The 72,089-nt window shown below is 43.8% G+C and overlaps 1 protein-coding gene across 4 annotated transcripts; it reads left to right on the top strand.

Moving 5' to 3' along the window:
* Window positions 1-11,459: 11,459 nt before the first annotated feature.
* Window positions 11,460-55,839, top strand: LOC147638957 (protein DAY-LENGTH-DEPENDENT DELAYED-GREENING 1, chloroplastic-like). 4 transcript variants are annotated; one of them, XM_086785991.1, is made up of 8 exons: window positions 11,460-11,569; window positions 12,242-13,494; window positions 34,607-34,692; window positions 46,971-47,144; window positions 47,441-47,555; window positions 47,731-47,828; window positions 55,252-55,387; window positions 55,504-55,839. In XM_086785991.1, exons 2-8 carry the CDS (start codon window positions 12,415-12,417, stop codon window positions 55,570-55,572), a joined length of 1,758 nt encoding a protein of 585 aa, XP_086642117.1. In that variant the 5' UTR covers window positions 11,460-11,569; window positions 12,242-12,414; the 3' UTR covers window positions 55,573-55,839. The 4 variants fall into 4 exon arrangements, with proteins under 4 accessions (XP_086642117.1, XP_086642100.1, XP_086642089.1 ...); XM_086785974.1 differs by having other exon boundaries at window positions 47,731-48,017; XM_086785963.1 differs by having other exon boundaries at window positions 11,504-11,669; window positions 47,731-48,017.
* Window positions 55,840-72,089: the final 16,250 nt, after the last annotated feature.

Below are 72,089 nucleotides of genomic sequence, written 5' to 3'. Positions count from 1 at the left end.
CCATGACGCGCCTCAAGATATGCTATTCTAATCGGCGAGCTCCCTATAGCTAAGAAGCAACAAACCTCCCTTGTAAAGAGTATTCCTAAATCACACATGTAAAATTTTCTATGAATACAAAAGAGTTTGTGATGTTTATGGTTTGAAAGTCTGTAATCGGTGCATAATATTGACAAAGTTTCTTTTAAGTACTTGTGGATGATTTCTAAATTTTTTTAAAAAGAGAAGGGTCAGAAGGGTGCAAAAAGGTCTATCCAGGGCCCTTATACATTGCATTTTTGCACCCTTCTGGCCATCACGTAAAAAATTATGAGATTGCATTGTTCATCGTTTTGAAGTCAATAATAAGTGCATTCTATTAAGTATGTTCGTAATCCATGTAAACTAGGTTCTATAAAGGGTACAAAAAAGGCCTATCCGAGGCTCTCGTATGTAGCATTTTTGCACCCTTCTGACCATTAATTTTATAATGTCAAGCTCAGTCGAGCTACCCCATGCCCTTCACAATATTGGAAATCATTAATTGATCATGTTTGCTGATAAAAACCATGTTTGCTGATAAAAACCATGTGGGCTAGAAGGGTGCGAAAATGGCATATACGAAGACCCCATACATAGGATTTTCGCACCCTTTTGGCTAGCTATAAAATTTTCACTTTCAAGGTGAGAACGGGTTACGCAAAAAAATTACCCAATTTGACTTAAAAATAACAAAGTTATAATAAAGTTACACATCGAACATCGAACATTGCAAGAGAACATTAAAAAAATAGATACGTCATCCATTAATATCTGAAGTTAAATCCAAAATCAAGTTACAACAAATTTTCACACCTTGTTTTTCCATTCCCTTTTCTCCACAAATGCCGTGGCCCAATTTCATGTCCTTTATGGTGACCCGCTTGCATGGATGGCGCACAAGTTAGTGTCTTCAAAAAGATTTACAAGATATGCTTTCGCTACTTCCTACAAGGCCTTAAGGGCACTGACAAATTGCATGCAACATTCCATCTTGTACTCCCACAAAATCTCTTTACATGTTTGTGCAAAAGGCGTCCTCTAGATCAAAAGCTCAATAGACTTCTTGTAGTGTAGTATCTCCTGAAAATCCATGTAGCCCGAGCGCTTCCTGCGAGCGGGGCCACATGGAAGAGGTTCACCTGGACGTGCTTGTCAGGGGTGAGGCTTGTAATACTTGGACTTTTGGTGGTGTCATCTTGGGGCCTCTGCTTATTGATCCACTTGTTTTTACTATTGTTGCTCTTATTGTTCTTGGTCTTGTCTAGGGGGGTAAAGTAGTGCAACCTGTTGGCAAAGTCTTCGCTCCTACCGCTGGGTGGTCAGGAATCTATATGCACGCCCATGTAGGCTCCCCTAAGTCGATATCATCATCTGACTCAGTTTTGGTGCTATCTTTGGTATCATAATCCACCAGCCTAACTTTTATTTTTTGGCTGGGATGCACTGGCTTGCTTTGTTGCTTTTTTGTTTATGCTAGCATTGTACTCCTCCATATTCTTCCTCATCGGAGCCTCCATGTGTTGGTATTGTTCTCGAGTAACTATATCCTTACTGTCTGCTTCGTACGTACCATGGTGAGGGGAGCTAAGGGATTTTGTGGCTCAAGTGCATTTTTGTACTAGCAAGTACCAAATGGAAAAAACAAGAGGTCATCCTCATTTTATACAAGGCAATGCCATCATTACAATAACCCTAATTTTAAGAGGTGAGTCACGCGTACTAGCAAATCCCATTCTTGTTGTGGTCATACATGCACGTCGAGCTGCATGAGGCATCATATACATTATAATGTTCACGGCGGATATCAATCAACTCACAAGATGGAAAAAAATGACTAATTTTTTTTTGGTCCAAAAGGGTGCGAAAATAGCCTGTCCACACCACCCCACACAGTGCATTTTCGTACCCTTCTGGACCAAAACATTTAAGTTTTAAATTACCATCAAAGCATTAAGCACCCATGTGGACCGTCATTATAAAGCATAAAAATGACTAATTTCTTGGAGGATTACAAAGTATCATAGAGCAACTAGGAGATTTCTAACTCGGATTACTTAAAATATTATATGAGATTACAAGGCATCAAAAATGTTTCTTGGGCATACAAACTTAGGCAAGGAAGTAGATCAATGTAACAAAGTTGAAATTTATGCATGACTTCACGGTGCCCAAAACCAAGGGGGAGTCCAAAACCCGCACTTGTGATGTCGATGTTTTGCAATGTTCATTACAAACCGCAACGCCCTATTGCGGTCTGCTTATGGTAGCGAGGGATCATCACGTGCCCTACCGCTCGTCTCAGTAGATAATTTTTTTGCTTAGGGCTTCTTCATTTCCTTGCTCTTGAACAGTGACTCTGCTCTCTCCCTCATCATTGAGCCCTCTGCAACAATGGTTGTAGATGGAGACTTAAAGGCTTTCACCATAGCGTGGTTCATGAGTGTGACACTCATTCTCTCTAGCCTTCTTCCCTTCACTATCTGGCACTTGTCCAACTTCAACACGAAGAAGACCTTGTGACCTATCAAACATGAAAAATAAACAAAATGTTAGTCTTACAAACAATGCGTACAATGTTATTCAAAACCTACTTACATCCTGAAGGCAACTCATAGAACAATATCATTGCCTTTTGTAGCTTTTGCATGTCAACAAAAATGTTGTTGAACTCATTGAATTTGAATGAAACATTACCATCCATAGTCTTCTTCTTTCCCCATGCTGTAATGTAGAGGGTGTCATTGATGTGGTAGTAATCTCCAATCCTATCGTTGCTCACTCCCTTTGCTAGACTAACCTTCTTTAGCGGTGGGAAGAGGTTGTGCATGATACCTTTCTTGCGAAGGGTGTCTCCTAGAAATTGATGAAGAGCTTTGTAGCCCTTTGTGCTGATGCCTACCTCATTGCATGCATTAACATCAACACTGCTGCTGAGACTTTAGGATACCTCTTGTATGATATCATTGGAAATAGCCCTACGTATCTTCTTGCAAAATAGGGATCCCTAATCATTTTAAGCACATGTTGCCTCATTGTGATAGATTGCAAGAGCTCGTATAACAATCCCCAGTTTGATTAGAACCTGTGGCATCTTAAAGGAATACTCTAAAAACCAGAAAAATTAAATTGATATTACTCAAATGCACACATGATTTACATTGGCAGTTTGTATTGGAAGAGCTAAATAATAATTTAGAATTTTTAATTGAATAAATAATGAACCTTATTACATTGACAAAAGAAAGGGTTAAAAACCATACTATGCTACTTGAACGGCCCCCCCAATGGCAAGTGTTTCGATGTGGTTGAGTAGCCTCTTACGCTCCCTAGCTCCAATAGCAGTGCTTTTCATGTGGGAGATGGCATGCCTAAGCTTTTCCACACACGCATATCTCTCCTTATTTACACCCTCTCCTTGATTTTTTCTTGAGCCTAAAGTAAGGCTTGGTGTAAAATAGCAAAGTTAACTTTGAGCGTATGCAACTGTGATGACAAGTAAAAGACTAGCGTCACTTGTTGTTTGCTAAACTCTTGCAATATCCAAGCATCCCATTCTCACCATCTCCCACATATTGAATAAATGAAGATAAGTCTTTAAAAGTGGGTGGATAATTTGCTCTTGGGTCAGCTGGGTATAAATGCCCATCAACCCATAGATCCACATTAGTGTGACCCCCTTGTCTACATGCATTCCTCTCCTATTCTGTGAGATGAACCTTGCCCGAAGTTGCATACTCTTCCAGCACCCGCACATGCAAATAATTTGCTCTTGGTTCAGCTGGGTATAAATGCCCATCAACCCATAGATCCACATTAGTGTGACCCCCTTGTCTATATACATTCCTCTCCTATTCTGTGAGATGAACCTTGCCCGAAGTTGCATACTCTTCCAGCACCCGCACATGCAAATACACCTTGTGTCGATGCAATGGCACATTACTGTTAGTGATTTCACGCAATGCCGTGCTTTGAACTAATGATAATTAATGGGATATTAACACAATAAAATTAAAAAAGCGGTCTCTTATTGTTAATGCTTGGCCATGACAGCATAGTAGAGGGAGTTGGTAGTGGAAGAGAAGTGGAAGGCACTAAGCTCACTATTGAGAGAGAAAGAGGGATAGGATTTGAGATTAGAGGGAGTGTTTGCTTGCCATAACCTCACAATAAAGAGAGATATGGAGGGGAGTTGAGATTAGAGAGAGGGAGGACGCAGGCCATAGCTCACAGTAGAGAGAGAGAGAGAGAGAGAGAGAGAGAGAGAGAGAGAGAGAGAGAGAGAGAGAGAGAGAGAGAGGGTGTGCTTGTAGACCATAAGCTCAAAGTAGAGAGAGGGGGAGAGTTGAGAGTAGAGAGGGAGAGGCTATGCAAGCCAAGCTCACAATAGAGAGAGGGAGAGGCTATGCAAGCCAAGCCAAGCTCACAATAGAGAGAGGGAGAGGATAGTAGGGAGAGAGGGATAGAGAGGCTATGCAGGCCAAGCTCAGAGTAGAGAGAGGGAGAGGAGTTGAATATATATATATATATTCATATATGGGTTTCAGATAACTTTTAAAGCAACAAACTTCAAAAATGAGAAAAAAAAATCACTATTTTTGGCCCCCCTAGGTGCGAGATTGATGATGTGGAAAGTGACTAGAGAATCTTGACACTTTCCACCACAACTTATTTGGTTGATTTGGTGGGGAAGTGGAGGCATTAAATGAAGAAGAAAAATAAAACTTGCAAAATGGAAAAAAAATTGACCATTTTGAGGCCCCCCTTAGTTACACGAGCTTGCTAGAAAGAGAAGAGAATGACTACTTTAGACCCTATTTTTGTAGGGAAGGTATGGGCTAGAAAGCTCAAATTATAGGCTCCAAGTAGGTATCTTTATTGACCTTGTCTCCTTAAGAAAGCACAAAATTAACCTTAATCCCTACAAATTAGGAACTCTTACAAGGCCCAAAAGATGTCCAAAGGTTTCCTAATGCACATATCGCCTACCATGTGCATCTTCGATCTGTATTCCCTTTGCTTTGTCTTGTATACAAAAGCTTGACCCACCATCTTTGACCTGACCAAGCTTGCATTGTGTCAGATGATCCCCTATGCATAACATAAGTAAGGTTCTAAGTTGAACCTTACCATGTTGCGTATTTTTACTATTTTTTCTTGTTTTATATGTGTATTGCACCTCAAAACCATTCAAGAAGGTGCTCTCCAACTCCATAATCAATGGATGGAGAAAAGAGCCAAGAACATCTCCATGCCTTCTCTCCAAATCTTTGTGCAAGAGTGGGAGAAAAAGAACTAGTATAGAGCCTACAATTGAGTTTTTCCAACCATTCAGTAGCAATATGCTTGACAGTTGTGGAAGCTGCTTGAAAGCCATCCCAATGCAACATCAAGGAAAAATTGCAAGGATATCCCCATTGAAACATTGAAGTGTTTTATTAAAATAACAATTTCTAAAAGCTAAATCATGTAACTACAGATAAAGATGTATCTATTTAGACTACACTGCCGGGATAAAAATGTGACCTTTATGAGGTTCTTCTCTTGTTGTATTAGCTTTGTGCACTTGGTACACTTGAATGAATATTTTTTCAAGTCATTCTTCCAACCTGTTTGTAGCTCTTAGCACCTAAGCTTTTCTAGAAAAGCTCTATATGGCATCTTGCAATGCTGTGGGGTTGCCACAAATAACCGAAGATTCCCAAGTAGCATGTGGATTCCAAAATTAATGATTTAATCTTACCTTTTCATATCCCAAAAATCATTGTTGTATTTTGGAAACGCTGATATATCTCTACCCAACCACCTACTCCTTCGACGCCACATCTCAAAGAAATCATGACATATTGAGTCAGTAAGGCATAAGAGTTGAAGTTGTTCAATAAAGGAGATGTACTAAAAATGGATCGCATCCTTTCTTTTCTTCCTACACTTGGGACACTTCTCACAATATACTTCACAATCATGCTTCAGTCATGTTTGAGAGGATTCATCCACACATAAGCACTTGAGAACTTCTTCTTCTCCATCGTTATCCAAACTTGGGGGAAATAGTTCAAGATCATGGCTATGATCCGAGTTAGTTGTCTTCTCTAGCAAAAGAGAGGCCATACATTTAAGAAATTGTGGGAAGTTTGATGGTATCAGTGTACCATTGAGTCTTCCATCCTAGTTAGTTGTCTTCTCTAGTTTATTTTTTACTTTATCTCCGACTTTGATCATCCAAGCTTCCTTGTGCACAACCCGGGTGGCCCAATGTTTTACACTAATATGTTAGCATGGCAACCATTTCTTCCACTTTCTCATTCTTCAATTGTGGTTTAATTATTTTTTATGAGATTCCATAGGTGTGAATTTTCCTAGAAGGTGGTGGTGGTAGTAGTAATATTAGTAGCAATATTAATTGATCTTAATTGCTGTCAAGAGTCTTTCTTTACAAGGTTATTTAAACAAAGGGCATTAGATATCAATTATTAGCGTCCCGTCAATTGCTATCAAGAGTCTTTCTTTACAAGGATAAATAATTGAGTACCAATATAAGCGCCAACAATCTAAGCACCAGAATGGCCTTATCAAGGAGGACAAGGGTGCTACACCAAATTAAGAGCTTGCACTCTCTCTATTTATACCTCCCTTATGAAGAAATTGCAACCCTGGCATTCAACACTGGTGTAGATCTTGCAATCAGTGTGTAACAAGGACATTATGATTAGATGTTTGAAAACATTGTCAGTTATATTATAACTTGAACTATAAACTTCTCAAAGTAGGTGCTATTGAATTTCATAAATTGCTGCTATAGTGTAACTTGGACTATAAACTTCTCAAAGTAGGTGTTATTGACTTTCATAAATTGAAAAGCATAGCATCTTAATGAAAAAGAAAAAGATCCCTCGAAACACCCTAATTGAAAAGCATAGCATCCTAATGAAAAAGCATAGCATCCTAATGAAAAAGGAAAAGATCCCTCGAAACAGCTTAAAAAATCATTCTCCTTATGTTGCAAAATGGAAGGTCTAAAGCCTTTTCATACCCAAACATGTTGAAAAAGTAAGCCTTTTCATACCCAAGCATGTTGAAAAAGTAAACCTAAATCCATAAACTTTCGGAGCTTAGGTGGATATGACTTGATGATGACACGTCATGAAAGAGCAACGAGTCTACCTCATCCACAAATTGTAGCGCTCTTTTAATATTTCTACATATGAAAGGCCTATAGGATTTTCTACATATGAAGAAAAGCCTATAGGCCTCATCCACATGTTTTAGATCTCTTTTAATATTTCAACATATGAGCTCCAAAGAACATACTTGCAAGCACTATTGTTTAGTTCATATAGGCATGCTAAAGATTAAGCGAGGAGGATCCAAGATGAAACCGACCTTGTGGTCAATTTTTGTGGGTATACGTAGTACTCTCTCACTCAGAGGTCACTTTAGAAAGATGAATTGAAGGATGATGAGTAAGATTAATGATTTAATGAGATAGACACTTGTTAAGAGATAATTACCAATAAACCTAGGAGTAAATCGACCTTGTTTTCGATTTGTGAATGTTACCTCCACCTGTCTTACTACCTCAACCTCTAGCACAAGAGCCACTCAAATCAAGGAACCAACAAATACCATGGGGAATGAGCTAGTATGAATTTAAAAAGACCCCTTTTTCTATACAAACTCATTTCTTATTTTTTTCCAAAATCCCTTACTAAGTGCATTTTTGTTAATTTATCCCAAAACGTGAATTAAAAAATACATTCTAGTTAACTCACATGATACATTCACATCTTTTTGCATGAACACCCTAAGAAGGTAGGATATATAACTTATCAATATCTATTAATGCATCTTTGATCCCTCTCTTGATTTATCAAAGTATTAAAATAATCGTATAACTGTTGTAACAAGTTGATTCGATAATTTGCACCTCATATTACTCAGGGCCATGATAAAGAAAAGAGTACCTCATCCAATATGCAATTATCATGACAAATCAACTAGCTAATTTGTAAATGTTGTAACGAGTCAATTAGCTAATTTGCACCTCGTACTACTTAGGGTAAATTTTTTGCTTAGAATTTAAGGCGTAGATAGAGAAGTGCATGAGGTAAAAGCTCAAGATGTGCCAAGATGTTAAATCATGTGATTAGTCATTCAATGGAGCATTTGGATTTTATATATGAATTATGGTTAGTTCATAGACATTTGGATACAATGATACTTTGGATAACTAAAATCAAGTCACATATCTTGATTTTACTAAAGGATAGAACTCTAGACCTATACTACGTAAGAGTTATATTTGTTTAATCGATAAGAAGCAAAGCATTACTAGAAAGTTACATTTTAAAGTACAAAACGTAGCTTTATGGGCCTTTAGGGGTCATGGATGAGTACATTATCTTAATAACTCCACAAGTCTCTTTTATTTTAAACCATGTACGGTGAGATATATAATGGGGGTAACCCCCATGCACATGTCCAACCATGAACAATATGTTCTACCACTATCTATGTAAAAGCCTAGCAAAGGAGTGATGGACTTTTGTTTCTATAGTGAAGTTTTCTTAATGAAAAGAAAATATAATGTATTAGTTAGAAATTAAAAAATTATGAAAAATGAAAAAACTAAAGTGTTTAGGGTTGTAAATCCTATACAAGGAATTTGTGCTTCCATGAAATAAACCAAAGCTTGGCAGCTAGCTCATTTTTTGCCACATTAAGGGTGTGAGGGTCAAGGTTACCTCGCATGCAACCTTCTATATTATTCCTTGTTATCTTCTAGACTATACACATGGCTAACTTAAATCATGCCACGTGGCTTTATTTTGTCATGGTCACCATAGGCTCATGCCACTTGTCTACATCTTCCTTTATCTCACTTTAATGACCTTTGAAATCATGCCACATGGGTTTGTGTTATCATGGTCACCATAGGCTCATGCCACTTGTCTACATCTCCCTTCATCTCACTACATCTCCCTTCATCTCACTTTAGTGTCCCTGGAAAAAAATATACTATAAAACTAGGGATGTTATAAAAAAAGAAACATTGAAGCTCTAAATGTAGTAGAGTATTTAAATATAGTATTGAATATATGCATCTTTAGGATAAGAAACATACCATCAATTCAATAAGAGATCACTTTCATTAAAAAAAAGATCACTTTCATAAAAAATGGCATTCAATTCAATAAATAAGAGATCACTTTCATTTAAAAAAATGGCATTCAAATCAACAAATATCCAAAACCCCTTTTTGAAATGAGAAGGTAGCTTATGATTGGAAATTCTTATCAAGAAACACTTTTCAATAACGGCTACATGTTTATTAACCCATCCATATTCAAACTTTTTAACATTAAGACTTATTTTTCTTAAATTTAGCTATGCTTAGGGACACCTTAATTTGACGTGTAGAATGTTTATTTAAACGAAATAAAGTTCATACATTTGTTGTTTCAAAGTTCACTTTGGACATACTTCTTTTTTATTGGCAAGGAAACTATATATTATTAAGTTAAACATAAAACAAGAGAGTAGATGTATATAGTCACATCAGACTATGTGTAGAGGTGGATATTAATCTTTTGGAGTAGCACGTTCCTGGTCGTTGAACATACAAGGGATTCCCTTCAAAGACCCCTTTAATTCCAACTACAATTAATCAAGCCTCAAGAGGTTTTCTACTTGAGCTCTTGTGGCTTTTCTAAAGATTTGACTATTGCATGCTTCCCAAATATTTGAGTTAGTTGAGGCTTCGATCCAAGGCTGAATCACCTCTAAGGCAGGATTTAATCAAGCCTCAAGAGGTTTGCAACTTGAGCTCTATTATAAGACGCTATTTCTGAGAAGACGAATATGTCTTCCTTTTAAGGACAGGCTCACTCCGCCTGTGTGTTGGGGGGGTGGCAGTTGGCAGTAGATATCAATGCACATAAAGTCCTCACCACAGGACTATGGTGGCCCACCTTAATGGTCAACGCAATGGAATATGTCAAGCAGTGTGGTTATGTGCTTCCCAAATATTTAAGATAGATGAAGCCATGATCCAAGGCCAAATCACCTCTAAGGCATGATTTATTTTCTTCATGTCTCTGAGGAGGTCATGTTTCCATCTGAAGTCATCTAGAATTCCCACTTGGCAAAACCACTTTGTGATCTCCCTCCATAGAGGCACCAACATCTCCAAAAAGAGGTGGAGCATACTTTCATATGCTATGTTGCAAAAAGGGTAGCGAGTATTGATGTTTGCCCACTTTTTAATCCTATCTCTTGTAGGAATTAGAGACTTTTGATGGCACTTTGACTTTGTATATACTTGCTATGCCACAAAGACGAGTACAAAAAGTCACTCGACATGGACATTTCATATAGTAGTACATGGACCATGGGTAAGGGTTGATCAAATTTACAATCTCAACCATACAAGACTGTGGATTTAACCATACAAGACAATGGCTTTAACCATGTGGCCTACAAAGTTACCTTGATACTAAGAGTGCAAATGAGGAATTATATTATCAAATTATCTAGATTCTTCGTGTGAAGAACAACAATGAAGGGGGATAAAGGATACCACCCAAGGAAGCCAACACCCAAAGAATCTCATCTAAAAGTGAGATCAAGGGGGGTTCACACCATGGAGTGGACAACTTGTAGATTATGTATTTGATCAAAACAAAGTTCCTACAAAGCTCACTTTGGACATTCTTGCTATGTCACAAAGATTAGAGCAAAAAATTGTTCGACCTGGACACTCCATACAGTACATGGACTTGTGGCAAGGGTTGGATCAAACCCACGATCTCAACCATACAAGATAATGGCTTTAACCACGTGGCCCACAAGGTAGTTTTGATATTAAGAGTCCAAACCAAGAAGTATAATTATTAACATGTCTAGATTCTTCAAGAATAGCAACGAATGCGTTTGAGCGTAGAGACCAAGGATGATACCAATGAAGAAAGGCAACATGCCCAACCGAACATGCATGGCAAGGGGGAAAGCAAGTGTGTTGAAGGCAAGGGTGATGCAGCAGATACAACAATTTCACATGCTGTGTAGTCGAGTTGGTAAGGGGTAGAAGTTCCAAACTAGAGGTCATGGGTTTGACCCCTGCTCCTCTTTGTCATCCTGTGTAGTCGAGTTGGTAAGGGGTAGAAGTCTTAAACTCGAAATCATGGGTTCGGCCCTTGCTCACCCGTGCTTGCCATAGCAGAAGACATGCTCTAATAAATTGCTTGCTCCACTAGGACAATAGCCCAATCCCGTGGGGGGACGTGGGTTCAATTCTTCAATAGGGGTGGGGACAATAGCCCAGTCTCGTAAAACTAGGATTGAATCCTGGGCCCGCCAAAAAAGAAAAAAGAAAAAAGAAAAATAAAACAATCCCACTATAAATTTAATGGGCTCAACAAATAGAGAGAGTGAGAGAGATTGATATTTTGCTATCTACTAGGGGTAATAAGGACGCCACGTCTTCTAATGGGGTGGGGGCGGTTACTATTCCATTTCCATCGCAGTCCCTCCGTCGAAGCACTACACACAGGTATGCGCTATTCTTCTCCGAGCTAGAGGTTCAGTTCTTCTCGCATGGCTATGGCGACGCTTTGGTCACCTGCTCAACTTTTTTTGCGGCTTCTCTGCAGGTTATGGCTAGAGTTAGCTCGTTACTTGCCTTCGTTTGCAATCTCTATGTAGAATCACCTTGTTTACTTATTTATCTGCAAATTATGGCTAGGGTTTTGAAGCCTTGTTTTTCATTTTCTCGCAGGTTATGGCTAGTGTTAACTGGTTTCTTGTCTTGTTTGCATTCTCCTTGCAGATTATCGCTAGAATCACCTTGTTTGCATCTATTATGGCTAGGGTTTTACTGCCTTGTTTTGCATACTCTCTGCAGGTTATAGCTACTATTGTTGGTATCCCATACTATGCTTAGAGTTACAAATAGCTTGTTTGCATCTCTCTGCAGATATGGCGAGGGTTTTAATGTATTGTTTTGCATCTCTCTCTCTCTCTCTCTCTCTCTCTCTGTGCAGGAATATTTAGGATTTGGGAGCATGCTTAATTTCATTTTCCAGCTTGTAAACCATTTTAATAACTTCTTTTTGGCCTGTTTTCTCTTCAAAATAGACTGTTTATTGCAGCAATGAAGCACAAGTGATCACGGAGAAATGACTTTCTGCTTGCTAATTGCAGAATGAACTGGTTTGCTTCACAGGTTATCATGATTAAAGCCTGTAAACAGATGATCGGGATCTAATCAGCTCTTCAGGGAGCTTTGTTCCAATTAATCAGTAGGGCCATTTTTGCTGAAAAGAATCAGAACCAAAGGTTTTTTTTAATGAAAGCATCTATCTGGTGGGGATCATAAGCCTATCATGATGCGTCAACATGAGACCATTGCTTGTACAATGTTGTCCGCCTCTCTCAGGACAACTTGCAAGCAAAAGCACAGGCAAAGCTGAGACAGAATACCTTCTTTGTCAAGGCCCTCTAAACTTCCATTCTTTGCAACAACATAGTAAGAAGTTATTCGTTTTACAAAATTGTGGCACCATCTACAAATGTATCAGGAAGGTGAATGAAGATCGGGAAAGCGAGGCTGTAGTTGGGCCTACAATCCTGTCTTCAACTCAGCAACTCAACTGCATAACACAAGGCATTAGTCATTGCCGTCTTCGTGTGCAGAAGAGGTTTTCCTTCGTCCAGAATGTTGGCTCTAACCTGGCTCTCAGTGCAAGTGCATGCAGTGGTCGGTCTTTGAAAGGAAATGGGGCATTAGTTTTGTGGTATCCTAGGCTGGGCAATGAGTTCTGTAATCTCCGATCGCATGCTTTTGAAACTAGCCTGGACTTCTCAGTTGAATTTACAGGAGCTTTATGGATAAAATCTGCAAGAGGATTGAGTACATTTAGGGTGCATGCCCAAAGCGGAAACCCACGTAAAAGCTGGTGGAAACGCTTTTTGCTTGATCCAATTGACAGCGAAGACTTCTTAATACCGGTGCCAGATACAGAAGATGAAGCAGAAGGTGACCTTGATGACTCAGGTCAAAATTCAAGGGATTTTGGTGAAGGTGACAGTGGAGAAGACTGGTGCAAAGATGATATCGATCGAATGCTGGCTGATGATGCCAGTTTTGCAGCATGGCAAAATCGAAACAAAGCTCGCACTGAGCTGTGGGAATCTCAACAGCTTGGTCGTGATACTGATAATGCAGATTGGGAGGATTGGCTTGATGATAGCTGGGGTGATTACAGTAGCTATTTTGGTGGCAAAGACGGTGGCTGGTACTCTTCTCAGTCTGATTGGGAAAAAGGAGGGTTGCCTCTGTCACCTCTTAAAATGCCAGAGCGTGGCATGAGCAGAACAATGAAGGAGTTGCTTTTCCGAATTTTTGAAAATGAAGAAGAGGTGAAGGAGGATCTAGCATTTGAGGAGAAAGTGTTCCGGTTCACGTCACAGACTACTGTGAGTGTTGTCTCATCTCTGTTTTTGAGCCTTCTTTTCTCAAAGATTAGTGATTTCTGCTAGCAAGTAAATGGGGGTCTAGGGCTTCTATATGGTTTATAGATGGGCGCTTTCTTTGACATTTGGAACGCCTCCATCTCGATAGAGCTCTTGTAATAATTTTGTGTATCATTTTCACTTCCTCTCTCTCTAGTTCAAAGAACCATGCTACAACAGAGTTTTTATGGATTTAATTAGTCCTTCATACACCTTGGCACAAAATGGGATATTCTTTGTAGTCTTTGATTTACTCTTCCAAGCCTCGATTACATAGTTGTCAAGCAATCCATGCATGAAAAGAATGGCACTAAAACCAATACACAAACATTTCAGTTGGGTGGGTGGGTGACTAGAAGCCTTTAATAGACAACTTATAACCTGTGTTAATTGCCACAGTATGGGTTCAACCTCTTGCTCTTGAAGATTAGCTTTCTCTCCCTTGGCACGTCCAAAAAACTTAGGTAAACGTGTAAAATGGGAAGAGAGGGTTTCTAGTTATAGACCTCCAAAAAATAGACCATACCTACTTGTTTTACTGAATGATAATTTACATTCTTGCATCCGTAGTTGCATTTAATTAGTCCTTCATACACCTTGACACAAAATTGGGTATTCTTTGTAGTCTTTGATTTGCTCTTCCAAGCCTTGATTACATAGTTGTCAAGCAACCCATGCATGAAAAGAACAGTGCTAAAACCAATTTGGTACATCAAAAACACAAACATTTCGGTTGGGTGGGTGGGTGACTAGAGGCCTTTAGTAGTCAACTTATTGTCACTCAAGTAAACGTATTGATTCCTCTATTGAAGATTGAGATTGATCAAGACCACGAAAACCAACAGCCAAACAACTAGACACTACCCATGAACAAATAATTGGCCCAAATGCATCCTCCGGCTATGATTAGTGTAAGCACTACTTTATGAACCAACAAAAGCAAAATTGATATGCTTCTCAACTCAATTCAAATTCTTGTGCATTGATTTAATAAGGATACCTTGGTTCATAAGCCACTGAGCCACTGAAGAGATCACCAAGCACATGCGTTTTTATTGAGCATTTATTAAGTGAAGTGTATCCATCACTTTCGACATGAGAAAACCACGTGGCCTTGCAATTTGGTGCAAGCAGCCCAGTGCCAATTTACTCTATCCATAAGCATAGTCATTGAACTCACAAGAACATGCATCCATGAAAGTATAGGTGCAGATGGTACGTAAGACAGCAGGTGATATTAGGATTACCCACCTTTTATGTTAGTATAGTGGAAGTGAGATTCTTTGAACTACGTTGGTGTCACGTGCATGCCCTTGCCGTGGCTAATCTCCAGCATGAACAGCATAATCCTTGATTAGGACAGCAGTTAAGGCTTAGCATTAGGCATCATCATCATCAGCCTCAGCATCAGCATCATCATCATCAGCATTAGTATCAGCATAAGCACCATGGAGGACATGGGAACTTGGTCAGCAGCTTCCATACGACAGTCGGCAGCCAGTAGGGGACCCAGACAGCTAGTCGGCAGCATCAGTGTGAAGGCCAGCAGGTTTGGGCAAAGCATGGAGGAAAGCGCAGCAAATAAAGGTATAATTTATGATTATTTTGTCCAATAACTGGCCGAGAGTAGCAGTAGCTGGCCGGCCAGCACTTCGAACATATATATAAGCATAGGCTAGCATTTTCATTCATCATTCTGCACATTCATCATTTGAAGAAGTAGCATTCAGCATTTGGCATGTGGAAGGGGCGAGAGGTCACCCCTAAGGGGTAGACCAAGGGCCTAGATCACGTACATACTTTGATGTCACCTCTTTGTACCATATAAATAAAGAAAACCCTCACACCAACTATCTCTCCAGGCTCACGCTTGATGACTATAGAAGCCTTGGACACATTCCGAAAGTCTGAAAAATGTGCCACTCCCAATCAATGCCTGGGGTGAACATGTGAAACCAAGGAATTTCTAGGATTATGTTTGCCCCTCCTACAAGAGGGACCATGAAATCCCACACAAACTCCTTGCCTTGGATGACCAACTTAGCACTACGGGCTTCAAATTTGATACTCCTACTCATTTCTATGCTAAATCCCTCCACCTGTTTGTCTATTGAAGTCAAAGGAAAGCAGGTTTGCCGAGTAGCCTGTTCCATAATCACATCCTTGATGCTGTCTTGTCAAACAAGACAATGACCTGTTGGCCACTTATGTAGCCAAAACTCTTGAGCAACTTGTTGCGCTCATTCTCCCGGTTGTGGCCGCCCTTCTACGTATCTTCGAGCTCCGCGCCAACTGTGGAACTAGGAGTTGAAGAATTAGGGGCACCTTGGGGGTTTGTGTGGTAGCCTAGCTCACCACAGAAACCATAGAGGTTGGGATTGTGGTTTGGGGAGGGGGGTTCTTAGGACAAGCCTTCGAAATATGCCCCACTATGTGACAATAAAAGCATCGCCCCTCTTTTTTGTACTGAGCTTCCCTAGCTTGTCTAAGCTTACCATTGATCTTGCTTGCCTTGGCTTTTTGGTTTGGAGTGAGTTTCGGCACGTTGTTTGAGTTCTTGGAGCTAGATGCTCTGACCCCGATGGAGTCTGGCCCTTTGCTGCTTCATGGATTGGGAGTTGAAGAATTAGGGGCATCTTGGGGGTTTCGTATGGGAGCCTGGCTCACCATTGAAGCCATAGAGGTCAGGGCTATGGTTTGGGGAGGTAGGATGTCATGTGCATCACAGATGCCATGGACATTTCTAGGGCTAGATCCAGAAGAGGCAAGCAGATAAAGACTAGGAACCAGATAGAGTCAGACTGTGGAGCACAAGATGCAGTAGTGGACAGGTTGGACTTGGAGAAGCACCAGGGAGCAGTCGGCTGAGTTCAGGAGCTGTCGGCTGTACCAGAAGACATGTCGGCTGACATCAGCAAGGCCAGGAAGGAGTGGCAGCAGCAGGCGCAGCCAGGACAACAAGTACATCCAGTCGGCTGCATTTAAGGGCATTTAATGAAGCTGTAACTGGCCGACCAGCAGTCGGCCAGTTCATCATTTAATCCAAGGGGCTATAAATAGCCCCTTTGCTCAATGTTTGAGTCATTCCACCCACTAGGGGTGAGAGTCAGTAGGAGGGTCCCATAGGGGGCCAGAATTAGGGTTTATCACCTTTTCAAGAGGGCAGCCAAGTGCTGCAAAGATCTGTACCTTTTTTGTACATAGTATATACTGAAATTCCAGCACTTCTCACTCTCTCTCTCTACTCTCTCTCTACCTGCGTTTTTGCATCATGGTGCGTTTTTGGCATCAGGAGGTCTTCAAGAGTGTTTAGGGCTGAAAGAAGACTGACTACCCAGAGCTTCCGCGCGTTACATAGGACCTGTGTGTGTCATGTGCAAGACATGCACTGGCTAATCCCAAGCTAGTCCTGAAGAGGTAACAAGATAAAGACAGATTAGAACAATAGATTTTGGAGCATGATTTGCTAGTCTTGGCATGGAGTTGACTAGTGGTGGACAGGGTTGCTGTTGGCCAGCCAAAGCATGAAGGAAAAACACATGTCGGTACATTGTCTTTAGGACCTTGTCCAAGAAGCTGGTCATTATGTCAATTTCAGCCTATAAAAGGCAAAGGTTGCTCATTGATTAGTCCTTCAGCCCTAGCTTGGGGCTGGGTCTAGACTTAGGCATAGATTGGGTTTACACCTTTTCATTGAAGGTTGCCAAGCGCTGCAAAACAGATGTACCTTTTTGTACTTTATGATATAATGAATACTTAGCTCTCGCTCGCTCTCTTCTCTCTCTTCTGCATGCGTTTTGCATCAGCATGTTTCCAGATGGTGTTTAGGGCTGAGAGAAGACTCCCAGAGCTTTTGCATGTAACAGTGTGACTATAAAAGCATCGCCCCTCTTTTTTGTAATGATCTTGCTTAGCTTGGTTGAGCTTACCACCGGTCTTGCTTGCCTTGGCTTTTTGGTTTGGAGTGAGTTTCGGCGCGTTGTTTGAGTTGTTGGAGCCAAAGGCTTTGGTGCTTTGAGTTGGGGATGACCTTGATTAGGTCTGGCCCTTTTCCGCTCGCATTAGATGCCTTGGGTTGTTGGGTCTTGGGCTTTCCATCGATGTGCTTCATTTGGTACTTTGCGCAAGCGCAAATGCCTATTTGAAGGTCGTGAGTTCAAGCATACTTACATCCCATTGGATTTGTGTGTCTAAGCCAAAATAGGAAGTGCCCTTTCTTGTTCTCCTCACATTTACTCAACTGCAAAGCCAAGTGAGTGACCCTGTTGGCAAATTGGATAATTGGCTGTGTGTTCTTGTGCAATCCTCGGAACTTGTCCTCAAGCCGCTCAAGATAGTGAGGAGGTAAGGACCGCCTCTTGAGGTCAGTGATGAATTGGTCCCATTTATAGCGAACAACCCCAGACTGGATGTTTGCGTGGGCCCAATGTCACATGCGAAAGCTCTGGGAGTCTTCCTTTAGCCCTAAGCATTGCATAGGAACACTTGAAGCAAGAATAATTAGCATAGACAGAGAATAGAGGTACGAGAGATGGTTGTATATTCAGTATATTCATAGAGTACAAAAGGGCACATCATCTGTGGCCTTTGGTGTGATATGCAACGGAAGTCTTTGTATTGGAAGATCCTGTCACACAAATGCTCACACACACCGTCTTTTGTATCCCGAGTTTTGTGAGTTTAGCAATCCATTTCAATACTTCAAACTTTAAAGAGATGATAGAGAGATATATGAGGACTATACACCAGATTGGGTCCCAAATTACCCACTGAAGGGCCCCCTATCCCGATAACGAGATAGTATTTGCTTTATTTCTTTAGAGAGAATGACTGTGGACTGTAGATAAGCCAAACGCAAGATCTCGGAGGATCGGAAGCTTGGCTGAACTGTACACGGCTGTAAAAACACTCGATGAACTGATCTCGAGCCTATGCACTCTTCCCAAGGGCATGAGGAAGGGTTGCACACCTGAGGCTGAGAAGAGAAGATGGTGGACTGTTCTAAGCTATTTTAGAATGCTGTAAATGCTTATGAATGCTTGGTTACATTCACCAGAGGGCTGGGGCAGATGTAGATGATGCACTGAAGGCTGGATACTGATGTAAACTGATGATTCAGGGCTGAGAGCTGCTGTAGACTGAAACGCAGACCTGCAGGGATGATGCTGGAGTGAAACGCAGGCTGAATGCTGATGCTGGACAGAAAACGCAAGCTGAATACTGATGTTGGACAGAAAACGCAGATTGTAGGCTGAATTCTGGCCTGAATAGATGCTGAATGCAGGCGATAGTCGTTCACATGCAGAAAACGCAGGTGTCTTATGCTGATTTGGGGCTGATCTGATGCGCTTATGGCTGTAGGGACTGTTGAAGATGCATGCGTTGGAGAACCAAGGTTGGCTGAAGCAGACTCAAGCTCTCCAAGGGCTGGATAAGACTAGTCTAGTGCTGAAGGCAAGGGAACTCCTAGGGCTGAGGAGGAAAGCTCTTAGCACACTGAAGACTGAATGAGAAACTAAGCCCTATGCAAGCCTATTTATACTAACTAGAGGCTGGTCAAGTTGGCTGGTCATTTATTTAGTAAAGTTTATATTTATAAATGACAATAAATGCTAAATAAATGCCAGAAAATATGAAAAAATACCAGATAAATCCTAGTAAATTCCCTAAGGCTTCTAGAATGTTCTAAATGATGCACAGGCATATGAATGCATATTATGCAGAATGCAGAGTGCTTACTGATGAAAACCCTGAGGCTTCTACTGACTCTACATGCATGAATGATTCTCTTCAAGTGGGTTAAGGGACTTGACTGACTGACTGACCCGCTAAGGCTGAGGAATGACCTACGTAGCTCGTGCCTGGACTGAGGATGTACAATGGGGTCACGGCGTACGACAATTATCATCCTACTGGGTTCTAATAATGTACAACTGTGCACTGCTGATGATGAGCCAGTTTGTCACCATGCACTGAGTGCAGAGTGCATGTGACATTCCCTCCTGCTTAGCTTGGCAGTAGGTTCATGGCTTCCAAGTAGTCCGCCAATAACTGGGGGTACTCCTGGAAGAACTCCTCGTCTAGCCATACGGCTTTGTGGGTGCCTCGATCTTGGAATTTCGTATAGAATTGATGTATGCACCGACCGGAACCATGCTTCCATCGGTGAAGAAGGATCTGCTCAGGCTGAATAACTTCTGCTTCCTCTACCATGTTTGGCTGCTGTTCATCTGAAACATCAAACACTTCTGGACCAACATATGGTATTAGCCAAGAAACATGGAAAACATCATGCATTGTCCAACTGGTAGGCAACTTTAACTTCATGGAGACATCACTTAAGTCGATCACTCCACTGGGCACTTGGCATAGTTTGAAGCCACTTAAGTGCTTGGTGGTGTGTTTTCACTGTGAAAGCCTGTCCATAAAGAAAAGGCTTCCAATGTTTGAGCGTTGTGATCACACCCAAAAGCTTTTTGTTATATACCGAATAATTCTTTTCGGCGACATCCAACTTTCTACTGTAATATGCCATGGGTCTATTGTCCTACTGGAGGATTGCACCTATGGCTACATTGCTGGCATCGGTGATGACCTCGAAAGGTTCGTCCCATGATGCTAACTTTAATACAGGTGCTTCTGAGGTAGCTTTCTGGAGTGCACGGAATGCATCAAGCACCTTGCCTGTAACTGAGACTTTCTGCTTGCGAGTCTTCACCCCCTTGAGCAAGTCGGTAAGAGGTACTGCAAGGTTGGAAAACTGATGGACATGAGTACCATAGGCCTGACAAAGACCTACGAATGAACGGATTTCTTGGGTGGTCTTAGGAATGTCCCAATCTAAGGTCTCCTGAACCTTTGATGGATCCAGTCTAATCCCATCGAAACCGATGATATAGCCCAAATACTGAACTTCCTTAACACCAAAGAAAGACTTTTTGGCGTTTATGTAGAGTTGATTATCTTGCAAAAGTTGCAAGACTTTCTCCACATCTTTCTCATGCTGCTCCACAATGGCTGAGAAGACTAGTATGCCATCAAGGAATATGAAAAACACACTTCCGAATGTGGACTGCAAAAATTCTAGACATCATCTTATTGAAGGTTGCGGGTGCATTTGTAAGCCCAAAAGGCATGACTACGAACTCGTAGTGACCACGCTCTGTCCGAAAAGCAGTTTTTGGAATGTCAGCTTAAAAAATGCGGACCTGATAGTAACCACTCTTGAGGTCGATCTTAGTGAAAAACTTAGCACCGTCTAAACGCTCCAAAATGTACTCTATCCTTGGCATAGGAAACTTATTCTTGATAGTGAGTTTGTTTAATGCCCTGTAGTCTACACCAAGGCGTGAAGACTTGTCCTTCTTTTGGACAAATAGGATAGGTGCAGCGAATGGGGAGGAAGAAGGCGGAATGAATCCGGCTCGGAGAAGCTCAGATAACTGCTTTTCTAACTCGCCCTCTAAAGTCTTGGAAAGACGATAGGGAAACCTGCTAGGAGGACCTGAACCAGGGACCAAATCAATGTGATGGTCCTCAGGGCGAGAGGGTGGGAGACTGGGCGGGAGATCGTCCCTAAGCATAATGTCCTGGTGTCTGTATAGGAGGTCTGCTAACTGAGGGACCGAAGATGTAACAGATGCTACTAATCAGGGAGGGGCTGTTTGAGCACGAACATAAAGGAGTGCTCCTTCTGCTTCCTTGCGGATAGCTCGGTTGGCCTGGAGATGCGAAATCAATGGGATGCCAAGAATGCTTCTATCCCCACGAATCATGACAGGCTCAAGAAAACCTTTACAAATAGTAAAAGTGTCCTGCCCCCAATCGGGTATAGGCTCATACTGACGGAACCACTGAATTCCTAAGATCATGTCACACCCCAACAGAGGTGAGACGATGAAATCTCGTTGAAATGAGGCCTTTTGAACTTCAAAGACAAATTGCTGTGCCTTCTGGGAAATGTGGGTGCGAAGACTAGGTGTAAACCCGTCCACATCAAGATGATATGGGACTAATGTGCAGTTCAATTTATTAGCCAACTGGGGAGAGATGGTGTCTTCAGAACTACCCATATCGAAAAGGACTACAAACTGTGTGGGCAGAGCCATAAGCTCGGATGAGGCTCTTCTGAGCAGCATCGCTCTCACCCTCCTGCTTAGCATCAAATACCACGGATGGCATAGGATGCATGGAAGGTAAAAGTTGAACTGCATTTGAGGTAGTAGGCGGGGCTGGAGGAGCTGGGGAGGCTGTGGCAAATGTGGCAGAAGGAGCTTTGGCGGCTTGTGCCGCTTGCCATTTGTGGTAATCCTTCTTACCATGCCCTATAATATGACAGAAAAAACATCTATTTTCTGACAAGTACTTCCTTTGCTCCTCTTGGAGGAAGATGACCTCCAGTAATGCCTGCTTTAGCCTTTTCATCAGGGGTTTTCTTAGGTTCTTTCTCTTTCTTACCCCGTGAAGTGGAGCTATTACCGCTGTCCTTCTTAGCATCTTTAGAAGACGTGTTGCCTTTCCCTGTCCGCGCAGCTGATTGCTACTGCTGGGGTTTGGTACTGGACTGAGATGACTGCTTGTGCTTGTCCGCGTTAAGCTTCATTTCTTCATTCTGAGCGAGAGTCAGAGCCCGGTCATATGTACTTGGTTCAAAGTTACGAACTGTGAACCGAATGTTAGAGTTCAATCCATGAATGAATTGCTCCATCTTAGCCTGCTCAGATAACCCTAACTGTCGTGCTAAAGTAATAACCTTACCGGAAAACTGAAGCACTGGGGATCCGTTCTGTCTGAGTCCATAGAACTCGTCTTTTAGACCGGTCATGTACTGGGGCGGGAGAAATCTGGTCTTCAGGTCATGGACAAAGATGTCTTAGTCAAGGGCTGTGACACCTGTGGCCTGGTCTGTATGAATACTAGACCAATGCTGCCACCAAGTGACTGCCTCACCAGTGAGATGGGGAGCCGCTAAGTGGACTTTGTCTTGAGGGTCTGTGATCCTAGCTAAAGGAAAATGAGCATTAAACTGATGAATAAATTGATTAACTGATGAATGATCACACTTACCATCATACTTAATGAAGTTTGGTTGACTGCGAATGATGGTGGTTGATGCTGCTAGGGACTGCTGGCTGGTGACACCTATGATTGGGGAGACTGAGGAGAGCTGCTGATACCTCAAGTGTATGGCCTTCTTTTCCCGTTGGTGCTCGAGTAACATACGTTCTCGATCAAGCTCATGTTGGTGTTCCCGAGCGGCGAGTTCAGCCTGACGCCGGTCTTCGTCGATCCTGCGTTGGGCTTCCTCATAGTCCCATCTTTCTGCTTTTTCTCTTTTCCTTCGGGCCTCATCCTCTCTCCTTTGTTGTTCCATCTGAAAGAAGAGGGAGATGTAGTCGGGTGCTGCTGGAGGTGGAGAAGGACGTGCTGCTGCTGCCTCCAAGAGTTGGAGACGCTCCATGAGCAGCTGGTTCTGAGCTCTAAGAAGAGCTATGGTGTCTGGTGTAGGCGGAAGCACATGGTCTCCTTCGGGGGAGACGTCTTCCGGCTTATGAGTACTATCTTCTGTAGACATGATGCTGAAGTCGATGGTCGTGCCGGAACGCAATCTAACCATCCAAGGATGCCCCCATGCTAGGATACAGTGTGTGGACAATCTGAATCTGATACCAATGTGATATGCAGCGGAAGTCTTTGTATTGGAAGATCCTGTCACACAAATGCTCACACCGTCTTCTGTATCCTGAGTTTCGTGAGTTTAGCAATCCATTTCAATACTTCAAACTTTAAAGAGATGAGAGAGAGATATATGAGAACTGTACACCAGATTGGGTCCCGAATTACCCACTGAAGGGCCCCCTATCCCGATAATGAGATAGTATTTTGCTTTATTTCTTTAGAGAGAATGACTGTGGACTGTAGATAAGCCAAACGCAAGATCTCGGAGGATCGGAAGCTTGGCTGAACTGTGCATGGCTGTAGAAACACCTCGATGAACTGATCTCGAGCCTATGCACTCTTCCCAAGGGCATGAGGAAGGGCTGCACACCTGAGGCTGAGAAGAGAAGATGGTGGACTGTTCTAAGCTATGTTAGAATGCTGTAAATGCTTATGAATGCTTGGTTACCTTCACCAGAGGGCTGGGGCAGATGTAGATGATGCATTGAAGGCTGGATACTGATGTAAACTGATGATTCAGGGCTGAGAGCTGCTGTAGACTGAAACGCAGACCTGCAGGGATGATGCTGGACTGAAACGCAGGCTGAATGCTGATGCTGGACAGAAAACGCAAGCTGAATACTGATGTTGGACAGAAAACGCAGATTGTAGGCTGAATTCTGGCCTGAATAGATGCTGAATGCAGGCGATAGTCGTTCACATGCAGAAAACGCAGGTGTCTTATGCTGATTTGGGGCTGATCTGATGCGCTTATGGCTGTAGGGACTGCTGAAGATGCATGCGTTGGAGAACCAAGGTTGGCTGAAGCAGACTCAAGCTCTCCAAGGGCTGGATAAGACTAGTCTAGTGCTGAAGGCAAGGGAACTCCTAGGGCTGAGGAGGAAAGCTCTTAGCACACTGAAGACTGAATGAGAAACTAAGCCCTATGCAAGCCTATTTATACTAACTAGAGGTTGGTCAAGTTGGCTGGTCATTTATTTAATAAAGTTTATATTTATAAATGACAATAAATGCTAAATAAATGCCAGAAAATATGAAAAAATACCAGATAAATCCTAGTAATTTCCCTAAGGCTTCTAGGATGTTCTAAATGATGCACAGGCATATAAATGCATATTATGCAGAATGCAGAGTGCTTTCTGATGCAAACCCTAAGGCTTCTACTGACTCTACATGCATGAATGATTCTCTCCAAGTGGGTTAAGGGACTTGACTGACTGATTGACCCGCTAAGGCTGAGGAATGATCTACGTAGCTCGTGCCTGACTTATCCTGGACTGAGGATGTACAATGGGGTTACGACGTACAACAATTATCATCCTACTGGGTTCTAATAATGTACAACTGTTGCACTGCTGATGATGAGCCAGTTTGTCACCATGCACTGAGTGCAGAGTGCATGTGACATTTGGCCTTCCTCAAAAAGGGTAACAAAAAGCCTTATCTATGACCCTACTCCATAAGGGAGTGAGATGAATCAAATGAATGCCGAGCTTAGCCTTTTATAGGCCCAAACGTGCCCAAGAAGCTGGCTGATTGTTGGTTGGCCAACAAAAAATCGCAAATAATTCTATATGTTGCCGACGTGCTCCAGAAGCACTCTAAAACTGGCTGATAGGGTCCTTGTCTTCTGGACTATCTTTTGTGCTTGTTTGGCCTTGGCATGAGCCCTTATCTAGCTGTTTATCTGTTGCCTATCAGGGTTAGCCTTGGATTATGAGCCATGTACATGTGTGCACATGACATCTTCCTTCTAAACTTGATGATGGGATTCCACATTTTGATCGTGGATGATTGTCATCATCCCCTTTATCCACATATGGTCTCCCATACCTGTCATCCTTCCCTTCCTAGCAATCTTTTCATTGAAAACCTTGCCTTACGTCTTTGAATCCACTCCAGATCTGGTGTAGAGATTTGTGCATCTGTTCCACTTTGTGACCTTGCCTTGTGGCCATGTCCTTGAACACAAACATGAATCCTTCTTCTTGAAAACTGATCGTGGCATCGTTGGCTCCACCCCTCGGATGAACTTCATCCCTTGGTGTGCTCCATAAAAGCTTTTGGGGCAGCCCCAACTGGCTACCAAACCCTCCCCTTGGGTTTGCCTGACACCAACCAGCTTCTGGGGGTCTTGACACATACTGCATTTCTCTCCTTGAACCTATGCACTTCTCCTCCAGGGACACCAACAGCACTTAGCATAGCTGAGCCTGATGCTGTTACAATGTTGCATGGTCACCACACCACCAAAAGATCAAGACACCAGTGATGGTTTCATCCATGCGCGATGTAGTAAGGGTGAGTGGGCCATGGGTAGCAACAATATCTCAGAATCAACATGAAGCTATGATACCAATGTTGCATGCGAAAGCTCTAGGAGTCTTCTCTTAGCCCTAAGCACTGCATAGGAACACTTGATGCAAGAACAATCAGCAGAGACAAAGAATAGAGAGAGAAAAGAAAGAAAGATACATTAAGCATCTCCTAAAGGCACAATGGGCCTATGAGACCAAAGTGATACAATAATGTCCATGGCATGTCTCATCATGGAATGGAAAATAAAACAGAAAGAAAACATAAACATAGCTATCTCACTTAGGTGATACAAAACTGTCCATGGAAACTCATCATGGAAATACTAAGATATTCAGTATGTGTGTGTGTGTGTGTGTGTGTGTGAGAGCATATCTTGATACAAAGTTCTACAGCCACTATTGGGCACTGATGATGTTAGTGGGGATGTCGTAGTATCTAGTCCATACTATGCATAATGGAGTTGATAGTTATATAGTCTTGTGGGTTGACTACCATGAGTATATAACATGCACGTTCCTAAAAGGTGAATTTGGGCATGTTCCTGGATTCATCTAGGTATATATATATGTTTAGTATATTATGGGCTGCAACAATATATCAGAAACAGCTTGAAGCTCTAATACTGATGTCGCATGCGAAAGCTCTGGGAGGCTTCTTTTAGGGCTAAGCATTGCATAGAAACACTTGATGCAAGAACAATCAGCATAGACAAAGAAGAGAGAGAGAGAGAGAGAGAGAGAGAGAGAGAGAGAGAGAGAGAGAGCGATGGCTATATATCCACTATATTATGGGCACAACAATATCTTAGAATGATACTGAAGTTGTGATACCAATGTCACATGCAAAAGCTCTAGGGTCTTCTTTCAGCCCTAAGCACTTCATAGGAACACTTGATGCAAGAACATCAGCATAGACAAAGAATAGAGAGAGAGATGGCTGTATATTCATTATATTCTTAGGGTACAAAATGTTACATCATTTCTGGCCTTTGACCTTCCCCAAAAAGGGTAACAAAAGCCTAATCTATGATCCTATTCCATAAGGGAGTGAGATGAATCAAATGAATGCTGGGCTTAGCCTTTAACAGGCCCAACCATGCCTAAGAAGCTGGTCGGCCAGCAAAAAATCCCAAATAATTATATATGCTGTTGACCTGCTCCAAAAGCACTCCAACACTGGTCGACAGGGTCCCTGTCCTTTGGACTATCTTTTGTGCTTGTCTGTCCCTCGCATGAGCCCTAGTCTAGCCGTTTATCTCCCCCTATGAGGGTTAGCCTTGGATTATGAGCCGTGTACATGTGTGCACATGACACCCAAGTAGTCCACCAAGAAATTGCCTCACCCTCGATGTAACAACTTGCCGATGTTGGGTATTCGGAGTCTCCATGTGTGTATCCATCGTATACGTGTACCCCTGTTTGTGTACCCGCTTGTGTTTGTGTGTGAACAACCCTTTTATGTGTGTATGAACACTCACTGAGTGTGTGTGTGTGTGAACCTCCTCTTATAGCCGTTTATGTTTGTATGTGATAAGCAGTGACGTCATAGACACTTGCCATGTGTCATTGCCCTAGTGTGTGATGTGTCAAAAGATAAGGCTCTAGAGCCTATAAAAGCATTGTACTCTTTGAAATTTTTAACACATTAATCAAAGTATCTTTGAGTCGTGCAATCATTGTCTCTCTCTCTTTGAGTTTGTTACATCTCTCACTCTCTCTCTACTACACACCACCATGGATATCTTTGAGCCTCCATAGTTATTGTGATATGCTAACCCTAACTTTCTAGAGATGGTATCCCAACCATGTTCTTAGCTTGCTGTCCTCCAAGTGCCTTGAGCCGTGAGCCCTTGAGCCGTTTCCTGCTGTTTTTGCTGCCATTTTTGGGTGGTGCTAGTGGAGGGTGCACCACCTGCGTGTGAGGGCAAAAGGACGGAAGGACCAGATATACGAGAGATCAGAGTAAAACCACATAGCATGAAGTATGTGAGTGAATATATATAAAAGGGTGAGTGCATATATGTACAAGAGCCCTCATATGAGAGGTGACTCTGAGCAGAAAGAAGACCAGTGTTGAAGCAGAGAAGACGTCGGAGCTGAAGCACAGTCGATGACGAAGGCTCGCGTCGATGTGAGGCAAAGCACTCCGAGGTGGCAGCAGAAAAAGGTAACGTTGATGACGATGATGGTGGTGCAGTCTCTAATGACGCGGGTGCTGTGTACCTGAAGCAGAGAGGGTTGCCGTCCCGAGTGGTGCAAGCTTTGGTGACACGGGTGCTGCGTACCTGAAGCAGAGGGGGCTGCTGTCCCGAAGTAGCAGAGGGGGTTGCTGTCCCGAAGTGTAGCAAAGAGGGCTGTTGTCCCGATGTGTAGCAGAGGGGGCTGCTGTCCCAAAGGCTGTGCCAAAACGCACGAGATATGCTGAAGGTAAGCACGGATGTGAGCCCTGATGTATGCGCTGAAGAAGGCTGAGATAAACGCTGATATAAGCCCTGACATAAGCCTGATGTAAGCGCAGATGTGGGCTGATGTAAGCTGCAGCAAAACGTGCTGAAGCAAAACGTTGATGTATAAACGCTGATGTGTGCTCTGATGTAGGTGCTGACATATGCTGAAGTAAGATGTAGATGTGAGCAGAAGAAGGCCTGATGAAGTATGCCAGGGTCCCACACAAACACAATGGTAGAAGGAATGTATCCCCCTCTGGAGTCAAAATTTGATAAAGTCAAAGAGGGCGATCGTGATGGCAAAGGTGGTGTGGATGAGGTGATGTGCATGGGTTGATCGTCTCCCAAAGTATGATCTTGAACAGGATTCTCCACTGAGCAAGAAATCCCATTCTCTATGTGGTCCAGATCAGAGTTTGGAGAAGCATCTTCTGGAGAGAAGAATCGGTCCTCCGGGAGTGCAGGCAGACGATCCATGCTGTGTGCTCTCGAGGTCTTCAATCCCTTTGCTCACGATAGCTTTGATACCATGTGAGGGCAAAAGGACAGAAGGACCAGATATACGAGAGATCAGAGTAAAACCACACAGCATGAAATATGTGAGTGAATATATATAAAAGGGTGACTGCAGATATGTACAAGAGCCCTCATATGAGAGGCGACTCTGAGCAGAAAGAAGACCAGTGCTGAAGCAGAGAAGACGTCGGAGCTGAAGCACGGTTGATGATGAAGGCTCGTTGATGTGAGGCAAAGCACTCCGAGGTGGCAGCGGAAAAGGTAATGTTGATGACGATGGTGGTGGTGCAATCTCTAATGACACGAGTGCTGCGTACCTGAAGTAGAGAGGGGTGCTGTCCCGGGTGGTGCAAGCTCTGGTGACACGGGTGCTGCGTACCTGAAGCAGAGAGGGCTGCTGTCCCGAAGTAGCAGAGGGGGCTGCTGTCCCGATGTGTAGCACAGAGGGCTGCTGTCCCAAAGTGTAGCAGAGAGGGCTGCTGTCCCAAGGGCTGTGCCAAAACGCACAAGATATGCTGAAGGTAAGCACGGATGTGAGCCCTGATGTATGCTCTGAAGAAGGCTGAGATAAACGCTGATATAAGCCCTGACGTAAGCCTGATGTAAGCGCTGATGTGGCTGATGTAAAGTGCCGATGTAAGCTGCAGCAAAACGCAGATGTCTGCTGAGCAAAACGCTGATGTATAAACGCTGATGTATGCTCTGATGTAGGCGCTGACATATGCTGAAGTAAAACGAAGATGTGAGCAGAAGAAGGCCTGATGTGAATAGCACGGCTTGAGGGCCTATGAAACATATAATGATCATGCCGCTGACCCTCAGACATTTGATCGTAGACCCTGCCAAAATCCTCATCTTGGGCATACTGCACTTCATCTCATTAAGCTCATGATGATAAGCAAGTGAAACTGCTGAGACCTGTGGCTTGGGTGACAAAGTATCTGCCACAACATTCTTTTTGCCTTCCACATAAACAATCTGAAAGTGGAACATGACAAAAAGTTGGTCCGTCTCATATGCTTCTCAGAAAGTTTAGTTTCCGTGAGGAAATAACGCAAGGTCTGATGATCTGACTGCACAGTGAAATCAGCTCCAAGCAAATAGTGTTTCCATGTAGAAAGAGCATGAATTACAGCCAACATCACTTTCTCATAGACCTGTAAATGCTTCTCGGCATTCTGTAATATATGACTCTCATAGGCTATCACATGTCCTTCTTGCATGAGTATTGCCCCAATGCTGTTCCCACATGCATCACATTGGACAACAAAAGTCTTTTGTTGGAGATCCGGTAGTACCAATACGGGATCCGAAGTAAGCTTTTCTTTTAGCTTCTTAAAGGCTGCAATTTTCCGATCAGCCCATTGAAACGGAGTTCCCTTCTTTGTTAAAACATGAAGGGAGGAAGCAATCTCAGCAAAATACGGTATGTATCGCTTGTAATAGGAACACAATCCGGAGTTCTTCAAACACTGTGGCCAAATGCTCCCTATGCTCCTCCTCTGAGCGTGACTCCACGATCATGTCATCAAAGAATGTGCCCACAAACGCTCTATGAGGCCGGAAAATCCTGTCCATCATCTTGCTAAAGGTGGCGGGAGCATTTGTTAAGCCAAAGGATGATACCCGCTTTTCAAGTCTATCCGACTAAAGACTGTGGAGCCTTGTAAGCGGTCTAATATGTCATCGATCCTCGGAATAAGGAATCGATTCTTGATGGTGTTCTTGTTTAGTGCCCTGTAATCTATACACATGCACTAAGAACCGTTTTTCTTTTGCACTAAGAGCACAGGTGAGCAAAAGGGTGATGAGCTAGGTTGAATCAACCCCTTTTTCAACAACTCCTGTACCTGGCTCATAATTTCCTCTTGTTGGGTTGCACTAACACGGTATGGCGGTCTATTTGGTGGGGTACTTCCCCGGATAAGATCAATAGCATGATCTTCTGGCCTTTCCAGAGGAAGTTCTCCTGGCAATGATTCAGAAAAGCAATCTTGGTACTCACATAGGAAATCAGTTTTGTCTTTATCTAACATAGACAAATTAGATTAAGATTCATCATCTTTTGCATCCTTTACAAAAATCAAGTACGCGGAAAGATGCTTTTTCATTGCTGATGAAATGGCCGAAGCCGATACAATAGGAACAGATTTCCCTTTAAGCTTTACATCCAAAATATGCTCTTTCCCTCTATGAGTCAAAGTAATCTTCTTGTTGTACATATCCACCACCGCATGTACTCTATGACACCATGGCATACCCAACAAAACATCACACCCATCAAGTGGCATGATATAGAATTCCTCACTGTCCACATAACCCTGCACATGAAGCCTCAGCTTCCCAATAATAGGGGTAATGGGTTCTGCATACCCAGGACAAGCCATATTAGCCTCATGCAAAGGCCCCATCTCCTTTGCACGGATCCCCAATTTGCCAGCCAAATCTGGTGAGATAAAGTTGGCTCTAGCACCTGTGTCAAAGAAAATCAAAGCATTCTAATCTCTAACTTTGTCCCATGCTCTGCACAACTCAGTCTCCTCACCACCTAGTTGTTCCCCAACAAGATCAGGAACTAACCTTGCAGAAGGCTTTGCTTTCTTAGACTTGGGCTCCCCTTTAGTGTCAAAGTCCTTATTGGATGTACGCTTGGGAAAATTGAAAGACATATGTCCCTCTTCGGTACAGAAAAAGCATTTCTTGGCATCCAACAAAGCCTGCTTCTTCTCAGGAGTTCTCTTGGGTATTGGTAACATCTTACGCCGCTTCTCTGCAGGCGTTGTTGCATCACGAGATGCATGCCCTGACTTCTCAGTTTTCTTGCCAGTGCTTTTGCTGCCCTTAAATCCAGTTGAAACCCAGTGAGTAACGCATTTGAGGTCATGGCATTCTCTATCATCTGCGACATATTTGTTACTCCAGACTTAATGCAATAGTCACGCACTTCCTTGTTAGCACATTCATCCCCAGATTCTACTCTTTTATGGTGGCCATTTGGTCCCCTTTTGCATGGCCCTTGCTTGTGGGCTGGCCACCCCTTTTTTACTATTTTTCTGGGATTTTTCCGAGCCTTTTTGGCATTTACCAGTCGGCCATGTCCATTAGCTCGAGTTGGCCTGTTTATCAGCTCCAGTCGGCCAGCATTCCCTCACTATAAATAGTGGGTGCTGGCCTCTCTTTTCTCATTCAGTCTTGTACGTATTTTGCTCCCTGACTTATGAGACTAGGTGTGTCTCTTGCTTGGGACTGTTTTGCTTGAGTATATTCAGCATAGTTCTCTCCATATCTCTCTCTCTCTTGCACTCTCTGTTCAGCACATTCTAGTGCCACTCTGCTTCCGCTCTGTGCACTCTTTCATGGTATCATCGCTCCCGGTTTAGCAACCTCTCTGCTGCCCCAGATTCAGCCCTGTTTTCAGCACCTTCTCCTCTGCGTTTTTCTTCCAGATCCATAGCCTTTGTTGCTGCTGCGTTTTCTGGACAGCACCCTGCTGGTCGCTTTTCCTTCAGATTGGCTTCATCAACTCAGCCATTAGGTACTTGTTGACCAGCGTTTTCTTTCCCGCTTGGAGATTGGACAATAGGCGGCCTGTTTTCTATAGGACAGCAGCCTTCTTTGCTGCGTTTTCCTCTCTAGTGGCCCTTTCCCTTTGCAGAGGGGGCTTGTGGTGTTGCAAGCTTTGGTGGCACTCTTGGTACCTGTGGAGGACACTTCTTCTTCAGAGTTTGTGCATTTTTTGAGATTGAGCCCAACCTTTTGTGATGGTTGCACCGACTTCTCTTCATATGTTTGCTGAGTTTGGCAAGTTGGATGGTTCCAACTACACCCTATGGAAGGTGAAGGCGAAATCGGCCTTGCGTGGCGTGGATCTCTGGGTTTGGCTTGTTACATTGGCCAATGCCACCCCTCCCACCCTTGCTTCCGGTGGCGCGACTCAGGCACAAATTGATATTTGGCAGTCGAATGATCGACGTGTTTTCTCCTTCCTGATGTTGAACTATTAGGATGTTGTTCTCTCTCATGTGCGTACAGTAGATGCTGCACATGAAGTTTGGAAGGCTTTTGCAGATCTCTATGAGATTAAGTCTTCGGGTCGGATTTTGGCGTTGGAAGAGAAACTTATGAACTTATCAGTTTCTGCGTTTCCATCTTTATCTGCTTTCATCTCGAAGATGAAAGATCTCCGAGACGAGCTTGCTGTTTGTGGCAAGGACATCTCCACAGAGGATATGGCTATTTGGCTGCTCTCCAAACTTCCAGAGAGGTTTGATGCATACTTTCAGTCTTTGGTTTCTTCTCCTCGTCCTGTTCTAGTTACTTGGGAGGAAGTTCTCCCCTCCGTTATGCAAATTGAGTCCCACTTTGAGGAGCGGATTGGCACTTCTAGTGGCAGATTGAGTCCCACTTTGAGGAGCGGACTGGCACTTCTAGTGGCCCTGATGGAGCTTTGGCAGCATGAGATAAAGGGAAGACTCAACAAAATAAAGGAAAAGGGGTTTCTGACAAGACCTCCAAGGATTCCGACAAGGATAAAGACAACAAACCTTCAAAGAATAAGGACATTGAATGTCATTATTGTGGCAAGAAGGGTCACAAGTCACCCCAATGTCACAAGAAGAAGCGTGATGAAGCAGGAAAGAACTCTTCCTCAATGGCGGTGTCTCAACCCAAGAAGGATGATGGCATCCTTCTCTTAGCAGGTACTCGGCGTATACTTGCTCTTGTGACTTCTCAGTCACGGTCTTGGATTGTTGATAGCGGTGCTACTGCTCATATGACACCCCATCGAGATTGGTTTGAGGACTTCACTGCCAGATCACGCGAGATCACTCTGGGTGATTCTTCTTCCATGCTAGTGCATGGTCGTGGCACTATCCCCATCTTCTGTTCTGACGAGGACAAGAGGTACTTCTCTGACGTTCTGTATATTCCAGATTTAGCTTTTAACCTTTTGTCAGTGAGTGCCCTTATAGCTCAGGGTGCAGAGGTGATCTTTTCTCGTTATGAGATTACCATTCGTGATAAGGCGACTGGTAGCATCTTGGCTCAGGGAGTCCAAGATAGTGGTCTCTACAAGTTGACCGCTCTGCTTTCTTCTGGTGCTTCTTCTGCTCTTTAGCATGCTCCGTTTGGCCATTTGAGCTATCAGCTTCTGCAGCGAGCCTCGAAGGATGGGTTGGTTCAGGGATTACCGACCATCAAGGCTCCGTCTTCTGCTTGTTCCTCTGGGAAAGCAACACCGAGCCGCCTTTCCGAAGGAGGCGACACACAGATCTTCGACATCACTTGCTCTCATTCATGCAGACTTATGTGGTCCTATGAGTACCGCGTCTTTGAGTAAGGCGTTGTACATGCTCGTGATGGTGGATGATTTTACCAGATATACTTGGGTTTTCTTTCTGAAGACCAAGGATGAGACTTTTCATCACTTCTGTGATTGGAAAGCTCAGGTGGAAAAAGAGACCGGTCACTCGGTCAAGGCTCTCAGGACCGATGGAGGGGGGTGAGTTCACATCCCAGGAGTTTCAGCAATATTGCAAGACACATGGCATTCGGAGACAGCTTACTACATCATATACTCCATCACAGAATGGAGTTGCCGAGAGGAAGAATAGAACCATTATGGAGATGGCCCGTGCTATGCTTGAGCATTCTTCATTACCTCGACGTTTCTGGGCTGAGGTGGCTTCCACTTCTGTCTACATTCAGAATAGGTCTCCTACTGTTGCTCTTCCCGACAAAACTCCATATGAGGCTTTCCATGGTGAGAAGCCCTCCGTTGTTCATTTTCGGATATTTGGATGTACGGCGTATGTTCATGTGCCTAAAGAGCACCGCTCCAAGTTGGACTCGAAGTCTCAGCGCATGACTTTTCTCGGATACAACAATGTGTCCAAGGCATATCGTCTTTATGATCCTCAGTTCCTGCTGCTTCCACTGTTTCTGTAACACCTCCATATCCTCAGCTGGAGGATACTCAGCCAGATGATGATGACCTTGTCTTCTACGAGTGACAAAGAGATTTCTGCTTAGATTTCCATAGAAGCTTATTACTAGGTAGATGATGAAGACTCTAGTGTATAACAAATTTAATCAAAATTTCTCGGATTTTTGCAGGTTAAATTTGTGGTAGTGTTGGTTTTTGTACCTTGGTTGGTCGCCTATGCTTCTCATGACTTTGTTATAGTTCCATTCCTGAACAGGTATTAATACCTTTAGCTTTTTTTTTTTCCTTCTAAAATTTTGATTGCCCAAGTGTTGCATTTTAGCTCTCTTCTTTGATTCTATAATAAGACTCTTAAAGAACTCGAAAACTTTGTTCGGGGCTATTGCAATAATTCTAAAAAGAATGGTATTTTCAAGAGGACTGGTACAATCTAGTGATTTTTCCAGAGTACAAATCTTTTCTGTGCTTTTTGGGAAGAAGAGAGGAGGTGGCGGGGAGAGGGGGAAGAAGAAGCCTGGGGGGAGGGAGGGGGGGTAAAAGGAAAACGTCTAGAATATACATATGAAGAGTTTGGATTGTTGATGTATGTGAGAGGAAAGGTGGACCTTATAGATCAATAAAAGTTGTATTTGTGAGGCTAGCAAGCAAGGTTTGCTGAACCATATCTTTTCATGTATGATCCCTCTAAACACGCTTTCTTGGTGTTGTTTAAGGGATCGGATTACCTATCTTTGATTTCATCCTTAATATATCCATTATAGTGTAATAATCCCCACAGGATCACATATTCTCATGAGCTTAACAGAAAATCTTTCCTTTGCGTTAGCATAAAAGATGATATAATTTCATGAATTATAATCTAGACATCTATCTATGTACACACTTCATTTGGATTAATCTATGCCTATGACATAGTTTCACTAGAAGTTGGTGTCTGGTTATGTCTTTGGAGTAAAGTTGATGGTAGTTAAGCCATCTTCTTTATAGTAAGTCTCATGAGTCTTCATACTCGGGAAGTTTGCATCCTCTTTGCATGTTTCTTCTTCTTCCAGTGTGACATTGGTTTGCGATTTCTTGTGAAAGCAATCCTTCTCATTGTGGTTGTTTTGCTCTCAATATAAGGCTTCTTGGCATAGCAGTCCTTCTCTACATGATTATTCCTACCACAAATGAAACACCTTTTTACCTTTGAACTTCTTCTTTGTGAAGGAGTTGTCCCCCTCCGTTGCCCAAGGTAAGGTTTAGCAGGGTCTTTAGTGTGGTTATGAGTTTCCCAGAAAGCTCCTTAGGCATAGACTTTATGAGCACTGCTAGGGTTATATCTTCTTCCACATTAGCTTTGAGACTTGCAAGTTGGTTCATTAAGGACTTCATCTTGTTCACATGAGCATCAAAGCTCTCATGTGGTTGCATTACAAGACCATAGAACTCTATCTGTAAAGAAACTTTAGAGTTCCTTGCATGAGCACCAAAAAGCTTGTCCAACTATTCATATGCTTTGGAGGTTGGGTGATAAGGCCAAAGGCCCTTTGATCTCTCAGCTTCCATGCTTTCTGAGCTGCATCTTCATTCTCGGGCATCTTCTCTTCCGCTTCAATGAAAGGCCAAAGGCCCTTCTTCATAAGAATAAACTTCAACTTAGTCTGCCAGGTGTGAAAATTTTTCCCATTGAATTTCTCAATGAACATGTAGGTAGCCATGATATGCTATGAATTTGGGAAGGTCTTAACAGAGGAGAGTTTCCAATGCTAGTGTCTAATCCCTTACAAATAAAGTCTAGGAGAAAAATAGAGTTTCCAAAAATTAAGGTCTCAAAAAAAGGAGTTTTGATCAATAATGCTTTAGCATGCTATTGCAATACTTTAATGCTAGATTTGCACCCTCAATTGTGAAATTAACAATGTAATTAATGCTAATTACTCTCATTAAGGAGTTGCAAAATTTGAAAAAAGGCCTGAATTGGCTTTCCTTTTCTAAGGTTGCTTCATGGATTGATATGTGTGTGCTGATTTGTGCACGCTGTTGGTTGCTACTTGAGATGTGTGCCCAAGGTTGGGCCGCCTTCCTGATGTTGACAGAGTACGAAGGCTATATAGAGTGTTTGCGTCTGTATGGAGACTGTTGTATGGATGGCGGCACACGAGCGTATCGATGGACGGACAAGTACCAAAAATTTGGGTTGCTATGCTCCGTCCCTCATCGCCTCCTTGGAGAACCTTCCTCACCATGTTGTGATTTCTAGCTTGATGACTCCCACTTCCTATGGCGCATAGTTCGCGCATGGAGTTCTCAGAGCATCTAGACAATGTTTTGTGTTGCCCAATAATCCACCTCGCATAGAACTGCTCTTGTCAATGCCTGGGTACGGGCCAGCCTACGAGAGTTTCGGATGTTGAGGATCCCTAGACCCCCCCCCTCCCTTTCTTTCGCCCTTGGTGCCTTTGCTGGCCATCGCCGTCGCCGCCTCCTCCCCCTTTCCAGCCCGTTGCTCCCTGACCTTGCATTCTCCCTCTTTAGTGCATCCTCCCTCACCTTGCTCCTTCGGCCTCTTCCATGGACCGTCCCCCTCCGCCACCTCGTTTGTAACATGTAGCGGAAGTATCGTATTGGAGGATCCTGTCTCACAAATGCTCACACCGTCTTGTGTATCTTGAGTTTCGCGAGGTTAGCAATCCTCTTTAATGACTTCAAACTTTAAAGAGATGTAGAGAAAGGCCATAATGACCTATGAGACCAAAAAGTTACATCGTGGTGGATCTGATACAATGTCTAGATAAAAAACCAGAAAATGAAAAATAAAGATGATACTACTGGCACCTCGAAAATGAAACTGGAACTGGAAGGTAAAGAGAAACCCTTATATGGTGTGAATATAGTGAGGGGGAGGGGGTTACGCTGTGGAGGTGAGTGGAGTACAGTGAGGGGATACAATATCATGTGGGACGGGGGGATACACTATGGAGGTGCCTCCATCTCATAATATGTGTTGCATCAGACGCTGGCGGATCTCCTCAATATCCTCTGCGGTCAGCACCCTGACTGGGTGTCCCGCATGTCTCGCAAGAATAATCCGAATCCGCCGCTGCAACCTCCATCTATGCTGGGATGCCCTCCTCCGTAGTCGTGGGCGTTTGGACCACCCAAGCTCAATCCCACGATCAATCAGTGTACCGCTGGTGTGGGCGGTATCCATGTCCTGCTGCTGCTGTGGTCCATCTGGTGCAGTGATGGCTGGACTAAAGAAGTCTGTAATGTGCCTCTGAGTCTGGCTCTCTGTGCGCCTAAGCAGGCTATCTCTATATCTCCGTAGCTCAAGCAAGAACAATCCCAAACACCTATGGTCCTGGTACCCCATGACTCCGGAAAGTGGTCCTAAACCCTCTCTGAATAAACAGTGGAAACGACCACGTATCTCATAGTATGCAGTACAATGGCATATATAATGCAGCTCTGTCTCTGGCTCCCCATGGCATACTCGACATATCCTGGCCTCAGCTAGTATACCTCTATATCGGCCAATCTCAATCTCAAGCTGGTGTGAGGATGTGCGAATCTGACCAATAGCACATCGTACTGCATGAGACAAGTGTACATCCATGTAACTGGGTCTGATCACAAAACCATCTGCTGTGAGCTGAAGAAAATGCTCTCTGTAGAAAGCCATCTTCGTGCCCAGCTCCTCAGTCGGCTGTATCCATGTCCTCCTAATGTCCAGCTGAACTAAATCCTGATGGATGAGTCTGGTAATCTCTGTCCGTGTGAGAGTGAGAGAGGGTGCCTCCAGAGAATACTGGAAGGGAGGCAATCTGTCCATGCTAAAACCATGTGCCTGGAACCAAGATGTCATCTATCCATACCAACAAGCCGTGTCTCCCTGTAAAGCTAACTGTCGGGAGGACTCAAGGGAGAGGCGTGCATATCTGTCTCGGGGGAGATCCCACAAGCCATGTATGTAGGAGATTGATCTCGTAAGAGCCTCAATCACCAGAGGGGCAGCCGCCAGCTCTGCTCGAATAATCTCATGAGGTACCAAGGCCTTGGCTCTAATAATCCTTGCAATCATAGATACCAAAGGCCTCTCCATACCTCTCCACCCGCCTGCGCTGTGATGGCCCACTGAAGGTCCCCAGATGTGCACTCCATAAAGCATAGCTGATGTCACTAGAGTGTCAAAAAGCCAAAGTTTCGTTCGAGGTTCCTGAAATTGAACCTGTGAACACATCCTCTCCAAACCACCCAGGGCTGCATGTGCTCTAGTCAATCTAGTCTCTGATGCTCTCCTCATCGAAAACACTGGCCCACTGAATACTACCCCAAGATATGTATATGCATCTGTATACTCCACAATCTCCTGCCCATATGTCAATGTGGGAGCTGATCGCCTAACCCACTGTGGCGTGGTGTTAAACACCATAACCTTGGTTTTGCCAAGGTTGACAGACAATCCACTATCATGTGCAAACTCATGTAAAGCATCAGATGACGCTGCATACCCTCAGGGGAGTCAGAGATGAACACAATCTCATCAGCATATAACAATAGTGGGATCCATGTGCCTGCTAGCTGGGCTCCTCTGTCCCCCAATCTCTCAATGTAGTCAGAAGCCTCATCCACATACATACCAAACAATGAAGGAGATAACGGGCAACCTTGCTTCACTCCTATAGTGGAGTGAACCAAAGTAGAGACCCCCTCTGGGGTGCGTACCTATCCTGCAACTGATCTATATAAAGCCATAATCCCCCATATGAGCTCTGTGGGGACCCCCATCTTTTGTAATCGCCTCATCAATCTGGCTCTGGGCACTATATCAAATGCTTTGCGGAAGTCAACGAAGCTACAATAAATCCGTCGCCCATGCGACCTGCCCTCCTCAATAATGGCCCGCAGAGTCAAGATGTGGTCAAGAGTAGAGAAACCTCTCCTGAACCTTGCCTGTCCCTTTGCTCGAATGCCCTCTCTCTCTGCCCATCTACTCAACTGCTGCTCAAGAATGGATGCATAAAATCGTGCTAGTGTGTGATCAATCATAATAGTGCGATAATTCCCTGGCTCCATAGGGTCCCCTGACTTGAAGATAGGCACGATGGTGGACATACTGCAAGTCTCGGGTAAGCCTTGACACATAGCACGATTGAACATCACTGCAAGAAGCTCTGCCAGCATGTCTCTCGCATGAATAAAGTGCTCAGCGACCTATCCATCATGATCATATGCTCTCCCAGTCTTCATCCTATCAATGGCCTTCCTTACCATCTCTGCGGTAAAGAAAGTACATGTCTGTGGGCATGGTGCTGGCGGGTCAGGAAAAGGTGTGTGTCCAGGAACTGTATATAGAGATGCTGCATAACTACCCCAGACCTCTGTAGAAGTGATGGCCAAAGCAAGGGAGGACTCATGAAACAAACGCCAAGCCTCCCTCGAATCCTGGCTCAAGAACAGCTGGTATAATTCCTGCTCTAGCTGAGCAAGGAAGGCTCGCTTCTTCCTTCGCACAAGGTGTCGGAAGGCAATACGTGACTGTCGGTGAGTAGTGACTCCCAAAGCAACCTCCCGCTGCAGTCCCGCTCTTGTCTCTCTGCACTCCTTATCATACTGGCTGTTCTGGGCATACACCCAGAACGCTGTCTCTGTCCAGGCTGAGTATGTGGATATGCCTCTCTCGCTGCATCCTGTAAAGTCTCTGTCAGTATATGGGTGAGCTCCTCCAAAGGTCTCCCTGGCTCCTCTGTGTACAGACGTCTATAAATCCCATCTCTGTAGACAGCATCAGTCCCTGAAGTAAAAGTATATCGAGTGTGATCTGCCCCTCGTGTCCTCTGAGCTGTCGTAAAGTGAAAAGAGATGGTCAATGTCAACAATGCATGATCCACTACTACCCCAATGGGTCGAGATCCAACTGTGAAGTCCTCAATGCATGAAACAAAGCTCGGCATAGCCATAACATAATCCACTGTGCTAGCACCATGTCTATGTGGAAAGCAAGTAAAACCAGCTGTTGACCTCTGCAAGCCATTAAGTATGGCCAACCTATGTGCAGTCCCCATATCTACCAAATATCTCCCATACTCTGCGCACTCCACATCCTGTGAGCGTCTGTCTAATCCCATATCCAGAGTGTCCAGCTCTCTCAGCATCTCCTCTGAGGTATCATAAAAGGCTGTCTGGCGGTTGCCCGTCCGGGCATTAAAGTCCCCTAACAGGATGATGTCTCCATCCCTAGAGAACTCCCATATGTCATCATCTAGTACAGAGAAAGGAGACTGCCCTCTAGGTGCTGCATATGTCGATGTACTAGGAGCAAAGTAGCATATGGCAATATACAGGAATCTGCCCGTGTCGGCCCTCAGTCTCACCCACATATATCTGGCCTGATCATCTCTCCGAACAATGTGTAGAAGCGGTTGCAACTCTTCCCTGAAAAGAACTGCCACCCCCCTTGATCCTCTACTACTGTGTACCGATCTCGTCCCTACTCTGCAAGCTGGCTCCCATCTGTATCCTGTCGCCTGTGGCATCATCTGACGAGGGGCCTGGTGAGTCTCCGAGTAGAAGACTATATGTCTATCTCTAAAGCTGTCCTCAAAGGCACCTACATCATTTCTGAGGGATCCATTGCAGTTCTAGGCTGCCAGCTTTAATTTGGTCCCATAGGTCTCGCACCGTCATGTAGAGCGTCGCTCCAAGATGACCACCCTCCCTTCTCTATAAAATGCTATCTTTCCCTTTTCTCTTGCCTCCCTAATCTCTGGCATGACTTCCTTCATATGTGCAAGCTGTGAAAGAGCAAGATCGTCACCAAGAAAAATGCCTGTATTCTTTAAAGTGGGTCGCCTCTTCAAGAACTCCTTCTTCGCCTCAATAGAGGGGAAGCGAAGTATGAGAGCTCTTTCCTTTGATGTTTCCCCGTGGAAAAGACACAAACTCTTGTTGACATGTCAGTGGGCTCACACCAGAGTCTTTCCTAGGGATCCGTCCACATACAAGCCATGGCATGCTCGATGTGAGAAATCCTTCTCTGCAAAAACTGCCATAACAAGCATATGTTCACACAAGCTAGGGAAGCTCAACTGGCACACTGTTGTCTAGGACAACGCTGCATATCTTTGACCAACCATATAAGCGCAGTATGCTGCTACGTTGGCTTCAAAACAGCTCATAGACTAGAATCAACCAAACCATGATACTGATAAATAATTGATAGTTTTGTAACCGCATATGCAACATATTCTAGCGTCCCATACCACTAGAATACACCCCATATGAGATCCTTGTGTAGGTGACAATTCTAGCGTCCCATATTGCTAGGAGCCTCCAATACACAAGACCAAAACCATAAACTATTCATCAAAATCTTAGAGAAGCTTTTTCCAGAATCAGAATGTTTCCAACGAAAATACCTTTCAGAAAAGAACTTTCCTGAAAACAGATCTCAATATAGACATGAGAAACACTCTCCACTTGCATCAGCGAGGGAGTTCAACATGTACAAAATTCCAAATATTGGCAAAAGAAAAGCATTAAACATAAATGCTTATCTTGATAAAAAGCCCGTCGCCAATATATTTATGTACAATCAAAATTTTTGGGACAAAATCCCAAAAATATTGAGAAGAAAACCAAAGTCCACGATGCCCAAAATAGTGTCTGAATTTCCTCCGAAACTTCGTTCTTTTCGTGGCAGGAACACTGGCTTCCAAAACAATCAGGCTTGGAACAACCCGTTGGTCCATCCTCCATCAAAGGAACTTGCATCTTCTGTTCGTTCTACTCCTTCCGAGATATCTTCTGAGCCATTGTATAAAAGAATGCCTGTCCCCACCTCGAACGATAGGCAGTTCCGGGACAGGAGCCTTCTTTCTTTTTCGGGAAGAATATCTGGAAACTTTCTCTGCCACCAATGGCTGATGAGGTTCAACCAACCCTAGATCCGGCTTTACCTGATACTTGTCCCGTGCATCAAGGACAATATCCCCTTCTTGAAGAAGACAGTGAAAAGCCGATTTCTTGGGATTCATTTCTAGCATTGATACTAGGTCTAGGAAAACATTTGTAGCACTGGTCTGCATAACCCTTTTGCTTTCCATAATTGTCCCCACATGAGGATCTTCTCGGTACATCATCAAATTTGCATCCTTTTCCTAAAGCTCTTGACGAAGCTGCCTCGTCAAAGAGTTATGATGGTCAAGCTGTGCATCGATGATCTTGATGTATTGTTCCACCATGTGCTTGAGAGTTCTAATTCTTTCCTTGTGTTCCTCGCAACTTTGAGTTCTGTTCATAGCCATAGGATCGTCTACCTAGATAGAATAGGCAAGAGACAGCGCTCTGATACCAATGAAACCAGACGGGAATCCGGAACAATATACATATACATATACAAAACCAGACTACCATGAGTATATAACATGCACATTCTTAAAAGGTGAATTTGGGCATGTTCCTGGATTCATCTAGGTATATATATATATATATATATATATATATATAATTCAAATGCCAAACAAAGATATGAAAATGTAGCAGAAATAACCATAAATAATATCAAAACACAACATTGAGCCGGAACTGTTTTATTCCAACGAATAAACTGATACTGATAAACCAAGGTGCGGATGCAATACTACACCGGATTTTCCACGAAGCTTCCTTAGCAAAAACACCTGCACCGGAATCAGAGAACAAACCGCTCCAAGAACCAATACGAATCAATTGCTCGATACGGAGTCAAATCCAACGCCGAACTCCGTCTCTCAAAACAGTATAGGGTCTCTCCAAAAACAGTCCCGGAAAAGCTCTCAAGAACAGTCCCTGGTACCTCCAAACATAGCCCCCGAACCAATGCCCAAGAGGGAGTGGTGAAGAGAGGAGAAGAAATGGCCCACCTGTTGTACCACTGTACAACCCGAGCAAAAGAAAGAGAAGAACCTGCCTAACTGCTGTACCACTGTACGGTCAGTGCAAGGGAGAGAAGAATCTGCCCAGCTTGATGTATTTGTATATGGCCAGCGAAGAGAGAGAGAGAGAGAGAGAGAGAGAGAGAGAGAGAGAGAGAGAGAGAGAGAGAGAAATGAAATGAAATGTTATATTAACGTCTTCAAAAGGCCATAATGACCTACGAGACCAAAAAGTTACATCATGGTGGATCTGATACAATGTCTAGATAAAAAAACCAGAAAATGAAAAATAAAGATGATACTATTGGCACCTAGAAAATGAAACTGGAACTGGAAGGTAAACAGAAACCCTTATAGGGTGTGAATATAGTGAGGGGAGGGGGTACGCTATGGAGGTGAGTGGAGTACAGTGAGGGGATACAAGATCATGTGGGACGGGGGGGTACACTATGGAGGTGCCTCCATCTCATAATATGTGTTGCATCAGACGCTGGCGGATCTCCTCAATATCCTCTGCGGTCAGCACCCTTACTGGGTGTCCCGCATGTCTCGCAAGAATAATCCGAATCCGCCGCTGCAACCTCCGTCGATGCTGGGATGCCCTCCTCCGTAGTCGTGGGCGTCTGCACCACCCAAGCTCAATCGCACGATCAATAAGCGTACCGCTGGTGTGGGCGGTATCCATGTCCTGCTGCTGCTGTGGTCCATCTGGCGCAGTGATGGCTGGACTAAAGAAGTCTGTAATGTGCCTCTGAGTCTGGCTCTCTGTGCGCCTAAGCAGGCTATCTCTATATCTCCGCAGCTCAAGCAAGAACAATCCCAAACACCTATGGTCCTGGTACCCCATGACTCTGGAAAGTGGTCCAAAACCCTCTCTGAATAAACAGTGGAAACGACCACGTATCTCATAGTATGCAGTACAATGGCATATATAATGCAGCTCTGTCTCTGGCTCCCCATGGCATACTCAACATATCCTGGCCTCAGTTGGTATACCTCTATATCGGCCAATCTCAATCTCAAGCTGGTGTGAGGATGTGCGAATCTGACCAATAGCACATCGTACTGGATGAGACAAGTGTACATCCATGAAACTGGGTCTGATCACAAAACCATCTGCTGTGAGCTGAAGAAAATGCTCTCTGTAGAAAGCTTCTTCGTGCCCAGCTCCTCAGTCGGCTGTATCCATGTCCTCCTAATGTCCAGCTGAACTAAATCCTGACGGATGAGTTTGGTAATCTCTGTCCGTGTGAGAGTGAGAGAGGGTGCCACCAGAGAATACTGGAAGGGAGGCAATCTGTCCATGCTAAAACCATGTGCCTGGAACCAAGATGTCATCTATCCATACCAACAAGCCGTGTCTCCCTGTAAAGCTAACTGTCGGGAGGACTCAAGGGCGAGGCGTGCATATCTGTCTCGGGGGAGATCCCACAAGCCATGTATGTAGGAGATTGATCTCGTAAGAGCCTCAATCACCAGAGGGGCAGCCGCCAGCTCTGCTCGAATAATCTCATGAGGTACCAAGGCCTTGACTCTAATAATCCTTGCAATCATAGATACCAAAGGCCTCTCCATACCTCTCCACCCGCCTGCGCTGTGATGGCCCACTAAAGGTCCCCATATCTGCACTCCATAAAGCATAGCTGATGTCACTAGAGTGTCAAAAAGCCAAAGTTTCGTTCGAGGTTCTTGAAATTGAACCTGCGAACACATCCTCTCCAAACCACCCAGGGCTGCATGTGCTCTGGTCAATCTAGTCTCTGCTGCTCTCCTCATCGAAAACACTGGCCCACTGAATACTACCCCAAGATATGTATATGCATCTGTATACTCCACAATCTCCTGCCCATATGTCAATGTGGGAGCTGATCGCCTAACCCACTGTGGCGTGGTGTTAAACACCATAACCTTGGTTTTGCCAAGGTTGACAGACAATCCACTATCATGTGCAAACTCATGTAAAGCATCAGATGACGCTGCATACCCTCAGGGGAGTCAGAGATGAACACTATCATCAGCATATAACAATAGTGGGATCCATGTGCCTGCTAGCTGGGCTCCTCTGTCCCCCAATCTCTCAATGTAGTCAGAAGCCTCATCCACATACATACCAAACAATGGAGGAGATAACGGGCAACCTTGCTTCACTCCTATAGTGGAGTGAACCAAAGTAGAGACCCCCTCTGGGGTGCGTACCTATCCTGCAACTGATCTATATAAAGCCATAATCCCCCATATGAGCTCTGTGGGGACCCCCATCTCCTGTAATCGCCTCATCAATCTGGCTCTGGGCACTATATCAAATGCTTTGCGGAAGTCCACAAAGCTACAATAAATCCGTCGCCCATGCGACCTGCCCTCCTCAATAATGGCCCGCAGAGTCAAGATGTGGTCAAGAGTAGAGAAACCTCTCCTGAACCTTGCCTGTCCCTTTGCTCGAATGCCCTCTCTCTCTGCCCATCTACTCAACTGCTGCTCAAGAATGGATGCATAAAATCGTGCTAGTGTGTGATCAATCATAATAGTGCGATAATTCCCTGGCTCCATAGGGTCCCCTGACTTGAAGATAGGCACGATGGTGGACATACTGCAAGTCTCGGGTAAGCCTTCACACACCGCACGATTGAACATCACTGCAAGAAGCTCTGCCAGCATGTCTCTCGCATGAATAAAGTGCTCCGCGACCTATCCATCATGATCATATGCTCTCCCAGTCTTCATCCTATCAATGGCCTTCCTTACCATCTCTGCGGTAAAGAAAGTACATGTCTGTGGGCATGGTGCTGGCGGGTCAGGAAAAGGTGTGTGTCCAGGAACTGTATATAGAGATGCTGCATAACTACCCCAGACCTCTGTAGAAGTGATGGCCAAAGCAAGGGAGGACTCATGAAACAAACGCCAAGCCTCCCTCGAATCCTGGCTCAAGAACAGCTGGTATAATTCCTGCTCTAGCTGAGCAAGGAAGGCCCGCTTCTTCCTTCGCACAAGGTGCCGGAAGGCAATACGTGACTGTCGGTGAGTAGTGACTCCCAAAGCAACCTCCCGCTGCAGTTGGGCTCTCGTCTCTCTGCACTCCTCATCATACCAGCTGTTCTGGGGCATACATATTACACCCAGAACGCTGTCTCTGTCCAGGCTGAGTGTGTGGATATGCCTCTCTCGCAGTCTTCCATAGAGTTCTTTTGTCATTTTTATTTGACGGCTGAAGATCTTTTGCTTACTGTCCATCATCTCCATCACTTGTAGATTTATAATTCCAAAGATAAGAGAGAGATTCTAGGTTTGAGTTTTTGGGGGTGTTGTTGCTGAGAAAACCTCATTGGTCTCTGTATCGTTCTCAGGTTTTTTGGTTCCATCCTCCTTGTGTGAGGGGCATGAAGGTATTTATCATTGGAAGGTTTGTCTTAGTAAGACCCAAGCACAATGTGGCCATACGATATCTGGAAAACAAAACGAAAACTCACCTATGCACACAATCCCTTTCACTTTAACAGTTGATATGTGTGCTCGTGTTATCGGAAAGAGCTATTTTTATGAGCTTTCAAGGCTTTCCTTTCTAGAAAATCTTCCTTTACATACCCACACTTTCATTTATATGGATATGCAATCACTAACACATTGATTTTTTTCCACTTAGATATGTAGAGACTGTACCATTGGCAGCAGAGTTGTTGGATCTAAGGGAGTCACAAAAGCTAAACATGGTGGAGACTCTGAAGCTGGAGCGGCAACGTGTGCGCTTTGAGGCAGCACTTGGGAAAGCGCCGCCACTCACAGATGAAGAGCTTCTGGAGCACATTCGAGAAGAGGCGTACGTGTTCCATTTTTAACTTTGTTTTCAAAATCTTATTTGATAAAGCTCGAAGTCCCTTTGTTTACCTCATTCTAGTTTGAGTTACTTTGTGAGGGTTTTCTTTCAAGCATGTTAATCTACAAGGCCTTCGATATCCATCATTAGCTTTATCATGAGCATAACATGCGATTGTTAATAATCAGTCATTACTTTGGTCCAGCTTCTGTTTGGCATCAAGTTGCACGTTTTCTTTCAACAGACATTCCTTGCTTTTCTTCTAGTATAACCAACTCCTTTGGTCCATCTTTGAGCAGGTTAGAACTGCGAGACAAGCTGAGATTGGAGAACAGGAAGGCATTCGGGAACATATGGTCTGATATTCTGGCTGGCTTGACAGTTTTTCTGCTGCTGGTTTTCAATCCAGAAAGGGTAAAGTTCAAGAAAAGCTAGATTCATTTTAATCATGCTTTTGACACGACATTGAAAACAAAAAGACTCATTAAATACCAGCTTCATAGATATCAAAATGACAGGTGTATATGTGTTTGAAGGGAAGTTTGAATTGAAGTTATGGTTTTACAGTATAATGGGTTGCTATGTGCAGGTAGCAATCATGCGGCTCACAGGGAATCGACTATTCACAAACATTTCAGATACTGGAAAAGCATTCATCATTATTCTATTATCAGACATTTTTTTAGGGTACACACGAACACCTAAAATGCTAGGCTCTTCTGTGCCATTTCAAAAACCTTTTTGCTGGAATCAAGGAATAGGTGCAATTTTTTATTTCAAGCCTTTAGATTTGTCTGCTAATTCGGAAAAGGATACGAAAGATTATCTCAAGTCTTATCTTGATGATACGACGACATTGGGTCTGGAGATTCTGGGGTAAATACACGTTCTTGAGCTGTTTGCGTTCGAAATTTTAGTATTTAGATTAAGTAGCGCATTTACAATGAAAGGCCAGTAGCGTCTGCTAGACTATCTTTCTCAGCATTACTGCCTCCACTTATTGTTCCCACTTACTACCATTACCTACCTATAACGTTAGCCTTTCCACACTATTGTCTGATATTGAAACCCTACTCACTTTGAATGCTAAAGCCCATCTTACCCAATCTCTCCACGAGGCTGGCTGCCTGACAATCCTTTCCTTACAACTTTCAAATCGACTAGGAAACCTCTGATAGGCTTGTCTACACAAAATGAATGGGATGGTGTCGAGTGCAAGAAAACTATTGTCTGGGTCTTGATGGTCTCAAGGCTCTTGGGGCTTTGGAGGGATGCCAATCCCTGACGTAGGCTCCTCTCCTGTCCTCGAAAGGACTCTAGCCTCACCCAGGCCATGGCTTGGAGGAAGGGGCTTACCTTCCGAAGTTCCCTGTCAAGGGTTGCTTTCATCGTCCTTGTGCGGAAAGAGGTGGTCTTTTAGGTCTCCTCAATGCTGGAACAAACCTTCGGGTAGCATACAAGAGAATTGGGGACACTCGCTTACTGCTGGCAGTCCGGCTACCATGGGTTGCCAAGGTGAAGCCAAACTGGGGCATGGTCAAAGAGAGGCCTTCATGCCTCCTTAGTCACTCGCACACTCGTCCACATACAAGCAGTCAAGGCAGGCCAGGTCTTACACGTGAAAGTGCTGATCGGATCTAGAGGAGCTGAGGCTTTGAAGGGAACAGAAAAACCTCCAGAAGGTTCCACACATTTTGTCCACACAAGGCGAGAAGTAACTCCTCCCATGCTACTCCTCTTGAGCTAGTCACTCTAGCCTTGGTGCTGCCACCAAGGCGGTCCTCCAGCGTCTCAATCATGTTAAAATGTTATGTACCTAACACTAATCCTCAGGGTTAGGTCCTAGCTTGGGTAGGGTTGGGGAGACTTGACATAGGGGAAGGCTATAGGCAGGTTAGAAATGGCTAGGGTTCATTATTATTGATAATCCATGGTTACTGCCTATTTATGATTGGATGGTTATTTGTGGTGGCAGTAGTCACTATATAAGTGACTTATAGGTTATTGTTGATATGCTGTTATACTTGAGTGCTGGTCTGTGCGCCTGGACCAGAGTAGTCTTACTTGTGCCATGGGCATGGCGGTCTTGTCGAGGGTCCCTTAGGGCAGGCTCTGGTGGTATGGGATGCCAGGGCTGACTGGCTTGGCTGTGGGGAGTGGAACCTTAGCCCCCGGCTTGGGGGAGATTCTGGATGGATCTATGGTTGGGAGGTTAGTTTGCTTGCACCCTTCTATGTTGTTCTACCCTTTGTGTGTTTAGCTTGTGTATCAAGTGATCCTTTAGAAGGGAGCACCGATAGTCTGCATGCAGGAGACTGTGATGCGCGCGGATCCAGACATTGGTGCGGTCTCGCGTCCGGTTTGGGGCATAAATGTTGGGAAGTCCAACACAATCCTCCTCAAAGGAAAGAATCACCTTGCTTGGGACAATGGTACCTAGAGTTCACCACCTGGGGGAAAAGATTGCGGCCAATGGAGATGCTAACCATAGGCCGAGGACCAAAAAGTGTGACTACGACGAGGAAGAATCTTTCCATGACATCTCGTCCTCCGTGCGGTCAAGTGATGTTTTTGTATCATGAGGTTTTCTAGGTCTCCCCCAACTGGAGCCCTCTAGAGCTCCTTACAGCCTTCTCCGGCCTGTTGCACAAGGCCTTGTCCAGCCCTCGGATGTTCCGAGAGGCTCATTGAGGCTAAGTGAAGAGGCTACGGGCCCTAGAGGGCCTCTTCTCGACTCATGAGTCTTAGATGCAGGTTTGGAGGAGTGGTGGTTATCCTCGCATGGGGGAAGTTGCTCAAGATGGACCTAACGGAGGCCATATCCGTAGCATTGCCGGAGTGGAGGTCCTTGTTGTGAAGGTACGTGAAGGTCCCCCTCTTGGCCGCAAAGCCGATGTGGAAGAAAACAAAGACGAGAAATTTCTGGGCTCTCATGGGTGTCACCAGCTTCAGTCGTGCCATAGACCAAAGCTGGCCCACGACATCTGTGATCTTGAGGTCGCCCAGATTGGTGCGAGAATCTTGACTGTCCGAAGTTAAAATCGATCATTTTGGTCTCTGACCAGCAACCTCAAAACTTGATCTTGAAATCGAGGCAAAAAACAGTCGGAAAAGCACTAAAAATCGTAAAAAATAGCGCCAAAACGACTTAGAACCATATTCGGACTACTTTTTGAGAGTCTAAACGACAAAATCACGAACGACTCAGAGAGACAAAGTTGTAGTACTCCAGAAATATTACAACTCTTTCATACAGTGTTTTTTTGAAATTTCTTTTGAAACACCTTAAAAAACGTATTGCGAAACAGGAAAAAAACAATTTCGTCTTGAGATAATGATGGAAATCGGATTTAAGAACCTGCTCTTTCATCTGGGAAGTTACTAGCATGCACTTTTTCAAGAAAAATATCCGTAAGAGGTTGTGTACGTGTGTGTAGCGTCTAAGCTAATTAGGGCAAACGAACACTCGTTTGACCGAACGATGAGTACGGCAGACTTCTTGAGGCTGTAACGGATTGTGAGAAAATATAAAAAGAAAAGAAACACACGTGTGCTTGCTTGTTAAGGAGCAATTAGATAATCAGACATGGCAGCGATAGAGGGACTATGTGGGCCGACACCCTCAGTGAACCCAATGGCTAACATCTTCGAGCCATTGAGATCTATGTCCCAAATGCACCTCCCAATACTATTTGCCATGACAACAAGAAGAGTGTCATCAGATTTTGTACCCCTTGTCACTTCAATCTCACCGGGCTTTGGTTCTTTACCTAACATTTCCACAAATCCTATAGGTACTAACCCTTTCGAGTCCCTGGATGTCCACACCTTGGACATACTAACTAGTCTAGGAAGGGGGGTAGTCCAAGGACTGAGTGAGCCCCTACCATCAAGAGCACTCACATACGGCCTCAGTGACTCATACAAAAATACGGCCGTACAGATCTCCAAAATACGATGGAACAATTGATCTTGTTCAATTCATTCAAATGTTTGAACAGAGATGTAAAGCCTTTGGAAATCCAAACTGCTCCACTAAGGTACATGCATTGAACCTATGCTTAGGTAAAAAGCTAGTCGATGGTTCATCACATTGATGCCAGCGATCAAGACAAACTTCAAAACCTTGAAGTCAGCCTTTATCCATGGCTTTTCAAGACAAGGTGATCGGTGAAGTGCAACGAAAGAACTCTATTCAACTGAGTGTAAACCAAAAGAAACCATTAGAGACTTTATCCTTCGGATAAAACTCTTGGACTCACGATGTGAGTCATGGAAAAAATTTAACGATTCTCAATTGAAGAGATGTTTCATGATGGACTTACAGCCTCACCACCGATTTCAACCCCAACAGCTTCACCTAAAGTTCGACAAGAATGGCAACCCAAGCAACACCAAGCAAGTCACTCAACCACTCGTGAATTCAGCACCTACATCAGAGCTTGTGTGTTCAAGCAACCCCAATGGTAACCAACCAGCAGTCTTATCTACCGCCTCGACAACATTTGAGCCAAAAATTCAAGAATCAATTCCCACGTCTGCAATGTAGGCTTATGAGCGCATCAAAGAAAAACTCACAATGCTCTTTTCACCCAAGAAGCATGCAGGAATAGGTCTTACTCAACAACATTTGACAAGAATCCTGTCACACAAAAAGACTTTATCGAAGACCAATTTCTTCAAATGATGAATGTCGCTTCAATGAATCAAATGAGGAACTGAGAATCACCATCTCGTTCTTATGATTATATCTACGTTCCTCCGGATTGTTTCCTCTCTTCTCTCCCATTATTAACATCTCTTAGCATCCCCTCTAACACAAATCACATGTAACCTTGCTTATGATTGTTAAAAACAAAGTGAGCAAAAAACCAAAAAATAAAATAATAAAAAAACATGCTCACACAAATATAAAAATGTAATCACTCGCAAAAAACTCCACCTTCACCCCGTTAGGAATTTCCAATAAACCACTAACCTTTTTATTGACTAACTAGCTTTCCTTATTCCTTCCGGAAGAACAAAGACCATTGAACGTCACTCAACATCAAAGCCATCTACAAACTTGTCAATTCTCCCTACACAAAATTCTTCAACGTGATCACGAGGACGCGATTGTATCAAGAAGAGGGGAATGTTAATTCATTCCTAAGGTTAAGAAGAACTACTACCATTATCTTACATCAAGAAGTCAAGGTAGATACACCAAAAGATCCTACATTCAAGATATGAAGCAATGGTGTCCAAAGCTACAACTTGGACCGGCGCTCGTAATGGTGTGACGGAATACTTCTGGCAATTTTCACTCCAAGAGCGTGTGGTAGCATGTAGGATGAACTTCCAAGTGATGTATTTCATGGATATATTATGAGAGTAGTCATTGTAATAGCATTAGGTCTCTTATAGGCCTAAAGTGCTCAACCCGACCGGCCACAATTTGAGTGTGAACACTTATGGCCATGTATATAAGTGAATTTCTTTCATAATATAACACACTCTCCCATTGTGCAATTGAGTCTTACTCTTGCTAATCTCTCTCTCTCTAATGCATGCTAGTGAGTGTGTGTGAGTGATGTGAGGTGAGATGAGGATGAGTACCCGTAGTGCAACGCAGCGGAGTGGCAACGCTCGCGGGAGGTGCAGTGGAATTGCTTCTCAAGGAGTTGTAGAGCTTGGAGACCTTACGAGCTCGACCATTGGAAAGATTCTCACGACAGTTGCGGTTCACTTGGTAATCTCTTGTTGGACGTGTTTCAAGGGGGGTTAGAGTGAGCTATAACAAGTTTTATGCTCTAAATAGCCATTACTTATATAGTATCTCCGCATGCTGGTCAGTCTGCCCATATAGCTGTCGGCCTGCTCACGACTGGGCAAACCAGAATTTAAAGCAGCACTTACCACACGTGAGATTTGGAACTGGCTGAGTGCCTCCCATGCTAGCCGACAGGTTCATGGGCTTGTCCTAATGCTGTCCCAAGTGCGACGGCTGGGCCTAAGGCCTTGGTGGCTCTTGGGCAATTTTTCCATGGCTGTCCATGAGGTAGACTCCTATAGAGTCTATCTCCTAACCTAGACTGGTGTCTATGCATCCGGATGGAAGCCTAATAAATGTCCGGTACACCTCATTCCAAAGGGTTATAGACGTGTGGGATATGCACTGACCTCATGTGTGGGATATGCACACCTGACCGCAACCCTCTACCGTGGACCCCTGGCTGACTTGTCCTGGACAAGAGCTCAAAACGGGCCAGTTACCACTCTAAGACTTGCGCTTGCTGTACAGATATGGCCACATGGCATCCAAGTGCAGGATATATGTGACAATTAGAGTTGCGCCCATACTCAGCCAATATGATTGTGTGAAACCGAAAGCTTACTCTTGATCATGCACGTAAACATGATCACTTGCAACCTCGAGTTTCTGCTTCAATGCTCCCCTCCCAAATCTTCACCCCAAAGTGAAGCTCTATTCATCCTGGCCTGTTTGACCAAGGTGTCAAAGAACCAGGTTTTAGTTCTAGGTTCATGTAAATGAGCCAAAAAGCACTCTCTCTGTATCGGGGCCAGAGAAGAATATTTTCTGGCAAAGCGGGCCTGGGCAGCTTGCCTCATGGTGAAAATAGGTCATGCGACGATAATTCCCAGATATACATACAATTTAACCAACTGAACTGGATTACCTAAGTACGAGAAATACTACCTGGCTGTAACCTGGTGTGAAGTGTTAAAAATCATGATCTTGGTTTTACCAAGATTCACTGTAAGATCCCTCTCCTCACAAAAAGACTCAAATGCATCTAGGTGTGTTTGCAGCCCTTTTCCTGAATCTGAAATGAGGACTATGCCAATTGTGTACAGAAAAGAGAAGGCGCCTGTATTCCCAAACTTTTCAATGAGCTTAGAGATTTCATCGATGTACAATCCGAATAGTGTTGGAGAGAATGGTAGCCTTGTTTGACCCAATTGTGCTGGTGATTTCATGGTGCTTATATCTGTGAAATCACAGACTCATTTAATGCCATCACCCCCCATATCATCTCCAATCAAAAATAAAAGACGGGGGTAGGAACGGCACTTAAATATTATTTTGTCAGCACCACCCACTCGCCTATATGGGCAAAGCTTGCATGCCCATGGCTGTGCACCACCTCCATGAGGGGATTGACCTCATCCCACCATGTCCATCCCGTCGTCCTTCTACTGGAAGTTGGAACTTGAAGTGCCGCCGCCACGAGGAGGATGCCATGGATGATGGATGCCTCCTTGTCACTTGATAGCTTGAGAGAGTGAGAGAGTGAGTGGAGGCTTGAGCCTTGAATGTTGAGGGAGAACTTGAGTGTGTGTGTGTGTGTGTGTGTGAAGCTTGAGAGAGTGTGTGTCTTGAGAGGCTACAACTTGCTTGTGTGAGAGCTTGAAACTTGAGACCTTGGCCCTTGAGGCTTGCCGCTTGAGGGAGATAGAGAGTGTGTGTGTGTGAAGCTTAAGCTTGAAGTGTGAGAGGGAGTGTGTGTGTGTGTGTGTGTTTGTGTGTGTGTTCTTATAGGGAGGGAGGCAAGAGAGAGGCCAAGGCCCAAAGCCTCAAAGGCTCAAGGCCTATGGGCAAAGGCTAAAGGCCCACGAAAAGCCCTTCCCAAACGGCCAGAAAAAAATGTCAAAAATGTGACCATTGCCCAAACGGTAACTTGGGCCGTTCCCATGCAGCCGTCCCCTCTTGGATCCGTCCCCAGAACGACATCCCTTGTGAGGGACGCCTAGCTGGGGATGTCCGTCCGTCCCCGTCCCAAAGTGTTCCCGCGACGGCGTCTCCCCGTTCCAACGGTCCATCCCCTCCGTCCCCTGTGACTATGACATCCACAAAACAACAGTAGATTCATGCCTACATGCTCTTGCCTCCTCAATAATAGCCTGCCTAAATTTTAAAACCTGCCTGCCTAGAAGCCTTGTGCCACAGAATTAATCTCAGCTTTCAATACTACGAGCTGCACAGAGATCTCTAACATACAGGATGCATGGATTAGGCATGAGAGATGCTTAACAAGGTCCATGACGACCTATAATGTAAACTTGAAGCATCGTCAGAGAAATTTGAATGTTTGTTTGGCTTGCCCAGGTATCACTCCGAGTCTGGCTGGGAGACTGTGGTGGAGATGTTCTTAGAGCATTATGGGTTCGAGGTAGAGCAAGCGTCGATTTACATTTTTGTAGCCATAGTTCCGGTCACAATAGATGCCTGCTTCAAGCTTTGGGTATGCTAGACCACCACATTGTGTTCGTGTTTTGTTTTCTCTCTCTCTCTCTCTCTCTCTCTCTCTCTCTCTCTCTCTCTCTCTCTTAAATTGATTTAAGTTCATTCATTTGTCAGGTTTTCCGCTTTCTCACCAGACTCTCTCCATCTGCGGCAGCCACATTCAGAGAGATGAAGCGTCACTAATTGCATCACCCTTTTTATGCATGAATTTATTCAGCCTTCAACATAGCTTGAATTGGGACTCAATTATAATTCATTCATATCAGATAACTATAATTTCTGGCTGATCACCTGGATGTCGGCGATTTTCTTGAGGCAATGGAATCTCTTATGAATAATGAACACCACATCTCGTGTACCATAACAGTTTACTATTTTTACCTGTAGCATCATTTCTTCCTAGTTTGGTTTGGTTAGAAAACGGATGGGAATATAAAAGCTGTTTGCAATGTCAAGCCTTCGTACAGCCAAAAGCAAAGAGTGAAGACTCTTACCTAGCATTTGCATGTCAATTATGCGTTGGAGGTAAGCAATCGAGTTTTCATGGGGTCGCTTCAAGGCAGAGTGTATGCAGTTTCAACTGTGGGCAAATTGTTTGGCTGTTGCAATGCAGCCAATGTGGACGTCAATTTGTTAGTATTCTGCCTGACAATCCCACTCATCAGTAATGCATGGTAGATAATTGTAAGTAAATGGTAGCAATCATACGCTGAGTAATTTCATTATTTGTGCAAGCGTAGTTACGTTGATGTGGTACTTGTTCCAGAATAGTAAAACACTTCTGGCCTGATAGTATCAAACATTTTTGGCATGCCTTGTACAGACAGGCAAACTGATAATGTTTTCTAGCTATACCCTTGGCTTTGGTGAATAGTTGCGCCGAAAACCTTCTCTCTCTCTCTCTCTCTCTCTCTCTCTCTCTCTCTCGCTCAGGTAAGGAAAGAGGTAGCTTGAGCATGAGCAAGAAGTTGCATGCTTAAAAAAGTGCATACAAAATGTCAGGAACACGTCAAAGATGTGCTAAAGATGGAAGGCAAAAGTGAAACAAAAAGAAACTGAAACATATGGGATTATATACCAAGAGAGGTGGTCGTCTTACATGGGATGCATGAAAGAGTATTTAAGTAAAAGTAAATGTTATGGAAAATAAATGCAAAAGTACATTAAGGGGAGAAGCTAAATGCCTTGTCTCTATTGGTTGCTACATTGAAAGCAAAGGTTGACATTGGGAAGCTTATGAAAGACATGATTAGAGATGTAGTGCAAGAGATGAAAAGGGTAGAGAGTAGATGGTAAGGCAAAGATGCACCTACTTGGATAGGTATTGCTACCAAACATTGAACCCACTAAGAATGTCATGATTATGGACATATAAAATGTCTTTTTGATAGAGTATGGAGCATTGGTAAGGACATGCCTACTTATGGTTAATCTCAAAGATTCAACAACCGTTCGAACAAAGCTCAAGAAAAGGATACTTCTGTTTAAGTCAAGAGGTTATGTTAGCCTTGTTAAAGCATGTGTTATTAGGTATTGCCTTCGAGTCGCAAATGCAACTTCCCATTATGGATATGCTAGGGCGTTCATGGTGTCCTCACTTTGTTGTCACACCGGAATGTTCCTTGTCAAGGAAAAGCTCCCAATGCTTAGCTGTAGGCAACAAGAGATCCATCTTGCGATGGTTCTCTTTCACAAAAGGCAAGGAAGGAAGAAGTTAATGGAAGAAGAAAACTTACAATCAATTCTATCTAGCATACATCCATCAAGCAAGCAAGATTCAATGGCATACGAGCAAGCAAGAAGAGAGAAGAAGAAAAGCTCACAAGTAAGCTATTGTAAGGGAATGATTGTGTACTGCTTACTACATAAAATAACTTATATACAAGTGACTAGTTTTGGTACTAGGTCGTTTAAACTTGAAAATGGTACGGCCTCTATTAATATTCTTAAGCAACTATGTACACCAAGATCGTAGACTTCTCCTATTTGACATTAAAGCACATGGTAAGGTTGCTTTATATTTACGAGCACCATCTTATAAAAGAAAAGTTCGTGTTCGTCTTGTAAGATGGCAAGGCGTCTTGCAGTAGGTTGAGCGGTTGAAACCATGTTAACCAACAGAGTGATTAACATATCTCTCTTCCTAATGGTGACCATGTCCTCACATCATCGAAGTTGATGGTGAAGCTACTGTTGAGGTGGAAATGTGTGGTTGGTCCAGGATACACTATGAAGTTGGCATAGTTCAAGACTGATGCACAGTCGAATGCAGGGCAAGATGATGGAAAGCTTTGTGTAGCCTTGATGGCAGGTAACTTAATGAGACGGGATGAAAAGTGATAGACGAGATGAAGAGGTTCTTCATGCTAGGCATCCAGTCATTGTGGAAGTGGTGTGAACCCTTTAATGTGAGGTGGTTGGTAGAAGTCGTCTACGCTTTGTAATTGGCGGAATGAGTGCCAGGACCACTACGTAGTAATGATTTGCATGGGTAGATGGCGTTCTGGATCGTCATGGTATAACACGAGAGTATGTCTCGATCTCACTGCGTGAGCTGAGAGAGGAAGCTTCTTTGTGGCGAAAAGGTCGGTCAAGTTACGGTTGGTGATGAATTGGAGTTAAAGCAGAGAATATATGCATGGAAGCTCGTTTGAGGTATCTGCAAGGTCAAGGGTTATTTGAGCAATGGATTGCACTTACCATGGTTCCCCTATCAAGAGAGGTAAATGGAGGTTTAGCGTTGACGAGGTTATTTGCAAGTTGTGTGTGCTATAAAACACAAGAAAATGTGATGCCCGTAGTGAAGTATGATGTGTATGGACAATGGACGGAAGAGGAGTGCTCGTGAGTGTGCACTTCTCCAAGCAAATACTTAACTAATTGCTTTCTTCGACATTTACTTTACATCCCTTTTCTTGGGAAGTCAAGACTAATACAATATTAGAGGTATGGCAACATAATTGCACGTGGCAATTCCACAACTATAAGGAAGCTGGGCGACCTCTACGACTCCAGAGATTTGGTAGTGTCGAGCACTTGGGATAGAGGCAGGGTGGATCACGGGTGGTGTGGTCAAAGACGAGGCCATGAAAGGGTCTTGCTGATTGGAGAAAGATCGAGGCGATGGGCCCTTGCATGGGTCACCATGGTTCTCTCATCCAAAAATGTACGTGAAGGGTTGTCAACGATAAGTCTCAATGAAGGTTCATGAAAGAACAATGTTTGTGTGTCTATTACATGGACATCCTATGGATATTGGTGACGTGCATGGGCATTGGGCCGTGTAGAAGCTTCGGCCTGGTGAAAACTCCAACACTCTGCTTTCTTTGACACTTTTCATTCTTCTTTCTTTGACTCTTACACATGGTTTGAGATAAGGAATTGGTTGTTGATGTGTAGTGAGGCTGGCTGAGAAGGCAGGTGTGAGATTGGGTTGTCCATGAGAATTGAAGAATTTAGGGCACCCAACTAGTACATTAATAAACCGCGAACCATGGGTGGCTTGCTTGATAGGGCAAAATGGATTAGGGTGTTCTTGAGTCTCTTTTTGAACAATTGGTGGCTATTCGGCCCACTTGCTTGAAGCATGGCGATGTCGGTGAAAAGAAGGAAAACATTACAGAGCAACCACCGCTTGCGGATGAAAATTGGGATTGACGGGACAATGTTAACCTTGGGCATGCGGTGTTGCTTTGACCAGTTGGGGTATCTCTGCCTCACGTAATCAACATGGATGTAAGCAAGTTTTGTGCCTTGGAGGGAGATGCCAAGTGTGGTTGATTGAATCATCGATATGTGTGAAGAGCTTCGTTTGGGAGCACGGATCCGATGGCTCCATGGACTACAAATGGGATGTCCATTTGATTGGGAAAGGAGGATTCTCTGGTTGTCATCTTCATGAAGTCCAAGTGTGCCTTGTGCTAAAATGGCGAGTCACAGACGAGAAGAGGTTTGATATGTGAGTAAGAATGAGACTCAATGAAGAAGACGAGACAAGCCAACACAACTGGATCAAAGGTAAGCAGGCAAGCATGCAAGGTGTTTGCATGGAGTGGTGTGCAAGAATGGGATCCAATGTCGGAGTGCCTTGACAAGGCACAATTGAAACCATGAGATGTGATCGACGAAAGTTACGAGTGCGTGGATGGATGTTGGATGAACCATAAGGTTGGAAGGACTATTGTGGACTATGTTCCTAAGTGCCGAGGGCGAAAGGATGTGACTGAATGGAATTGAATGCATGCGGGAAACTTGCAAGGGTCTAGTTGTAAGTGGAAGTGGATTTGGGTTTGGTCTTGTTGGGTTTGTGGGTTGTTTAACCATTGGACTATTCAGGTGAGTACCTGCAAACAAACCAGCTATACCGGCTCTACGCTCCGTGGGGAGCGCTCTACCTACACAATGGGGAGCCAATATAAGCAGTAAAGGGGATGCATGTGTGTGCAAGATGTAAAGGGGTGGGTGCACTTGCATGAATTCAAGGACTATATGAGTGTATGTAGGTGTGTGTCCATGCAAGGGTGTGCAAATGGGTGTGTGTGTGTGTACATGTGGGTGTGTAAGCGTGCGCACGTACGTGCAAATGGATGTTGGTGGGGTGCATGTGCGGGTAGTGGGTAAACACACGCAAATCCGTAAATGTGTGTGCATGCACGTGCAACTATGTGCACATGTAGTGTAAATGCTCGTGCACACAGTTGTAGTGTAAATGCATATGGGATGTGTGCGAGTGGGGGTGCATGTGCATGTGCATGTGAATGCAATGTATGTGTACATGCGGGTACAAAGGTATGTGCATGCGTGGTGCACGAAGGTGTGAATGTGTGTGCACAAGCGGTTGAATGTGGGTGGAATGCATGTGCAAATGTGTAAATGTGTGCATGCACGCATAAATGTGCGTGCACAATGTGCAAATGGAAATACAAGTGCGCATGCAAAGGTGGGTGCATGTGTAAATGGGAATGTGGGGGTTGCATGCACGAAGGTGGTTGCATGTGGGGGTGGAAGTGGAAGAGGCACGCCTACGCGAATATGCAATTTGACGTGCGAGTGCAAGTGTACAAATGCGAATGTGGAGTGTGCGTATGTGTAAGTATGTGTGCACGTGCGAATGAATATGGATGTGTGTGTGCTCATGCGAGTGAAAATGAATGGGTGACTGTGTAACAATGTGTGCATGTGTGAATGGTTCACATGAATGTATGTGAGTTAATGAATATGCACTCGTAAGAAGTGTAGGTGTGTATGTGACCACGTGCAAAGGTGTATGCATGTGTGGTGTAAAAGGGTGGAGTGTGTGCATGTGCAATGGTGAGTGCATGTGGGGTGCACGCACAGTGAAAGTGCAAAGGTACACACACATACGAATGCATGTGTAAATACATGTAAATGTGTGACACGGGCACATGGTGCAAATATCTATTTCTTGTTATGTTTTTTGGATTATTGTGTTTTTTATCATTCTGGGTGAAGGTAGTAACTGCACACTTGAGTGGGGGTGCTATGTTACATATGTACACATGGGCTTAGGTTTCATGCTTGCCATGCGTGCATTCAACGGGCGAGGGTAGAGAATCATTTGCCTATCTACGACGAAATCTTGGATGGCACCATGGTTGGTGGCTTTACTGGCATGCTTGATTGAGCCGTGTCTCTCTAGTTTCAGTTTGCAAGTTGGTGTTGTGACTTGGTACACATAGGCATTGTGGGGTCGTTTTGGTGATCTTTTTGAGCCCAGGGTTGCTCGACGGTGCCACGTAAGTGTGTGCACGGTTCACTCTAGGGTTTGGCACCATGGGTCGCTCTTCTTTAATGGGAACATGGGCGGGTTGGGTGTTGCCTCTTGTTGCTCAAAGTCCACGGGCCCGTCTAACTTTTCTGAAGGTGGTGTTGGAACTCTGAGTCGAGGTGAAAGCCATTGATCTCCATTCTTGCTTAAGCTTTGGAGTTGGCATCAAAGGTATGGCTTTGGGTCTCCACACGAGGGTGTGTTTGTGGGGGTCTCAGGCACGGGTTTCTTTGATCTCGGCACCTCGATATGGGGGTTCTCTTTGTAGAATCCTTGTGCTGCTAGCAATTTTGACGGGATCCAACGAGCATCAATTTATGAGGTTGTGCTGATACTCAAGCTGTCGTCTGGATCTTTTTGGCTTTCAAGGTTTTCCAGATGGTGAGGTGTTTGGGACCCAGATGGATAGGTTTCCTTTGTGGAAGGGCTTCTCACAGTGTGTGACAAGGACCCAATGCAGCTCAAGGTTTGGGAAGAACAATGTTGCATGGGGCTCCCTCTCTTGGCAAATCTTTGCTCGTGGTTGGGCTTTGGGCCAAATGGTGACTGTGCCAGATCCTTGCATGGGTGTCGTACTTTCCGTGGCTAGGAAGGATACTCTTGGGTATCCATTTTTTCTTGGTGATCTCCCTACAGGGTTGCTGAGGCTCAGGGTTGGGGGGTGGTGGTTGTCATCTTTGTTGATGAGGTTTTGGATCTCGAAAATGGTTTGAGGGGGTGGTTGACACGACAAAAGGCGAGAGCCTTGTGTACTGCTAGAGGTTACTTGAGGTGGTAGCTCGTAAGTGGAGAACAACGCTTGGGATGTGAATAAGTTCAGGGTTCCCTAGTCCACCAGAGATACATAGGTGAGTTTGAGCGTTGTGGTCCTTCTTCACTAGCTGACGATGCAATCCATTGGCCATGATCCATTCTCTCTTGAGGATGAATTGCGGCCACAAATAGGGCAGTTTGAGCATTGTGGTCCTTCTTCACTAGCTGACGATGAAATCCATTGGCCATGATCCATTGTCTCTTGAGGATGTAATCCATGGAGGCCCGGGCCTGTGATCCATCCCCTCTTGAGGATGATGCTCTCCTTCATTGTACTTGTTGCTGCTATGGGAGTCACATAAAACTTGCACAATGCCAGTTTAGATCCAATAAGGAACTCTGCTTAGATTGGAAATTGTTTGGTTGTTGTGGATGGTGCGAGCGGTGGGTGACCTAATGAGGTCCACGTCTCCAAAGGCAACACGTTGTGAATAGCCCTGGTGTCAACGAGATGGACCATAAAGCAAGGTGGTGTTTTTGAGGGAACCCCAGCTCAAGGTGAATAGGTTCCACCGCTAGTTCTATTTCAAATGCATCGAGTACGAACACAGAGATGATTTTATCACCGTCCAATAGTGCAAACCTTGTCCCAAAATTTTGTGGAAGAGTGTCCATGGTTGCTAGAACGTGAATCTAGTCCTTGGAGTCAATAGGCTCCGAGAGGGGCTCCTCATCTTCACCATCCAACATCTTGTTACAAGCTCTATAGATATCAAATTGACGTGGTGTGAGCTTCTACATTGCATGCTTTGTAAATATTGATTGAAGCGATCTGAGTGGTTGTGTTAGACACATTGGTGGCGAGAATGCCTTGACCCATGGGATGAATCTTCCCTATTTTCAAGAACTGGTTACCTTTGTGTATGTAAATGTTATTGGTTTCCCAATCATGAACGAGCCTTGCATCCGTAGTGTAAGACCTTCCAAGGATTATGGTATATGACTCTCTTCTCTGAAAATCTATCACCATGAATGTGTGGTGAAAGCTTAGCTTGAAGGTCATGGATAAGTCTCTCCAAAGTTAAGAATTTAAGAGCCCACACAATTGAACATGGACTTGAAGGAGAGGATGAGCCATACTCTCCTTCCATACCCAAGACAAAAGGACAGCTAAAAGTGCCCTTTGCAGTAGTTTTCTTGTGAGCTCTCTTCTTCCCTCTTCTTGCTTGCCCGCATGCTATTGTATTCTTGCTTGCTTGATATATGCTTGTTTGAATAGGTGTGATTATAGGTTTTCCTCTTCTATTAGCTTCTTCTTTTCTCACCTTTTGTGAGAGAACTATTGTGAAAGACTATCGCTTCTTACCTCCATTCTAGGCATCAAGAGCTTTCCCTTCACCCCTTTGGCAAGAAAGGAGCATTTCAGTATGACAACAAAGTGAGAACAAGACAGACGAGCTAGCACACCTACAATTGGAAGTTGCATTTGCACCTCGAGGGCAATACCTAACAACACATGCTTCGGCAAGGCTAAGGTGAACCCTTAACTTGAACATATTTAGTGTTGTACTGTTGTTACTGTCTGGGGCTAGCCTAGGGCTTGGCTTTGTTTTTCCATCTATTCTAAGCTATTAGGATCACCCAATATTGCTTGGTGTTAACTAGGAGGTCTCACTCGGAAAAAACATATGGTTTTGGAGCATTAGATGTGTTTTCTTGTGTGATTGGTCATGGAGCATTAGATGTGTTTTCTTGTGTGATTGGTCATTAGATGTGTTTTCTTGTGTGATTGGTCATGGAGCATTAGATGTGTTTTCTTGTGTGATTGGTCATGGAGCATTGGATGTGTTTGATTTTGATTTGAAATTTATTTTAAATTAGGGCATTCGATTTCCATCAATTTGGTATAGCAAAACCTTGGTTTTTTTGGTGATTTGCATGATATTGGAGCCCGAGAGGCTTAGATTTCGTTTCCTTGATCTAAGGACTACCTTAGCAATTGTGATTTTAGGAGTGGAATCTACTCTAAAAACATGGGCATTGAGCTCCATTGGATTTAATTAAAGTGGAATTCTCAATTTTGTTCATGCATTGTTGGAATTGGTAGACTAGAAGCATACAAATCCTTTTAAAAACAATAAAAAATCACTAAGTTAGTCACATAGCAACTCTTTATTATGATTTTTATTATGAATCACACTCCATTAAGTCTAAAAAATCACCAAAATCGTCAAAAACTGGGCCAAATCAACTCTCGGATAGGAGACATAAGCTCATAGTCTTGCACAAAAAGACATGAGTCTGGACATGTGAACCTGTAAATATGAGCGTGGAGATGTGAGTCTAGAGATAGGTATACCTTATATAGTACGGACCAATTATTATTGCCATAAAGATTGGTACTGACACACCTACTCGTGTCCTTAGAAGATTTTATGATTATACAATCTATACCAGCTACAATTTTCAAGGAAAATTCTTGTCATTCATAATTATTAGGGAATTAAAGTACACTTTCCAAGTAATTACAAACCAATCTTGTCATAGGCCCAATTTTATGTACCATAGATAGCTTATTCCATACAAGGGAAGTATACAAAGAAGGTGTGAGCCTGTATACGTGAGTCCAAAGGTGTGAACCTACATACGTAAACCTGGACATGTGAGCCTGCAAACGTGAGCCTAGAGGCTTGAGCTTAGAGATGTGAACCTAGACACATAAACCTACGGACGTGAGATTGCAAATGTAAGCCTCGAGATATGAGTCTACAGGCATGAGCCTAGAGAATCTAAAGGTGTGAACCTAGACACGTGAGCCTAGAAATATCACAAAAAAAACAACTTAAAAAAAACACGTTTAAAACCATTTTCCAAACACAAGGGCCTTTGATGCAAACCCGATCTAGACTAATTGTTGGAAACAATAATATAATCAATTGTAGCGCATCAAACCACATTTCGTCAAACCCACTAAGCCTTTAATCCCAGTAAATGACAAGCACTCAATAGACTGTGGCCTTGTTATGAAGGCTAGACTCCTTTGGATCCACCTCCAAGCTTTGGGAAGAAATGAGCCAATGAAATATAGGTGAGTTGAGGAAAAATGAAACCCACGGAAATAGGAGCTGCCATGGGCCTTCGAACTCTAGATTCACCAATTGGTTCCAAATTCCATGGCCCTATATTTGGGCACAGCTCCAATGAAGGACCTGGAGCAAGAACCTCAAGGTTCACTCACATAAGAAGTGCTCAAACCATGTCAGACACCACAATGTTTCAAACGTTTGGTGTCGATTTTGACCTAGGTTTACCCAAGCTGACCATGACCAGCAAATATCCTAACAACTTTTGGCAACCAAGACATGTCTCTTTTGCTAGATCACCAGGTAGGAATGTTCCACAATACATGCAATAGCAAGTGCACACATTGCAAGTAAGAGTCCCACTCTCCAAAGGAGACCATTATAGAACCCAGTTTCGGTTCTTCTTCATTTGGATGAGGAACATGAAACACAGGGAGGGGAAAGGATCCAATGTCAGGGACTACCTCATTACAAAGGGATCTATAAGAGAAATCTCACAATGTGTCCTTGGTTAGTAGCGAGCCGGTAGCTTTAAAGCTTGGAGCATGATCATCTTCCGGCATGTTGTCATCCAAATGTATTGCTTCTTTACAACATTGATCGAATGTTTCCGCCGGATTGGATACGATGATCAAGTTGTGTAAGCTGTTATTCTTCAAGCCCATCATGAAACATCTCCTTAATTGAACATTGTTTAATTTTTCCCATGACTCACAACGTGAGTCCAAGAGTTTTATCCGAAGGATAAAATCTCTAATGGATTCATTTGGTTGACGCTCAGTTGAATAGAGTTCTGTTATTATACTCCACCGATCACCTTGTCTGGAAAAGCCATGTATAAAGGCTGATTTCAAGGTTTTGAAGTTTGTCTTGATCGCCGGCATTAATGTGATGAACCATCGACTCTAGCATTTCCTTCTAAGCATAAGTTCAACGCATGTACCTTAGTAGGGCAGTTGGGATTTCCAAAGGCTTCACATCTCTGTTCAAACATTTGAATGAATTGAACAGGGTCTGTTGTTCCATCGTATTTGCCCATAGTTTTGAAAATTTGTACGGCCGTATTTCTGTATATGAATCATTGAGACCATATGTGAGTGCTCTTGTTGGAAGAGCCTCAGTGAGTCCTTGGGCCACCCCCCTTCCTAGACTAGTTAGTATGTCCAAGGTGTGGGAATTCAGGAAAGGGTTGGTACTTATAGGATTTGCGCGAATGGTAGGCAAGGGACCAAAGCCCGGTAGAATCGAGAAGTGATAGGGGGTGTAAAACCTGATGACACGCTTGTTAATCGAATTGGGAGGTGAATTTGCGGCATAGATCTCAATGGCTTGAAGATGTCAGCCATTGGGTTCGGTCCTTGTGCAATCCCTGGCAATCCCTCTATTGTGGCCATGTCGGAGTGCCTAAATGCTCTTAATGAGCAATCACAGTTTGTTTGTTTGCTTGTTTTGTTGTTTTTTTTTTATTTTTTTAAAATGCTTTTTATACTTTCCCACAGCCCGTTTTACAGCCTTAAGAGGCTTGGCGTACTCTTCATTGGATCAAACGGGTGTTCGTTTGTCCTAATTAGCTTAGGCGCTATACGCACGTGCGACCTCTTTTTTTTTCGAAAAAAGCGTATGCTAGGAACTTCCCAGATGGAAGAGGAGATCCTAAAACCTATTTTCCATCACTGTCTCAAGAAGATTTTTTTTTGAGAATTTTTTCCCTGTTTCGCAGCATGTTTTTTTAGGGTGTTCCTAAAGGAATTTTGAAAAACTCTGTATGAGAGAAATGTAGTATTTTTGGAATACTACAACTTTGTTTTCCTAAGTCGTCCGTGATTTTGTCGTCTAGACTCTCAAAAAGTAGCCCGAATATGGCTCGTCATCGTTTTCGCGCTAATTTTTGCGACTTTTTGTAGTTTTTGCGCTGTTTTTTGCCTCGATTTTTGGGTCAAATTTTGAGGCTGCTTGTCGAAGGCCAAAATGGTCGATTTTGACTTCGAAAGACTAAGTCCAAATCGAAGAGCTCGATGTCAACTTTCCGATGAGCTCTAGAGCGCCTTCATCGGATATATGGTTTAGGAGATACGAGCCTCCAAATAGAGGTGGTTTTCAGAGTTTTTTTTGGGCCAGATTTGTCTTTTACGACCGAAATTTTTTGCCGGATTTGCCTTTCATGGCTGAGAATTTTTGCCGGATTTGCCTTTCATGGCTGAAAGTTTTCGCCGGAATTGCCTTTCACGGGGCTGGAATTTTTTGCCGAAATTGTCTTTCACGGGGCCGGGAATTTTCGCTAGATTTGACTCACGACCGAAAATTTTTGCCAGAATTATCTTTCACGGCCAGACATTTTTGCTGGATTTGCCTTTCACGACTGGAAATTTTCGCCGGAATTGCCTTTGCGGCCAGAAATTTTCGCCGGAATTGTCTTTGCGGCTGGAAATTTTCACCGGATTTGACTTTCACTGTCGAAAATTTCACTGAAATTGTCTTTCACGGCCCGAAATTTTCACAAGAATTGTCTTTCACTGCCAGAATTGTTCACCGGAATTGCCTTTCACGGCTGCAAATTGTCGCCGGATTTGCCTTTGTTGGCCGAAAATTGTCGCCAAATTTTCACCGAATTTGCCTTTTACGCCTTGAATTTTTCGTCGGATTTGTCTTTCATGCCCGGAATTTTCACCGAAATTCTTTCACAGCCGGAATTTTCGCCGGATTTGTCTTTCACGGCCGGACACTTTTGCCGGATTTACCTTTCGCGGCCGGAATTCTTCGCTAGAATTATCTTTTACAGCCGAAATTTGTTCACCGGATTTGCCTCAAACGGCCGGAATTTTTCATCTGAATTAACAACATGATCCTCAATTGAGGACATTAATAAGTGTCATGCAAAGGCACTATAAAGGTTGTACATTATGAGATATTGGCAACCCAAGGCCTAGTTAGTAAGTTTTGGGCGTCCAAGTGTGAATAAGGGCCAATTGTATATAAGGCATTTTCTCATATAATGAAAAGGACACAATCCCCATTGTGCTATTGAGAGCTCTCCCCTTGTGACTTGAGAGAGAGTGAGGAGTGAGAGCATTCTAGCATTGTGCCTCTTTCATGCTTGTGTGTCTATGCTTGTAATGAGAGTGAGAGAGAGTGTGATTGGTCTATGTGATGGTGTGAGCGACTCCACAGTGATAGTGTGGAGGTGGAGCTTGGAGTTTGGAGCTTGACAAGTTGAAGAGGACTCCCAAACAAACACAATATCTAGAATGTTTGAGGAAAATGAGTTGGGGGGATCTACTCATTCCTTCCCCATGGAAGAATACGAGACACCTACATGGAAAGAACCCTCTATATCCAAGGAACCAAGGGATATAGGAAGCCTCGCGGCTGTACTATCCACATATATCCAAATGCCCTTTGGGGCAACTGTTACGCAATTCACCCACCTTATGGGACAGATGTAAAAGAATGGATCAAGGGAGGTCTAAGGCCAGCCAATAATATAGATGAGACTCTGCCACCCCTGGCAGAAAGAACCTTGAAGCATACAAAGGAAACCCGAGTCATTAAGATACCAGTTAACCAACTAGGACACTACTATGAATGTGACAACACGAATGCTACCATTTCGATTCATCATGATGGATACCAGGCATTGGCTATCTTGGATGGTGGGGCAGGGGTTAGCATCATTACCAAATGTTGCTAGGAAACCTGATTTAAAAAAAGCAGATCTAATCGTCAAAATGACTGATGGAACATCTTTGAGACCCATTGGGCTCTTGGAGAATGTTAAATTCAGACTTTTTACGTTTCGCTATCGTCATACATTTGTGGTCATGGACTTCCTATGCCAACCTGATACATATGACATAATATTGGGACAACCTTTCATGAGAGAATCCAAATTGGTGCATGATTGGGCTTTGGATCATGTGTACATATGTATGCAGGGACTCACAAATCTTGAAGATTGATCTAAGAGCATGGAAAGCACACCACATGGAAAGGCGATTGTTTGGTAATGATTCGGTCACAACGAAGCGAACCACATCCATACAGATATGCCAACCTACAGAGGGGGAAACCAAGGATGAGAAGGAAACGAGAATGTATGGGTCACTACCTCCCCTGGACTTCAATGAAAATTGGATGCATGTGCTACCATTGATGTAATGCAACCCAAGGGAACCCAGTATTTGGAATCTGGGACCGTCCCCACGACTCTATTTTTGCATGGTTAATTGGCAAACCATGGATGAGGAATCAAGGGGGGAAACATCAAGTATAGAAGGTATTGTGGCACAAAGCCGTACTAGTGCTCAACACCTCACACAATGGCGGAGATAGAAATGGTACCTAGCCCGATGAAACGCCTTACCGGAGAGCAGACCTACGGATGCCCAATGGTTGGGATACCTTGAGGCTACAAAGGTACATGATGAATTCTCAAAGGACTGGGGCGAGGAGTTTAGCAAAATATCATTGGAAGGGAGGCACCAAGAGAAAATCACCCTTCCAGAAACCGATACACCCAAGCTTACAAAGCCGGACGCCAAAAACGCAACAAGGCCTTAGCAGAGGCAGAGCGTGAGGCCAAGATATTCATGGCAAAAGCCAAAAAGGACAATGAGGACAAACCAGATTTGCTTTCAGTACACCCGACCATTTCAAGAACTATACGGTAGATGAGATCGGAGAGTGGTTCTCGGGCTGACAGCTACAAGGGTAAAAGAGGAGGGGCTGTCGGCATCATACGATGGCCCGGCAGAAGTCAAGGAGGTTGATATTGCGGGACCAGGGAAAGAAGCACGGCCTGTATACATTGCTAAAGATTTGACTTCTGCAAAGGAAGAAGAACTCATTGCTCTCCTCAAGGAATATAAAGATTGTTTCGCCTGGAATTACAAGGAAATGAAAGGGGTACCGCCGAAGGTGGTACAACATATGATTCCAATCATAGAAGGCTTGAGACCATCCAGGGAGAAACCATACCAGATGAATCCAAAGTCTGCAGCAATTGTATAAAAGGAGAAAATTAATAAGCTCATTGCTGTAGACTTTATCTATGAGATCGAACATACATATTGGTTGTCACCTATTGTGATAGTGCCCAAAAAGAATGGGAAACTGAGAGTATGTGTCGATCTTAAAAAAGTAAATGTGGCCACTCGGAAGGACCATTACCCATTACCTTCTTATACTAAACATGTCTTGGAAAGAGTGGTTGGGAGGGAAACATACAGCTTCTTGGATGGGTTTTTTGGGTACAATAAGGTGTCCATAGCACCAAAAAGACCACCATAAGACAGCCTTTTGTGGGGGACATTTTCTTACAAGGTTATGCCGTTCGGTCTCACAAATGCCCCGGCAACCTTTCAACGATGTGCATAGCTTTTAAAGACTACTTGAAGTGGTTGGAAGTGTTTATTGATGATCTATGTGCACATTCTCGATGGGAATATCATTTGACCTACTAAAGGAAGGTGTTTGAATATTGCCGATTATATTGGATATCATTAAACCCCTTGAAGCGGCAATTCTGGATCAAGCATGGTGTGATACTGGGACTACCATCGCCTACCAACTACAAAGGAGGTTTATGGGTCATGTGGGGTATTATTGATGCTTCATCATATTTTATGCTGAGATAGCCAGACCCTTGTATAAACTTCTCATTGTCTTTGAGTGGACCAAGGAGTGTCAAGAGGCTTATGATTGTTTGAAGCAAGCCTTGGCAAGCGCATCTATTTTGCGACCCCCCAATTGGAATCTCATATTTCACGTACACATCGATGCGTCAAATTTTGCTATTGGTTGCGTGCTAGCCCAACCTGGTGAGTTCAAATTGGACTATCCAGTTTGCTTCGCCAGTCGCGTCACAGCAATTGAATGATGCAGAGGTGAACTACACCACTACAGAGAGAGAAGGATTGACCATGGTCTACGCAGTCAAGAAATATCAACATTATCTCTTGGCTAACAAATTCATATTTTTTGTAGACCATCAAGCTTTGCTATATCTAGTGAATAAACCTTGCACTACGAGAAGAATCACTCGTTGGTTGCTATTGTTGGAATTTGACTTTATTGTCACGGCGATAAGGAAGGGAACACAACATGTGTTGGCCGACCACCTGTCTAGAATTCTGAATGGAGAACCAGCAATTGGTGTCACAATGATGACCTTCCTAATGCTTGTTTATTCAAGTTAGATATGGTACTTGAGTGGAGCGAAGAGATCTCGGAGTATCTAGCTTATGGTTTTCTGTAGGACCTACCCTTGAATAAGGACAAGATGCAGCGGCTTATCAAGCGTGCGGCACCATATCAATTGATTGTCGGAGAACTATATAGGCTAGGCAAAGATAATGTGCTGAGACGGTGCGTAAGAGAGAATGAATTCGTGATCGTACTGGAAGAATCTCATTCAGAAATAGTAGGCAGGCATTTTGCTGGAGAAATTACCGCTCAGAAAGTCCTTCAAGCTGGACTTTAATGGCCTACGTTATTCGAGGATGCCATAGAGTTCGTCAAAAGATGCGAGGAATGCCAACGTTTCGCTGTTCCACAATAAAGAGACAAGATGCCACTAACCCCCATCATCGTAAGGCAACCATTTGAGAAATGGGGAATAGATTTTGTGGGGCCGATTAGTCTAGCGGCACATCCATCCCAAGCCCGCTACATAATCATGGCCATGAACTATTTCACGAAGTGGGTGGAAGCCAGAGCTTCAAAGAAAGCTGATGCGTAAACAACTACAAAATTTATACATGAGCAAATCATATCAAGGTTCCAGCTGCCCATTAATCATTTGCTTGCAGGATTCTTAGTGATCCATAAAAAATCATCACCTTACTACCCACAAGCCAATGGTCAAGCAGAAAGTACCAACAAGATTTTGTATACCATCTTGACAAAAACATTGGAAGCGAACAGATTGGGAGCATAAGCTGATAGCAGCTCTTTGGGCCTACCGCACATCATATAAGGTAGCAATAGGATATACTCCTTTTCATCTAGCTTATGGTGTTGAAGCGGGTATGCCCATGGAATACCTGGTCCCAAGCTTAATGATTACTGTATAGGAGCGT

Source organism: Cibotium barometz, chromosome 4 (assembly GCF_041138505.1).
Source record: "Cibotium barometz isolate CiBa-2024 chromosome 4, ASM4113850v1, whole genome shotgun sequence".
In the NCBI taxonomy this organism is placed as follows: Eukaryota; Viridiplantae; Streptophyta; class Polypodiopsida; order Cyatheales; family Cibotiaceae; genus Cibotium; species Cibotium barometz.
This window is presented reverse-complemented; position numbering and strand designations above follow the sequence as displayed.

What these genes read in the sequence shown, in the direction of transcription:
- LOC147638957 (XM_086785974.1), top strand. Translation starts at nt 12,415, where the DNA reads ATGAGACCATTGCTTGTACAATGTTGTCCGCCTCTCTCAGGACAACTT. An exon ending in GGTTCACGTCACAGACTACT is followed by an intron (nt 13,495 to 34,606) that starts GTGAGTGTTGTC and finishes GGATTTTTGCAG; the next exon opens with GTTAAATTTGTGGTAGTGTT. An exon ending in GAGCACATTCGAGAAGAGGC is followed by an intron (nt 47,145 to 47,440) that starts GTACGTGTTCCA and finishes ATCTTTGAGCAG; the next exon opens with GTTAGAACTGCGAGACAAGC.